The sequence below is a fragment of the Mytilus californianus genome, unplaced genomic scaffold (assembly GCF_021869535.1).
Source record: "Mytilus californianus isolate M0D057914Y unplaced genomic scaffold, xbMytCali1.0.p SCAF_3, whole genome shotgun sequence".
Taxonomy (NCBI): domain Eukaryota; kingdom Metazoa; phylum Mollusca; class Bivalvia; order Mytilida; family Mytilidae; genus Mytilus; species Mytilus californianus.
Window position 1 is genome coordinate 33,346,812 of NW_026262679.1, and position 72,089 is coordinate 33,418,900.

At 32.5% G+C, this 72,089-nt stretch overlaps 1 protein-coding gene across 2 annotated transcripts; it reads right to left on the reverse strand.

Moving 5' to 3' along the window:
• Positions 1-22,816: 22,816 nt before the first annotated feature.
• Positions 22,817-33,173, reverse strand: LOC127734382 (uncharacterized). 2 transcript variants are annotated; one of them, XM_052244219.1, is made up of 6 exons: positions 33,117-33,173; positions 27,875-27,940; positions 25,908-27,431; positions 24,266-24,652; positions 23,708-23,754; positions 22,817-22,986 (listed from the first exon to the last, which is right to left on the reverse strand). In XM_052244219.1, exons 2-6 carry the CDS (start codon positions 27,930-27,932, stop codon positions 22,984-22,986), a joined length of 2,019 nt encoding a protein of 672 aa, XP_052100179.1. In that variant the 5' UTR covers positions 27,933-27,940; positions 33,117-33,173; the 3' UTR covers positions 22,817-22,983. The 2 variants fall into 2 exon arrangements, with proteins under 2 accessions (XP_052100179.1, XP_052100178.1); XM_052244218.1 differs by lacking the exon at positions 33,117-33,173 and adding an exon at positions 28,241-28,313.
• Positions 33,174-72,089: the final 38,916 nt, after the last annotated feature.

Consider the following 72,089-nt stretch of genomic DNA (forward strand, 5'->3'; position numbering starts at 1 on the left):
ATACGACAACTACTGAACAACAGGCCCCTGACTTAGGACAGGTGCATAAAAATGCAGCGGGTATGAATAGTTTTGCTTAAAGGTGTCTGTATTAGCACATACATCTTCAAATTTCTTTATTCTAACAACGAAAATCGGCATGATTTTGTGAAGAATCGTGATTGACTTTAATAAGAAATCTGTGTTAATGCGATTTGGGTCGCGATTTGAAGTTGACTAAAACGATCGCTTTTCAATTTTTTTATAAATGTTTTTAAAAAACCGGCGCGGGAACGGGAAGCGGGAATATTTAAAAAAAAAAATCCGTTTAGAAAAAAACTGTGCGGGCGGGTCCGTCGAACAAGGAATTAAATTGGCGTGGCCTAAGTGTAAAATAAAAGTTTTTATATTGTTTTTATGTATGTGGAAAAAGAGAAGCAACTCGAGACAGCATTTTTCCAAAACAGGGCGAACAAAATAAGAAACAGTATCTTTATTTTTTTTTATTTAAGAAATTACTTGTTAAGTAAGTAACTTTTGATAACATAACCATAAGCAAATAAGATGCATAAAAAATGGTAAATTTTTCGTGAAAAATCAAACTATTCAACATTGTTTGTAGTGCAGGAAGTTATTAAATAAGTTTTACTCAAGACTGAATAGATAACCTAGAGTATATTTTTGTAGTGGTGTGGCTCTTTGATGTACAGTATGTAAATTAAAACAGGGAGAAACAACTGTAGATTAATTGGATGCATGTCAATCACCAACAGTAACTATAATTTCATATTTTTTTTCTTTTTAACCTGCGCAAGATCATCTTTTCTTCGAATAATTTGTCCAAATATACCTTAATTTGCACACAATATTGTAGAAATAAAGTTAGAAATCTTACATTGAAAATTGCAGTATATTTTTAAAAATTAATGTAGTTTGTCATGAATTTGTATTTTCAAAGCCAACCTTTATTTCTTGCAAAATGTGTATGGTACAACAATGATATTAAGAACCAATATGATGATCATGAAACAAAGCATAAAAAAAATGCACATGTTTTAATAAAGAATTAATTGCAAAGCACATTTCTTATTATTAGAAATTCGTTAGTGTGAGTGATATTCCATAAAATGACTAATTCAACTGATTTTTCAAAATAAAAAATATGTCATCAGCTTTGATTAAATTTTCTTTACAAACTATAAAGCTAGATCCGATTATTTTGACGCATCAATTATAATTACATAGTCATTTGATAGAAGTTTAAAATTAAATAGTACAGTGGTGTTTCATTTTGCTTATAAAAGGTTCCAAGGAGCCGAGTATATCATGATATTTAAAGCATTGTTCACTTAAGGTAACATGATACTAAATAACGTTACGTTATGAGTTATCGTTCCTGATGTTATTGAACAACGTTCATATATACCAGTCAATGGAGCAGGTTCCGTCGTGTTTCTGGTTGTTGACGACACAATACATGTAGACTGTACTTTTATCGCGAAATGAAAAAATAATAAATTAACCTTTTATTTTTAATAACCATTTTTAATGTCGTTTTGTTGTTTGTAACATGGTACATGGTAGCTTTTTCTTTGACTCAAATCCCATATTTCATTCTCTCCAAAAATAAATGATTTAATTGCGATAAATTACCCAAATTACCCTTAACTGAACAATAATGCATTTATTCATTTCTATTTTGCTTTACTGTCTTTGCTGGACTATTTCAATAGTTATTTAGTTTCGTACTATTTCAGTGTTTTCTTTGATTTGATTATCTTGAATATTATTCATAAGATTCCGAAAAAAACATTAATTTTGAAAATGATTAGATTAAAAAATATATATAATGTATGTATTAGCTGTAATAACGCAACAGAAAAATTTACACTGCTGTACTTATTTATTGTTGTTCAATGGAGTTTAAAAAGATGACTAGAAATGTAAAACAAACTGCGTGACAAGGTTTGCATAAAGATAAATAATGAGTAAACGTTTAAATTGTGGCTGAAAATGCACGTAGAAAAAAGGACAAAATCAAGGCAAGGGGCAATCAAAAATCATAAGTTTATTTGCATCGGTTACATATATAAGTAGTGACGTCATTGTACCTCGCCCATGGCCACGTGCACTTTCTATAAAAAAAATGTATTTTTGTCAATACTTGTGTCGACATGCACATTTAGCCACAATTTCAAAGTTTTCTAGACGGGAATAGTAAATCAATTTAAAAAGCTAATCTGACTAATAACTGGAACTTAATCAATATTTTTATGCTAAAAATAAAAAAAATACTGCCAAAAATATACAGTTAAACCGACTTTTTTTTGTTTTTGTTTTTTTTTGGATTGATTGAAATTTGTGAATAAATAATCGAAAATATTAGATTTATATGTAAAGTGAATTATCTAAAATTTCAATATCAAGTTGAGCCCTTCCTCTAAAATATTTTAGTAAGATTTCACATTTATATACTTTGTGTATCTTAAAAACGATATCGGAAATCATCTCGGAAATAAGTTTTTTAAACTTTATACAACGAATTATTGACATTATGCTTTATTGTGAACATGGACTGTGACAATCCGTCTAGAAATTAAGCCTTAGGAAAGACAAGCTTAAGCACATTTTCTTTAATTCTTTCTTGAATGCTGTATCAAAAAAGCCATAAACAAATGGATTCACTATGTTATTAAGCATATACAGGCGTCGCAGGAACAAAAGCAGGAGTAGTTTATTTTGTGACATGTTGTTCCAAAAATTCTCATTTCTTGATTCAAGTAAAATTAAAACTGTTGGAGGTGTATATGACAGCAGTGCCAAAAAAGATATTAACATAAACATATATGAAAATCTGTATATGTGGAAATGGCCACGAATTTTCTTGCCAATTTTGGTATGATGGTGATGTTCATAAGCTTTGTTGCTTGATTTTTCGTCTTCTGTAGAACTGTCGCCACATGTGCTTGAGACACTTTTGTTAATTTCTTTTGGACTGTCTACACCTGGCATCGATTTATTTTCTGTAGTGTGTAATTCCGTGGAATGAAGAGTACTTTCGGTTGTTTTTCCCTCACAAGTATTGTTATGAAAGTCTTCATCATGATGTGGTTTTGACAAGTTAGTTTTCCTATATATTGTTCTTCCAATTAAACAATACAATACGGTTATACTTAAAATCAACCCAGCATTGAAGAGGATGTCAAATGGCTGATGTATACTGCGAGTGAGATGTTTTCGAATCTCGAAGTTTATTGCATTGCGACCCATAAATTTCTGCTTTAGGGTGTTTTACGATTATTGTACCGTAGAACAACAATATGGGAATATGGAAGATAGCGGAAACAATGATACATATCACAGTCGCTAGTCTTTTCCAAAGTATGGTCATCTGCTTCTTAAAGGGTCTGCACACCTTTTGAAAACGATGAATACCAATTATTAAAAGCATATTGAGAGACGAATATGAGAAAACATATACCATATAAATAAAAACTTTGCATGTTGCATTTCCTGGAAAAGTATATTGTCGAAAGTTCCGGGATAAATTCAGTGATGCGGCAAAACATATGGATAATAAATCTAATCCAGCCAAAATGGGAATGAAATATCTATCTGTCATGATCTTTTTCATTCTAAAAGAATATACTATTATGACCAATAAATTTCCAATTATTCCAATGAGGAGGAAAAGTACGGTTAAAACACTATTTATCAACACCTTCTTAGAGTATTCTTCACTCCACTCTGACAGATCCAGAGTTGTATTCCATCTCGAACTTGAATAATTATCCATTTCAGCCATTTTAAAAGTTTTCAAATGTTTTTAAAATATGTATACTTCCTTAAATTGCCATTAATTTGAATTTAGAAAAATCTTCAATGTTCCGTGTAGATATATTTCACTTACACCCATCCCACTACAACGTCAAACACAATTGACATTCTTCCTTGTTTGTGATGAACAAAAGTAGTTTAGTGTGTTTTAATTATAAACTTATAATGTAAATTATTTACTGAGAAGCGATTCTCTTACACTTTATGTCCTTATATGACAATCATTTTATGTGAAACAAACAAGTTTAAAAATAGTTTTTTTCTTAACTCATTATCTAAAAGAAAGATACCAGAGGGACATTCAAAATCATATGTCGAAAATAAACTGGCTAAAAAAGACAAAGACCAAACAGACAAACAATAGTACACAAAACACAACATAGAAAACTAAAGACTAAGCAACACGAACCCCACCCAAAACTGGGGTGATCTCAGGTGCTCCGGAAGGGTAAGCAGATCCTGCTCCACATGTGGCATCCGTCGTGTTGCTCAAGTTAGTACAAACCTGGTAATAAGTCAAATTCGGTAGGTCACATTCGGGAAAAGAGGGACAAGATTGTGGTTACGACATTACAAACATATCTGCTATCATCTGTGAAACGGATATTCCATAACGGTGAACCAACGGATGGCGTCCGTAAAACTTACGAAGGGATGATTTCAACTTCACCACAGGGGAACTCATGGTTTAATAGCTTCCTTGTGAGCAGCAACCCTCTATCAAGGAAATCATGATAGGAAATACAAGCCCTGGAATATCGTATGAACTGGGAGATATATACTCCGTATGCAGGCGCTGCTGGAATGTTGCACATAGAAATGGGAAGTTCACAATTGGGAAGCTGAAATCATCTCTTTTGTAGTAAAGTTTTGTTTTCAATCGAACCTCATTGTCATACTGTTGTATTCTTTATCTAAAGTTCGATGGGATAGATGCGTTCAACATAGTCACCAAATTTTTAATTATTTAGTAAGAGAACATCATCTATATAGCGGAAAGTTAAGTTAAAGGATACTGCTAACTTCTTTTCTTTCTTCCTCATAAGTTCCTGTGTGAAGTCAACCTCATATGAATATAAGAACAAGTTGGCAAGAAGAGGGGCACAGTTTGTTCCCATGGGAATGCCGATTGTTTGTTGAAAAACACGTCCTCCAAACGTAACAAATATGTTGTCAATCAAGAAATCAAGCATCTTGATAATGTCAGTTTCAGAGAATTTTTTGTTTGAATCAGAGTGATTTTTTACAAAGTAGTATTTATCCCTTCCTAAGACAAGATACTTGTAACTGTAAACAAACTGTAGTTATAAGGGAAAAGTTTTTTAATTTTTACTTGATCATCAATATTTATTTTTTTTTTTGTCTGTAAATGAAAGTGTTGTTAGATTTTTGCACTGTTACGATGAAATTGAATAATTTCTGATGGAATCCTTAATCAATTAGATCAAACACATCTAACTACTGGAAAACAACTGTCATATTCCTGACTTGGTACAGGCATGGTGGGTTAAAAGAGCTCACTCACTCATACAGGTAATCTTATACTTTATCCAATGAAGAAAAAATGTACTAAGCGGACGTTCTTCCGTATGTTTACATCCTTATAAGTATACTTAAGGAGACGTGGACGGGTATCTTTAACATCCGAATACTTGTACATTAGATAAACGTTTGTGTCGTTGTGTCTACAAATATTGCCCCTACTTTGGACAGTGAATTGCTTGTAAACATTACCCCATACACCTTCCCAAGCCAGTGTATTGAATTTGCATGTTGAGTGTTTTCGTTAGATTCTTTTGATATATTATGGATAACAATGGGAAATCTAGTGACAAAATACACCACCCCCCCCCCCCCCCCCCCTCCCCTTGTAATCACTGAAAACTGGAACTTTTCAATGTTTGTCCCGTTTTAGCAAGTACGCTATCATGCAAATATAAATTAACGGGTAAACGTTCTGGTAAATAGTTAAAATAGAAATAAGTCGAATGAAAACAAAATTTCTATTTAATGTTATCATTTCCTCCTTCTAAATATCAATCGACGAATACAGCAGGCTATAGGAGTTTGGTGTAAAATTGGTTTAAAATGTTGCTATGCGAAAAAATTCCTGGAGTAATAACTTCAATTTATTGTTCAACTGGATGTATACCGCTCTCGAACATGCTTATTATCCGTATATATATGCAGCTAGATCAGAGAAGTTCAGGGGAAAAATTCCATAGGAATCGATTGATTTGCAGCAAAGATCAACACTTTTAAAATTAAGTTACTAGGCAAATTCAAATATAACTTATCCTGATGTAGACATTGAATGTGAATAGATCGAGAATACCACACATACATGTGCAAAAATTGAGACGAGCTTCTCTATACCAAACCAATTGCAACTAAAATTTTTAATCACAAACACGTGTTGCAGGATCTCAATATTGACGACTTCAAGTGTAAACCTCCTAACTGCACCTGTGCCAGTTCCCCATCCACAAATAATCCGGCTGGCCACGTTATTACCGGTGACCTAAACATTGTCGATAACACTACTCTGCGAAATGTGTTATCAAAAGGCCCGAAATATCGTGAGCCTTAATCCATAAATTGGAAACACAACTTCAAAATACTGATGGATTCAGTCGAGGATTATGCCAGGCAATTGATTAAACTCGAGAAAGAAGACGTAGATACTCTTTTCGAATAGATTAAGACTGTGAGGTCATTGATACAAATCAGAATTAAGAAACTGAATGGGTCTATTAATATCCGTGTTACATCAATCTTTAAAGACCCAAATGTTAAAAAACACTTGTTCTACCTCCATGCCAAATATGTTATTGTCCCCGCAGATAATCCCCAAACAACATCGTTTTTGTGTGTAAATCACATTAAATAAACTGCTTGATTAGGTATTGACAATTCACTTGGAAACTCAACATATACCCCCACGACACTTGATAAAGAGGAACTCCTGGATAATCATAGGTCTGCTCTATGTCCCTTTGGAACTTCAACCAAAGACGAAGAACTGAATCATCCATCACTGTATTGGATACATAAACTACATACGTGTCCTTACAAACAACGGTATATTGCTGTGTCTTCCAAGTGCTCCACGAAACCTCTATCTAAATTATTAACATCAATTTTATCAGCAATCAAAGCCAGTGTCATATGGTATTTTGAACCCCCTAACAAATGAACCCGGGGTCAAAATACCATATAGAAAATTGACCCAGGGTCATTATACCCCATGGTATTTTTACCTCGGGATCATTTTTCCCGTACGGTATTTTGAACCCCATCATGGAAAATTGAAACCCCCTCATTAAGATACATAGTATTGCAGATTATCTCATGTACAATATGTTGGCTATAATTTTTTTAAAATGGGAGGTGTATAGGAGGGGGTTTAATATACAAGGCAGGGGGGGTCAAAATACCATGGTTAAGTAAAATTTTCCAAACATCTTTTCCAGCATGTTAAATACATATGAACTACTTATTTGAGTATTATTACTATGTAAAGGAGTTAGAATAGCTAGATTTTTTTGAAATTGGAGGTGTATAAAAAGGGGGGTCAATATACCATGGCAGGGGGGTCAAAATGCCATGGCTAAGTAAAATTTTCCAAACATCTTTTCCAACATGTTAAATATATTCCACCTACTTATTGGAGTATTATTACTATATAAAGGAGTTGGAATAGCTATAATTTTTGATCAAAGCTTTCAAGCTACATGGTCTAGTCAATATGCTTCAATAAGTATTTTGAATAAAATTTTGTTGGTAAAGACTTCAGAGCATTTATACCAACCCATGGTAATTTTTTTTTACCTACCATGAAAAATTCACCTCCTATTTTTGTATGTCTGATTTTCAATTTACAATAAGCTTTAAAATAATGTATAATGTTCTAATAATTATCTAGAATAAAGGAAAAAAACAGAGGGGTTCAGTTTACCATGGGGGGTCAATTTTCCATAGCGGTATTTTGACCCCATGGTAATTTTTCCATGGGGTTCAAAATACCATATGGCACCGGGCTTCAAAGTTATTATGAAACTACCTATTCTTGAGGTGGCGTGAATCAGATGTAGATACTAAAAACAATCGGCATTCCCATGGAAATAAACTGTGCCCCTCTTCTTGCCGACTTGTTCTTTTATTCATATGAGGCGGACTTCACACAGGAACTTCTTAGGAAGAAAGAAAAGAAGTAAGCAGTATCTTTAAATTACTTTCCGCTATATAGATGATGTTCTCTCACCAAATAATTCAAAATCTAGTGACTATTCTTAAACGCATCTATCACATCGAACCTAAGATTAAGGATACAACAGATACAGTTAAGTCTGCCTCATATCTTTTCTTACATCTAGAAATTGACAATGAGGGTCGGTTGAAACAAAACTTTACGACAAAAGAGATGATTTCAGCTTCCCAATTGTGAACTTTCCATTTCTATGTAGCAACATTCCAGCAGCGTCTGCATACGGAGTATATATCTCCCAGTTGATACAATATTCCAGGGCTTGTACTTCCTATCATGATTTCCTTGATAGAGGGTTGCTGCTCAAAAGAAAGCTATTAAACCAAGAGTTCCAAGTGGTGAAGTTGAAATCATCCCTTCGTAAGTTTTACGGTGGCCATCACGAGTTGGTTGACCGTTATCGAATATCCGTTTCACAGATGATAGCGGATATGATCCTAATGTCGTAACTACAATCCCGTTTCTTTTTCCCGAAAGTGATCTTACGAATTAGTTTCCGGGTTTGTACTAACATGAGCAACATGACGGGTGCCACATGTGGAGTAGGTTCTGCTTACCCTTCTGGAGCACATTAGATCACCCCCAGTTTTTGGTGGGGTTCATGTTGCCCAGTCTTTGGTTTTTTATGTTGTGTTTTGTGTACTGTTGTTTGTCTGTTTGTCTTTTTCTTTTTTAGGCATGGCGTTGTCAGTTTATTTTTGACTTATAAGTTTGAATGTCCCTCTGGTATCGTTCGTCTCTCTTTCTCTAAATTGGTTAAAAATAGTAAAAAAAAATACCTATATTTATCTTTAATTTTTAAACCTGTACATACAGACTTTTTAATTGTCAGTAATACTCACGAAAAGACAATATTTCTATATTAAATGTTTACGTGACAAGAGTACCCAGTGTACTCAAAAACTTAGATGTGAAAAATAAGTATATTTTGGGAAATGCACAGGACTTTGTGAAACACCTCCGAAAATGGGTGACCCGAAAGATCTTTTGATTTTGCTTGTACAGTACATGATTTTTTCCGATTTTTTTTATCAATATGCAGCAAAGATTAACATTTTATGGATTTCAGTTTCACTAGATTCTAATGCAATTATCTCGCTAAATACTTAACATAAAACGTCGTGTTTTTGCATGTATATTTCGAATAACACAGTTTAACTATTAATTTCTTTAAAATGTACAATTGTTGTTAAGAAATCACTTTTGATCAGTATCGTCATCGGCGTTGTTTTATTATTGACTTTTTCATAAGAAGGGTGAATTTTCTAATGTTCTCTTTCTCCGCCTATTTTATTTCGGCGCTCTAACTGAAATTTGCCTTTTCTTAATTTGATGAAGCCCATGCACACAAAAGTAAGAACTAAAACACGCAGACTGAGTTCTAATGTAGGCCGTGGGTCACTTATCGTCCTTGAGTTATGCCCCTTTTTGAACTTGAAAAAATGCTCTTTTATTTTGGTTTCCGCCCTCTGTCTTTAGTTTGCCTTATCCAAATGTAATGAAACTCACAATCAATGTTAAGAATAACAACAGTCAGATTTCGAATTGGATAGTAATTCATTTTCTAAGTATGCCCCTTTATAACTTGGAAAATTGAAAAGCTTGAGCGGGGGACATTCGCGTTGTCAGACACATTCTTATTTTATTGTAATGTTATGGTTTTTGTTGTTGTTAAAAAAACCAACAACAGCAGTATGCAATTTGTCTATGTGGGAAAAATCTATTCCCAGTGAATGGAAAATGATTTACTTCGTTTATCTCTTGCCTGCGACGAAATCGCAGAGTAAGACATAGGTACTAATATCCAGCGACGGCGTTAACTATTTAACTATTTGTATAAAGCTTTATATTTCCGAAGATAGAAGACTTGGATGCTTCATACTTTGTATGTAGATACCTTATGTTTCGAAGTTTTCGCCTGTCATATGTCCATTGGCCTTGACCTAATTTAATTGGTACAACGACAGCTGGAGCAAAATTATAGGGTTTTTTTAACATGTGAATTTCTCACTTATTATGAGTAATAGGATCATAACTACATGTTGTATATGAGTTCCTTGCAATGTTCGTCAGACATGGTTCACCTGACCATGACCTCATTTAATGGATAAGTGATCAAGGTTAAAATTACGTGATTAGGTCAGTTTATCAGAAGTTATAAGACAGTGGGTCAACTATATGTGGTACATGACAGTCTGGCAGGTTTTATCTGACCTGGAACTCATTTCCATGGTTCATTGGTCAATGTTAAGTTTTCCATGTAAAATAGAGTTAACCTGTTGGTTATAGTATCTAAGAAACAGACAGTAACTTGGATGGAGAGTTGTCTCATTGGCACTCATACCACATCTTCCTATATCTATCTACTATCTATGGAACGCCATGACTGTCTTCTGATGTTGATTGTTTAATATGTTCGGTGCTTTATGCATTATGTTCAGTAGTATTTATATTATGTTCAGTAGTTTTGACATTATGTTCAGTAGTTTTGACATTATGTTCAGTAGTTTTTACATTATATTCGGTGCTTTGGTTATTATGTTCAGTAGTTTCATTATTATATGCAGTGGTATTTAAATTATGTTCGGTACTTCTGACGTTATATTCAGTGCATTTTTCATTATGTTCAGTACTTTCGACATTATGTTCAGTAGATTCAATATTATTTGCAGTACATTATGTGTTACCTTCAGTGGTCCCGGTTTCTTTATATTCGGTGGATTATTCATTATGTTCTGTAACAGCATCAGTATTATACTCGGTTCAATGAACTATGTGTTCAGTGGTTAACTTGTATCATTATGATGATGTAGTAAAAGTCGGGAAATCAATAACATTAAGTATTAAAAATGCTACCATTACTCTTCTGTAATAAATGGAAGCTTTAAGGTTACTTCAAATTTCAAATGAGGTACATAAGAAAACATTTAAAATATAAATTATTATTTTTAGTAGAAACTTGAAATTTTCTTGCAATGCTAGGCGGTGTTCTCGTAGAAGTAAGAAATAAAGTGCAGGTTCCAGTCTGGCTCGGTGAGGAAGTAAAGAATCAGATCTACTCTAACATCGTTAGGTTCATTTTCTAGGCATTATATATATATATATATATATAAATCTTTATACATTGTTTTCCTCTAAAAAAACGAAATGCAAACAAATAATCAGAATTGAAAGTCGAATGATGATTAAATGTAACAATAACGTTAGAAATATGAAAACTTTTTATTTTAAACAAATCTTGTTTAAATGTTTTATTGTTAAAAAGTGAACGTACCGGTATATATGTATATATAAGTTTCATTCTATTCTAGCCTGTTGTCATTTTCTTGATTTTGTTCTAAATGATATAGCTCTTACATGTCTTTGGATAAAAATAATTGAAATATAATTAATTACATTGGCAATTTAATTGTAATGTAATTAATTACATTTGAAAATCAATGTAATTGTGATTAATTAATTACATTTAAAAATCAATGTAATTGAAATGTAATTATTTACTTCGGCTTGTAATTGACCCCAGGTCTGCTTCATCGTGGCAATGATTTGGTCATTCTTAATCGTGGCAATGATTTAAGCATACTTCATCATGGCATTGCCGAGACAGCGTACACTTAAAACAGCTTTTTGAAGCATAATTTACATGTACATTTATTTTAACTCAAACAAATATGGGTACTTTATTGAGGACGTTTTCTACGAGGCCCGTGTCGGGCCCATATGGGCTGAATATATATACATAATAGAAAAAGAACGGATATGGTGAAACGTAACAAGGTCAAATGCCCCAGCATATAACATAAATACAAAATAGTAAATTTTCAGAGATCACCCTAAAGGTCTTCGATAAACGAAAACACACCTTGAAGTGAGCTCTGGAAGGCCCAAACAACAAAGTTATATTTAATCCACGGTTACTGAGCGATAAACTAGTTTTATCAATCAATCAATAGGAAATGTATTGATAAAGCAACCTTGGAGAATTGTAAGAAACTAGACAGCATTTCGAATAGGTCTCATTTCTAATGGAATCGCAATTTACGCATTTTCACAAAAAATCGTAAGTGTAAAGCAGTCGTAAGTTACGACGTCACAATACTTAGATCTTTTATGACGTCATATAACATTCGACTATTTTTACCATAACGATTTTTTGTGAATAGGACAGCGGGCCCCTAAGGCAAAGAAAAATGTATGTTTAGGGTTACACTGGAAGTATAAATGGGATAGGCAGCTATGCATTTATCCGGTCGTTCACTGTCGATTTATTCAACTTCCCTACAACCTCTTTATTTTTAGACGTATAATTAACCATTTGAAGTTTTGTTAGAAATGAAAACCCTACGAGATTTATATAAATAGTCATCAATCCAAGAAAGGATATACTAGTATGAAGGGGAGTGTTGAGTACCAATTGGAAGAGCTGTCTCCAGATATCTCAAGCAGGCCCGGGCGGATCCAAATATTTTCGAAAAACGGGGATGTGGTTCCGATCAAGAAACTTATATAAAGAAAGAGTGTTCCATGCTGTTATTTTCCGCTGTGTTTTGGCCAAATCTTAGAACAAAACGGTAGCCCAACCCCCAAACAATCCTGATGTATCACCCGCTATATCGTGCATTTATAAAAATGGAACCTTTCCTTGAACAAGACCGACATGCTAGAATGAAACGTTTTATTATTTAATATTTTACGGTCATATTAGACATTTTTATCTTATATCCCTCTGAGCGAAAAAAAAAGCCCGCCGTATCAAACAAACTAAAAACCGGCAGCTAAGTCGAAATGAAATTAATCTTAACATATTTTAGTACGGTTGATGACAAATAAAAATAAAATTTGCTTAGACGATGGCACATATATACATGTAGTAATTTTGATAGTGCATTTTTTTTAGGAATGGTGACAGTCTATAGACTGGTGATATTGCTTTTTGTAATATCAATTAGTTTGGCTATGTGGCCACGTGTTATGATAATAGAGCTGAAGGCGCTCCAGGGCTTTAAAAGTGTATGACTAATGTTTCCTGCACCAGACCTAATTGTTGAAATTATTTTCTGGTCTCTGGAACTAGGTGCCCAGAAACTAAACGCTTTTTACATGACACATAGGTGTCTATGCGACAATTTGTAGCTTATCAACTGAGAAATGATTGTAGCTAGTTGAAAGGTACATGTACACAAATGTATCTTAGGACAGAATTCATTTGTCCATGAAGAAAACGTCCGTCAAAAATATCCGCGTTCGTTTTTTTTCGACAATTTCGGGTATTGATTTCCCGACTTTTACTGCATCATCATAATGATACAACCACTGAACATATAGTTCATTGAACCGAGTATAATACTGATGCTTTTACTGAACATAATGAATAATCCACCGAATATAAAGAAACCGGGACCACTGAAGGTAATACATAATGTACTGCAAACAATATTGAATCTACTGAACATAATGTCGAAAGTACTGAACATAATGAAAAATGCACTGAATATAACGTCAGAAGTACCGAACATAATTTAAATACCGCTGCATATAATAATGAAACTACTGAACATAATAATCAAAGCACCGAATATAATGTAAAAACTACTGAACATAATGTCAAAACTACTGAACATAATGTCAAAACTACTGAACATAATATAAATACTACTGAACATAATGCATAAAGCACCGAACATATTAAACAATCAACATCAGAAGACAGTCATGGCGTTCCATAACTATCTGTATTTAGTGTATTTTTGTTGTTCGGATATACAAGTACCCGGCCACGTCCACTCTGTGTTTTTGTTAGATGTATTTCTATTGGTATCCATCTGATGAGTTAAGCCTTTTTCAGCTGATTTTTATAGTTCGTTCTTATGTTGTACTATTACACCACTGTCCCAGTATAGGGGAAGGGTTGGGATCCCGCTAATATGTTTAACCCCGCCATATTCTGTATGCATGAGCCTGTCCCAAGTCAGGAGCCATTAATTCAGTGGTTGTCGTTTGTTGATGTGTTACATGTTTGTTTTTCGTTCATTTTTTTTAACATAAATCAGGCCGTTGGTTTTCTCGTTTGAATTGTTTTACATTTGTCATTTCGGGGCCTTTTATAGCTGACTATGCGGTATGGGCTTTGCTCATTGTTGAAGGCCGTACGGTGACCTATAGTTGTTAATTTCTGTGTCATTTGGTCTCTTGTGGAGAGTTATCTCATTGGCAACCATACCACATCTTCTTTTTTATATTAACAAGGAAAACTTAAAAAATCAACTATGTACTTGATTCCGAAGCTGCACAAAACTCCTTACAAATATAGATGTATGTCGTCTTCAAGCCATTGTTCCACTACTAAACTATCTATTCTACTTACTAGTACACTTGGTAATAAATTTTTCAAATAAGGCCTTTGAAAACAGTTCAATTAATTACTTTTAGAGTGTCAAAAATGGATATTAGTACCTATGTCTTTCTCTGCGATTTCGTTGCAGGCGAGAGATAAACGAAGTACTAGAAAATTAGTTTAAACATATTTATTTATAGTGGATTGGGAAACAAGTCATTGCGACTTATATTAATCCCTTTCTACTTTGCGGGTGCGAGTGCCGCCTTGTAGCGGCGTTAGCCTGCTCTTTTTCGAAATCTACAAGGATATATTTTACGTGCAAGAGATATGGCTCTCTCTTAACACGGGTCAGCCATTTATCGTCCCCTTCCGACGGACTATCAACGTTTCTCAAGGCCATACTCGCAAATGGTGTCAAGGGAGAGCCGAAAACACGGAGTAAATCATTTTCCATCCACTGGGAATAGATTTTTCCCACAGAGACAAATTGCATACTGCTGCTGCTAGTTTTTTAACAACAAAAAAAAAAACATAATATTACAATAAAAGAAGAATGTGTCTGACAACGCGAATGTCCCAGCTCAAGCTTTTCAATTTTCCAAATTATAAAGGGGCATACTTGTAGAAAGTGAATTACTATCCAAATTCGAAATCTGACTGTTGTTATTCTTAAATTGATTGTAAGTTTCATTACATTTGAATAAGGCAAACTAAAGACAGAGGGCGGAAACCAAAATAGAAGAGCAATTTTCCAAGTTAAAAAGGGGTATAACTCAAGGACGATAAGTGACTCACGGTCCACATTAGCACTCTGTCTGCGTGTTATAGTTCTTACTTTTATGTACATGGGCTTCATCAAATTAAGAAAAGACAAACTAAAGTTAGAGTGCCGAAAACAAATAGACGGATGATAGGACAGACGGAAAGACATACGGTCAAGGGTAAAACTTAATATCCCATTCACCTAGCCGCAGGGCATTAAAACACAAATTTAAATTTCCCCATCTTTAATCGGTCCCACCTACTACATCATAATAATAGAAACCTATTTACATCAACAGATATATAGTGAAGACTTTAGAAACCCATTAAAATTGGTAAAGAAATAGGCAATTTAAACTAAGTTTTATAAAACTGCCTCTTTTTTGTACAACTTTTGACCCTTTCTTACTTGAAACAAGTGACTACAGATGAAACCACCAGACGACGTTCATATAAAGAAAAAGTATGTGCATATGTAGGAAAAAATATGTGCATATAAAGTAAACTATGTGCATAATGAGCTTTTAAAGACCAAACAGCCTATTGTTGATGCGCATCAACTAACACAACTTGGTAGTGACATAAAAGCTCTATGACGTTGTTTCTAGCCATGAAAAAAACGTCAAATTATAACGTCCTATTTCGCGTTTTTCACGGATTCCAACATGGTGTACGCTTAAAATTACGTCTTCCAAGAAAAGTGGAATTAAGCGTCGCACTGATACCTAGTGGAAATTAAACACAAATGGACACAATTATTATTATTATTATTATTATTATTATTACAATTTTTCTATAGCGCTAAATCTAAAACAATATTACTCAAAGCGCTTTACATCACATGTTAAACGAAATATACACACAGACAGTGATAAAAATATAAAACATGAACACACAAAATAAATATTTAAGTGTTAAAACTTTTCTAGATAAAAGGATTAATAATGTGGAAATTTTTACAAAAAAGTGGAATATATATATCAATGAATCAAAATAAAATTATACTGAATAAAGTTGGTAAAATAAATAGCCAAAAAAGTCTAAAATAAGATTGCTATTAAAAATTATCAAATATAAGTTAAAAATTTGAAAACGTATTCAAAAGATGAAAAAGGAATATTACCATGTAAAAATATAGTTACTGAAATGAAAAATATGTGTGCTACTAAAAACATACAATGTACATATTATAAATGAAACATATCTCCAGTTAAAAGAAAGGTTCGATAAATCAAAAGCAGGCTAACGTCTATGGCACAATGTATCACAGAAACGAATTTAAGGGATTAAAAATGCTTGTCGAAAAAAGTGAGTTTTTAAGTTCTTTTTGAATACAGGCACCGACTTTGCATTTTGAAGTTTTTTTGGTAATGCATTCCAAAGGATGGCCGCTGCTTGGTCAAATCTTCTATTGCCGTAGGTTTTGGTTCGCACAATAGGAGTTACGAGTGTTAAGTTGTTTTCAGACCTTAATGATCTTGATGGCCTGTATAAATTTACAAGTTCACTAAGATATAATGGCGCTTCATGTTTCACGGACTTGAATACATATAATAATATTTTGTATTGCACCCTGTATTGCACAGGCAGCCAGTGAAGAGACTCAAGTGTCGAAGTAATGTGTTCGTATTTCTTTTTTCTTGTAACCACTCGCGCAGCAGTGTTCTGAACCCTTTGTAGTCTCTGAATCATGTAAGCTGGTAGTCCATAGAGTAAAGCGTTGCCATAATCCAATCTAGAAATGATTAACGAATTGACCAGAGTTTTACATGCATCCTCGTTGATGTACGGACGTATGCGGCCTATATTTCGTATTTGATAAAAACATGATCTCGAAACTGAACTGACTTGTTGGTGCATTGACAGAGTCTTATCAAAATGAACACCCAGATTTTTAATACACTCAGAACTTGTAATGATGTTTCCTTTAAAGGTGAGATTGCAATCCTTCAAATCTTTCACTCGGTTTTTCGGAGCAAATAGCATCAGTTCCGTTTTGTCCTCGTTCAGTTTAAGCATGTTTACACATATCCAGGAACTTATATCGGCCAAACAGTCCTCAATTCGATTCGATGTGTTTTTCCAGTTATCAAGAGGTTCGAAAACTAAATAGATCTGCGTATCATCGGCGTAGCATTGATAAGACATGTTGTGACGTCTACAGATTTCGCCGATCGGCTTCGAAAATATAGTATATAGCTTTGGGCCAAGCACGGAGCCCTGCGGCACACCGCAATTAAGACGAAATTCGTTGGAGTGGGCCGAGCCTACTGCTATACGCTGTGTCCTATCTCGGAGGTAAGAGAGTAACCATTTCAGAGCAGAACCTGAGATTCCAAAAGCATATTCTAATCTAGCTTCGATAATGTTATGCTCAATCACATCAAACGCCGCAGAAAGGTCGAGCATCAATAAAACGGCACAACAGTTTTTGTCTAGCGCACTTGCAATATCATGGTGAACTCGAAGTAACGTTGTTTCGGTTGAGTGTCCCGCACGATAGGCAGATTGAGCAGGGTCATGAAGAGTGTTTTACAATAGATGCTCTTCTAGACGACTTTCAATAACTTTTTCGAGAACTTTAGAATCAAAAGGAAGGTTCGAAACCGGGCGATAGTTTTTCAGTGTGTCTTTATCTAAACCGGGTTTCTTCAACAGAGGTCGCACAATAGCCTCTTTATACGATACTGGTACAGTAGAAGTTGATAATGACTTGTTTATGATCATCGTAATATTGCTGGCAATGCTGTTTACACAAGTTTTCAAAAGCGTAGTCGGGATTGGGTCGAGTTCACAAGATTTACTTGACGCTTTTAGAATTATTTTCGACACTTCATCAATTGACGCAGGTTGGAAGTCGGTGAGAGTGTTGCCTTCAAAACGTATATCTGCTCGTAGAGGGTCAATATCGTCGATAGAATTATTCGCCGAAAGTAAACTTGTCCTGATGTTTTCGATTTTCTCAAGAAAAAAATGTCCGAAACGATTTGACAGTTCAAACTCGCTTTGATGTGATGGAAGGATGACGTCATTACTATTTCCCAAAAGTCCGTTGGTTAATTTGAAAAGTTTTTTGTGATCATTTCCAATATCCGAAATTTTGTTTGAATAGTAATCAGTTTTACTTTGTATCAGTATTTTATTTGATGTGACACATAATTCTTTGTATATCAACTTGTGAACCTCGAGCTTTGTTTTCCGCATAGTTCTCTCAGCTTTCCGACGCTCGACCTTTGCTTTGCGGATTTTGTCGCCATACCATTCCGTGTTCGGTCGCATCGTTATGATTTTTGTTTGAACCGGTGCATGTTTGTCTAAAACTGCCTTGAGATCGGAATTATGCGATTTAACCAAATTCTCAATGTCAGGATCATTGTTGTGAATGAAACAATTCGTGTCGATGTCAGCCTTAAAACTTTCAACGTCGATATTGTTTATCTTTCGGATTGTCAATGATTTTTTCAGTCTTGCTGGTTTGCTAAGATTGATTCGGCTATGAACAGCAAAATGATCTAAGGACGCATTGCTTTTATCGTTGTATATTTGCGTGTCTTCGATTGACGGTTCACCCAACAAGATTGAACTGTTTTCTCTACTTATGATAACATCGAGCGTGTGTCCACGGATATGTGTGGGTCCATCAACTTGTTGTACCAGTCCAAGATCGCTAAGTGACTCAGTGAAAAGATACTACACTATCTGTAACCTCCGTTCTAATAAAAATAATAATAAAAATATAAATTTTGAACTCGGCTTTTTGCATTTGCGCCGATCTGCATTTCACTTTTTTTCTTTCACTTGCGCCGATTTTGTCTTTCATTTGCGCCAATTGTGTACAGGTAAATTTTAGGTGAAAGTTATTTTTTTATTTATCATATAAACCTCTTCCGTTAGCCAGTTGTACATATGTTATGAATTGTCAATTATAACATGTATATAACTGTTGTCCCCTGCTCACAAAGGGGAGGTGGGAGTAGAATTTCGAGCAGGATAAGTCAATTTAAAAGATATTTGTGCACTCTGTTTACATCCACTAAAATCACGGAGTAAAATTCTATTTACAGCATTTCAAAGCACCACAATAAAATCCATAAAAATGTAATACTAGTACAATGAATTACTAGTATTATCTTGCCGAGAATTTATATGCCACACATCTGATATATTCCTTTCTTGTCATTTTATCTTTTCTATACTTGTTGTACTTGCCAATAACGAAGTCCATCTTTTCTTTCTCGTGTCAAAACGAAGTTCTCGAACAATATGACCAAATTTTATCTTAAACATAAGGGAACACTATCTATATCCATATATTACCATGCAATATACATTCTAGGTTTACTACATGTACATGTATTTACTTGTATAGCAAATAAAGTATCGGGACTAGTAATAAAAAAAAATAAAATAGGCGCTAATGAAAGAATCAAATCGGCGCAAATTAATTAAAATATAAAAGATCGAAATTTTTTTTTAAATCGGCGCAAATCTCGTACGCCCGTGTAACTTTACACTGGTAAATTTATATGACTTACGCTTAGAATTTTAACTTCATATGTGATTTTCAAAACTGAGTTTTCAGAAGGTTAGGCCGATAAACAATACTTTCTAAAAGTTTCGATATACTGGCAACGTATGCATGTTGAGATTAACTTATTTTTTTAAGATTCTCGTGAAATAATGGTGATCTTGCAATGAAGTTAAATTTTATCTATATTGCTTAATTGACAAAATCTTATAGTAAAAATAAAAATGATAAAGGTTCATTGTCTTTTGTCATTTGTTTCATTTCAAATTGTCTCAAGGAGAAATGATAAAGATTTCGCCTGATCTCACAGAAGCTTAAGGCAAAAAATATAAGAAATTAATATACTCAGTGAATGTGAATTAACATAAAAATTTACGGTTTTTAAAACTAAACTTGTTGTAAATTTAACTTATGACAAAAACAATTGTTTCAAGAATAAGATCCAACATAAAATTTCTCACTTTCAAAAAGCTACAATGACCGGAAAGATTGAAAATAAATTTCAATTTTCAATGCCGGAAATCTATACATACAACCTTGTCTTTGTTTTAATTTCCAAAATGAGCTATTTAGATTCATAATATTTCATCCTGTTTTGAGAAATACTTTAAAGTTTTCAACGGGAAATTATTTCTTAGATTCTAAATCAATTTTTGAATTAAAAACTTATTTGTATTTTATATTTACTGTCTCGTTTATTCAAAACACGTGAGGTAGTAATAACGGGGATCGTATTTTATGATAGGTTAAATGGATGTAAAACGTTTTAGAATCAAAAACTTTAATTCATATATTATACCTATAATTTTAATTTTCTTATATTTTAAATATTCAGAAATAATGAATCCACAAACTAGATGGAATAATTTGTATACGCTCGTCTTAGTCGGGACACATAATGGTATAAAGAAGTTCGTCCGTGCTAATGTCTGTCCGTCTGTCAACAGTAGCGAAAGAGTGCGCTAGGGCGAAGTTCTGAAATTGACGCGACAAAAAACCCACACATCTAGTCTAATATAGCCAAATAGTCTATAAGTTAGCCATTGTCATCTTTCATTTCTCTTTTTATTTTCAATGATTTTGCTAATGAGAGGGAGAGGACAAAAACAGACTTTCCTTTCTAAAGCGTCGTAAAAGGTTATTTCGAACAATTTTTCATTCCGACGGATGGTGTTTCTGAAGGTTAATTTTGTGCGGCAACAACGTCATGAGATCTTATACTGATACATACATGTGATCTCTTGTATTACCGGATAATAAAGTAGGTGAATATAGTTGTTATTCTTGATTCTTGAAAATTTAAATGTGGGTTTCAAACGTCCAATTTGCAGTTTTTTTCAAACAGTGCGCCAGCAAGGAAAACTTGTACTATGACGTCAGATTCAATGTTCAGAAGAAAGACAACTCTTTTCTTCAAAACGAACGAGAAAAAAACTTGAAAATTAATCATAACTTTTTTGAAAGGTCGGTGACATATACATTTTTTGCTTTATTTTGAAGAGTACACATGGCACTTTCCTTCTTGAATTTTTTATGAAAAAATCACTGGTAGATATTTTTTAATACTTGAAACGTTTTTCATTCTTGCGTTTTATTTTTGGCGGGAATGAAATAAATCATATTTTTAAAGATCAAAACAATAAGAGTCTTAAACTCTTGAACCTGTATTTGATAGACACAAATCTTCTGTTTAACATGAAACAAAAATTATGCTTGTAGGTTTGCTATAATGGGATTTTTTGAGAGTTTAAATAACAAGCCAATATCATGTTAATATTCGGAAAAAAAACGAAACTGAGGTTGCTATAGTGACAAAACTAAGTCGGTGACCCCCAATTTTTTTTAATCATATTTTGTTCCTCAAATCATGAAATACCTTCACACAAAATTTTAAGGAAAAATCACTGGTAGAACTGAATATTCTGTTTGGTCTTTAAAGCAAGATGAGCGAATATCAATTAGAACGCTTGTAACTTGTGCGCACAAGTTAGTAACTCGTGCGCACAAGTTGTTTTTTTTTATATTGCACTCCAGGGCTTCCGTAATACTTAGTGAAAAAGAAATTTTTTTTTTTTTTCATTTTCTTCCTAAATAAAACTTAAATCGAACAATGATGGACAAAAATAGTCACATGTGTTCATACTTTCTATCGAAATCATAGTAAGGAAATATATATAATCTTTTCACCTTGTATTCTTTAAAAAAAAATAGTTCAAAATGAAATCGAAACAGAAAAATTAAAAAGTCACATCTGTACATCTATATTTACGAAACAAAAATACGGAAAAAATACGGGAATAAATATTTCCTTTTCTTTTGTCGTTCCAAAAAACTAAGATAATAATAAATAATAGTCAAAATGAACATAATGTACATTTCGTTTTCCTTGGCTTTATAGAAAAAACATGTCAACCACTTTACACTGGTGACATGTAAATATGAATAAGATAGGATGTGGAGTTTACGTCTACGGAATCATTCGATCTTTTCCCTTTTTTGATAAGTGAAATTAGGCTTACCTATATATTCTACGACTGCATTCAGTGTGATCGAATATTTCTTACATGTAACCCTCGACAGTTAAATACGCGAGGTATAAGAGTTTTAAATATTAAAAACTTATCTAATTTAATACCGTATTGCACATGATTCGTGGTGGTATCTGTTCTTAAATGATTTTTTTGAAGATATGTTGACAAAATATTTGTTTTTGTGATCTACAAAAATGTGTTCTTTTTGCGTGATGTCATCATGCATGGTCGTTTTTCTTGTGATATTACAATTATAGCAAATTCAGTGGAAATCAAGAGATTTGAAGTCTTTATTGACTTTTAAATCTTGGAACTAAAATCAAACAAACCACACGTTGATGTTGGGTTTGTTTTTGCTTTTCTTTTTTTTTTTTTTTTTTTTCTTACTCTTTTAATCTGTTACACAATAGCAATATTATTTCAACAGAATACTAATGTCAGTTAAACGTAAAAAACTAAACCTTGGTTTTCACCTAATTGATGTGGTTTTTCAATTCTAAAGCACTCTGTTTCGTCTATTTTTTTTCAGTATTTTTTTTAAGTAAATTCATAAAATTGAGACAACTAAAAAAATATTCTTGGTAATAGATTTTATATTTGTAAATAAATAATGATATGTTTATATACAATGGTTATAGCATAAACGAGATAAAAAGTAAAAGTATAGTGTCAAGTCTTTGGATTTTCGCATCAAGATATCACAGTATTGTCGCAGTTGTCTCTCTTTCAATATATACATTTCTCACTGAAAAAGATAAAAAAAAAATAAGATATTTAAAGAAACAATAATAATTATAAAATGTTTTGATCTCCGTTGTATCTTTCCATTTGTTTTTTGTTTTTTCTAATTTTTTTTAATTTTTCTTTGTAACATTAGTTCTGATTCCTTGCCCGGTTTTGGTTATACTTCTTTTTTGGTTTATTAACTCTTGATTTTTAATCAGTTTTAGATTTTCAAAATACTTTGGCCTCGGGCATCACTAAAGAGACATTCATTGTCGAAATACACAACTGGTACCGTTAGTGTTATTTCAAAATGTTACATGTATCCTGTACTCCATCGTCTTGAGGTCATTGAACATTAAAAAATATATGATTTTTTTTTCTATCAAACTATATAAACAAATTATATGTAAAATCACAAACAGTATATCTATTTGTATTTCCATGATCTTCGTTTTGTGACTATCCCATTATTTAGAGCATTTTTATAGAGGTATATATTTTAGTATGATGAAAGATGAAAACCACGAAGAAATATTACAATTGTATCAACCAAAACAAATTTCGGCGAACTTTTTTTCTTTCAAATATGCATTTATGCTTCTTTATACTTACATGTAGCTGTTTTGTTGTTTCACTTATACCACAAGTCAGCGATTTCCATATAATATGTGCAGGTTTTTTTTTTATTTTTGAAAAAAAGTATTATCAAGTATGTTTCTATAATAAAATTAAATACGTACCCCTCGGAAACTTAATAAATCTTGAGTCTTCGGATTCATATGGAAAACTGCAACAATATATAAGGATTATAAACTATAAGAATAACCAAACATACAAAGCAACTTTTGTTATATTCCGTTATCTATCTTTATTATTTATACAGATGAAAGATATGATCAAAACTTATATTTAAATGCAAACAGTTCGAATATAAAGTTAAATGCTAAAATAGTTTCACTCGATGAAGTAAAAGTCTTCCTTGCATGATGCGATAAGAAAGTTAACTCAATGTAATATGTCATAATAATGTCTTGGTCATTAAGGCGTGGCTCATAGAAGCGTTAGTCGCCCCATACGAAATCGGGACCGGTACCATTCTATTGTCAAATCAAAATAATACTTTTAACGATTTTAAAATAAATCTATGATAAAGCGACATTAATGTATATATATCAATAAACCCAGTTTTTCTAACGTACATGCAGTTGTATGATTTTCTAGATTTCCTCGAATGATAGCTCAAAGGACGACTGTTTAGAGCAATATGATAAATATTTAAAATAATGATAAATAATTACATTTAATAACATGTGGTCGAGGTTTAAACAAGGAAGCTCCACCAAAAATTTCTGTCATTGGTGGTAACCGTTTTCGAGAAATCTCTCTCGTGTCGGTGGTTGCTGCCAGTGTCTGCTGCGGAAAAAATCCTCTGTTTTGCATCGCCGGTATTGGTTCTCCTCCAAATGTCTTACCGGTCACTGATGGTACTCTGTTTTTAGCAAATTGACTTCCTTCTACATGTCGGTTGGAAGCTAAAGCAATTCTTGTGTTTGTCGTTGGTGAAAACCCCTTCTCATGTAGTGCATTGCCCGATCTAGACTGGAAAGCCCTACCTGATGAGAGAGTGGGAGCCAACTTAGCGAAATTGATGGTTTCCCGATGACTAGCCAGTTGTACTTTTCTAACTAGAAACAAAAAAATCATCTTTATGTTTTATATTGAATGTTTGCCTCACTCAATTAATTACAATTATTCTGTAGATTTTAATTATTTCAGCAACCATTTTGAAATATCTACGTGAAAAAAAACAGAATGAGATAGAGAACTGAAAAGAAGTAAAAAAAAAATAAACTTATGTTGATAAGTCAAACAATATAAAACATTTTGGGGTACATGTACACAACTGAGAAATTTTTATTTTTGGACATTTAAAAAGTTGATAAAAACAGACTCCATTGTTCCCTTTATCGTGAGTCGAAAATTGTTGTTTTCATTTCGTATCATTGTGGTTAAATTCGTACATATAACCCGTATTATTACAACGATCATAAATAATACTCAACACGTCAATAGGAATGAATTCTGTTATAATTCTTTTCACACATTTTACTTTCAAGTTTCAAAAATTATAGTTTATGCAAAATAAATTCTTTAAATCGTTTTATATATATGATTTCCAACACCTTTTCATTATCTTATTACGCAAAATGATCGCTTTTCTTCTCAAGTACCGATTTTGAAAATCAGCTTCATTTTCAACTGTATTTTTTTAAGAAACGATAATATGGGTAAAAATTGCTGTTGCAATAGAAATTTAACATTTTGGATTTCCACTCACTGCTTGTTCTCATAGAAATAATTCAAAACAATAATGGCAAAATGTTGGCAAAAGATCTTACGGAAAGTAGTAGTTTTAAGATATTAGTACCAAGATTACCTTCTACTTCGAAGTTTTTCACCGAAAATATCATTCGCCAATTATAGAATATAAAAAACAGAAAAATGTATCTTAGTATGAATAAAACATAATACATCACAAAAAGTCTTAAACTAAACATCTGGGTGTCAAAGCAGTTTGGGTCTTCGTGTCCTATATGTACATTTCTTAATCGTACGCAGTCTTTAAAAGGTTGTTCATAAAATTTAACCGAGACCATCAACGATCATATTCCAATATCAAATTATTTAAAGTAAAACAACACAAACACTGACCAGATTGATTAAAGTTAATATACATGAAGAATTTTGTAATAATTTCTAGCCAGTCTATATGCGAACAAGCTTATAAAATAAGGAGATGTGGCATGATTGTCAACAGATTCGAAATGACTTGGATTTAAGCAATTATTGGCCGTGGCGTTGATATAGAGAACTAACATGTATACTAGCATTTGGTATTTAGAATATTAAGAAATGTTCATTACATGGTTTATAAATTACCTGCTTGTCTCTTTTTATGTACTGTTTTTCGTCCTCTGGATTGCTGACGGGGGTGAAATTTTGATCCTTTATTCTGCTCTGCGATTAATACCCTCAAGCCATTAAACCTTGACATTTTATCGTTAAACACATTGTTCTCTTTAAATGACGTCGCTGTCGGTTTGCCGATGTGATTTGACCATGTGTCATCAACGACCATGTGCATTCTCGCATCTTGAGATGGTAGGATATCTTTTAAATTGTGAAGTTCCACTGGTGCGTTCAACTGAAAACTGTGTTGGTTACCCATTGGTAGAAATTCAGGATTAGACTCTTGGACCATCAGTGGTTCGGGATTAGTTTGCTGAAAGTTAGAATCGGATTTAGACGATTTGAAGTTATTGACTGGCAACGGTGCTTCCAACTTTAAATTTTGTTGATTAAGATATGGTGATAAAGTAAGACGATGCTGTTGGTTCATAACATTGTTTTGAAAATTAGAACTTGATATGTCTTTTTGTTTAATTGGCGAGTTTTGAACTGCATGGACAACGTTGTGTTTAGTTGACGAGTGTTGATTAAGAAATGGGGATAAACTAAGACGATGCTGTTGGCCCGTAACATCGTCTTGGAATTTAGAACTTAATATGTCTTTGTGTTGACCTGGCGAGTCTTGACCTGCATGGACAACGTTTTGTTTAGTTGACGAGTGTTGATTAAGAAATGGTGATAAACTAAGACGATGCTGTTGGCCCATAACTTGGTCTTGAAAATTAGAACTTGATATGTCTTTTTGTTGAGTTGATGAGTCTTGAACTGCATGGACAACTTTTTGTTTTGTTGACGCGTGTTGATTAAGAAATGGTGATAAACTAAGACGATGCTGTTGGTCCATAACACGGTCTTGAAAATTAGAACTTGATATGTCTTTTTGTTGAGTTGATGAGTCTTTTACTGCACTGACAACATATTTTTTAGTTGACGAGTGTTGGGCTGGATCGACAAGCGAACGAACTTTAAAGTCGAAATTTGGATTTAAATCTGCTCCAGCGTTCAATACATAATCCCTAGGAACCAAAACATAATTCGGTGTATTTTTCAACTGCATCAGACTCTGTCCTGGTTGACTTAATTTAAAATGATTGTCAAGAACTGGGTTACGTGGTTGGACATCTCCCGTAGTCGGCCAAGCCACGGTCATACCGTGCTGTGTAATTGATACATCATGAGTAGGTGAAACATCGTCAATGTTCTGGTGTTGCTGTTTGTCCTTTTTATTACCCTCAGTTTTGAGAGTTTCTTGACTAAAATCAACGCCAGTTGATAAACGATGATTTTGTGATAAACCATCTTGTGCAGTAACGTCATCACTAGGGTGCGAAATGTGGTTCTGTTGATTGACTCTGTTACCCACATTATTGAGAGTTGCTTGGCTAAAATCAACGCCACTTAAATGTCCACGATGTTGTACAATACCATTTCCCGCGTTGAAGTCATCAGTTGGGAAGCTAATTTGGTGCATTTCTTGTCTTTGGCCATATAACGCTTAAAGAGAATAAAGAAAAATGCAATAAATATTTTGTAGCCAAATCGTCTTTTATAGATATCATAGAATACCTTATAAAAACTTATTTCAATAAAAAGGCTCTCAATTATCTTTTTCAATCTTTTTCAAGTATTATTATCTTCAAATTTATTGCATTTATTACTTTTTTAATAATATTTTAAACAATAACATTGAAGGTTGAATAGATTTTTAACGCATTTCAAAAGTACAAGCTGTAATCTTAGACTGTCAAAGAAAAAAAATGTTGAACTTAAATTTGTAACTTGAAAGGAAAAAATTAATACGATTTAGATGTTTGTTACATTAGAAATAAAAGATAAGATGATAATTGGAGTATTAAATTGTTTAACGAGGCGTATTATTTTTAGATATCAGAAACAATAATATAGATAACTAGTAAAACTTCATAACTCTTATTTACCTGATCCTTCAACGGAAAATAAAACTGCTAAGATGACGAAAAAAACGATTCTTGTCATATTGTCAACTGAAATAATGAATAAGATGGTAAGAATAGAAATATATACATATATATATAAACGTAAAAGATGATAATTAACAACCACACAAAAATATATTTAAAAAATAACAGAAAGAAATATGAGACAAATTCACAAAAAATTATCAATTTATAATTTAAAGCATACTCTCTAAACATCTTAACCATGATAATATTTTTTATACCAAACAACATTCAAACCAGAAAAAGATACAACAAAAAATAGTTAACTTCTTTTAAAATTAATATCAATAAACAAGACGAGACAACAGGCTTATACAATCTCACCTTTCAAGTTAAAGACTCCTTGTCAAATTGAAAACAAGTGTTCATTCAAACATATTTATTAATAAGTCAACGAGGAAATACATAATTCATTAGTTTGTAAAGTGTTGACGACTGTCACTGCGTCACTTATAGGTTAGGTCATTGATGAAAACAAATAAATACCTGTAGTGAAAACAGCGTAATGACATTTGTGGGCTTTTTTGCCTACCTTATACATTCTTAGAACGTGTATTTCATTACTGTTAAAAGAAACATTATTTTAATATATATGACATCCGGTGTCAATTGTATATTTTATTTTCAATTTAGGATTATAATTTAAATAATTATTCAATTTATTCCTATTCACTAATTAATGGTATACACCCACAAAATATTTGGCGTCATTATGGATGAGTGTGTCAACTTAGTTCAAACTTTGCATACTGGACTCTTATTAAAAATATAAAAAAAAACAATTAACTGTTCAACTTGCTAAAATAGTATTGAATAGTTCAACATATGTATACAATGACAATGAAATCTACCAAAATCTATGTCAAAATTATCTTTAATATCTTCTTTCTCTAAACCTAGTACATTGATATTTTTAATCTATAAGTTTTTACCAGATAAATAACCGTTTGAATGATGTAAAATAAATATATGGTCGGGTTTTTTTTGGGGGGAGGGGCTATACATTAGTCACAGTGATGTTTTTGATGAAAAAATACCCCCGAAAAAACGTTCAAATTAGCGTAACGTCGTCACTTTCTAAAGCCATAAAACGTCATTTTTTATTCTCAATCCATCAAAATGGAAGTTTAATTATTTTATATAAACATAACGCTGACATTGGTGTAGCAACAACATATCAACTTTTAAAGACTTTTTAATTGGAGATTTGATGAACGTTTTTCATCGATTTTAACCCCAAAGGGCGACTGGGGATTCGAAATATAGTCACGCTTGGTCATCTTCCGACTGACAGTAAAACCCTCGACAAAGTGGGGCGTCCGTTTGGCTGTGAAGAAAACTCTAAATCCGATGTCCTGAGTAGAGAAAGCGCTCTTGCAAACACTCTTTTGATGGGTCCGTAGGTGACCTGTTGCAAGGCAACATTGCTGTCCTTATCCAATATACCCTAATTTTCCAGTGGCAGTCCAAATTTCCCGGACGGCTCCTATTGCAGGAGCTACCTAATGTAATTATTGTTAAATTTGTTCTCGTCCTGAACATGCCTGAAATATTTGCCATAGGACGTTAAGCAACACATAATCATCGATTTTACGTGCTTTCTACATGCATAAAAATGTACATCTATTTTGAAAGAATAAATTCAATAATGCTTCAGAAAGTAAAAAAGATAAATGCATTACGTCCTAGAGAGATAAATACATTACTTCCTAGAGAGATAAATACATTACTTCCTAGAGAGATAAATACATTACGTCCTAGAGAGATGAATACATTACTTCCTAGAGAGATAAATACATTACTTCCTAGAGAGATAAATACATTACGTCCTAGAGAGATAAATACATTACTTCCTAGAGAGATAAATACATTACTGCAGTTGGATGTATACTGTTACAGTAATCTGTGACATGGACTATTAACTATAATGTTATCTTCATTCTCAGGAATGTATCGTTGAAATGGAAATAAAGAAATATCAATCGTTAAACTTTTCAAATATCGATGGATGTCTCCTCAAATTTTTTTTTTCAGTATTTTATTAAAGTGGTAACTTTTTGTGAAAACTTTCACATTATTCAAGAAAGATTGTATTTATGCAATGTTAAGTTTACAAAACTTTAATTTTTTTCGAAATGCTTACCGGGATATTCTTCCCCATGAATAAGTTACCTTAGTTTTATTTGGCAAAATCTTTCTGAATTTTGGGTCTTCAATGCTCTTCAACTTCGTACTTTATTTGGCCTTTTAACATTTTTTTTTATTCGAGCGTCACTGATGAGTCTTTTATAGACGAAATGCGTGTCTGACGTACAAAACTTCAATCCTGGTATCTATATATGAAGAGTTTATTTCCAAGATGAATGGCAAGTTACATATGTTTAACTAGTTTATTCATGAACGTTGATTGGCAAAAAAGTAGTTAAAATACCTTGGATATGTTCTACGGCAGATCTCACGCTAGCATTTTTTTTCCTGAGAGAGAGGTTTGAAAACTTGACACCTACATGTATGAAATTTAGAATACCAAATATTTGTGAAACTCAATTGAGAAACGCATCCGTCATTTACATAAATATGTCAAAGTAACTGAAACAAACTGTGTATCTATAACAATTGATTCGGAAACTTTAAGAAAAAGGTCATAAATCCTGATACTGACAAGTGTACGTAATTATCTCTATCTGCACATTTCTTACAAAAGACGTTCCAGCCCATTAAATCCTAGTGTATATTTGCATGTATACATGTATGTACGATAAATTTGATTGTTTTTACAAAAGTGCACCTATGCATCAATGTTAACCCACTTTGTGGTTTAATTTACGCTTCTTAGTCTTTTTTACGTAGTATTACACAATTCCTTCTTTTTGATTGGTTGGCTAATATAGTGTTGGGGTACCTGTAATGACATCCTACTGTAAAGGATTGTAACAAGATTAATGTCCTTATAAGAAAATGATGGGTTTCATTTCCACATTTTTTTATCCGACAATTTGGCTTCCATGGTGATATGAAATTAGATGTAACTTGTATGACGTATAAAGATTATTTTCATATTACGTTTGACATGTAATTTCGTGGAAATTCGTGTTGTACGCATTGGCATGTCGATAGTTTTGTAAAATCTATATGAAGATTTAAATGACATATATTATGTTTTATGCATCTATGTCAACCACGAAAATGAGCGCTCCATGAAAAATTTCAAGTAGGTTAGGAATATTTGAAATATAAAACACATGGCAACAAAATAGTCATATAAGAGCTCTCCTGGTTACACATGGGTTAGAACTTTCAAAATAACAAGCTCTTTAGAAGATAGTATATAAATACCGGAACTAAGTAGCAGGAAATAAAATTATAAGGTCCATGTCCTTGGTTTTGAGATATACGCCATTGAAAATTTGGCGGGAAATGATTCTTTTATAAAAAAAATTTATACATTTAACATTAACACCTTTTTATTTTTAACAGCTATGAAAATTTAACAAGGATTTTATAAGATTATCAAAGATGGTCTTTTAAACTATAGTTAAATAATTATGAAAAGAAAAGTAGGAGGTAGTAGGCAAAATATTTAATGGCTCTACATGGATAAAACCAGTTGATTCCGAATATCTGACAAGAAGCCAAAAAACAAGACCAGCGAACATCCTTCAACTGATTAAGGGTTTATTTGTGCAACGTATTCTACAAATATGTCATGTATTCAGTACGAAAATCAGCTCTTCAAATAACGAGAACTACATGTACAATAAATAACTTTAGAAGGCTCTAAAACTTTGGTGGCTAGGGAGGAATGTCGGAAAAGTTTTGCTCAATAAAATTATGACATACGTGTAATTGGTAGATATAGAATAGAAAAGTGATTGGTTACCAAAAGGTCATTTAAGATTCCTTCCAAAATCTTACTATGAACGAAACTCTTCCTGCACATGAAACTCTATACCATATGTTAAACTCACCGTGAGCCTAAGTGTAGACAAGTTGTATAACCTCTAACTATTATATATTATATATAATATATAGGGCTTTTTGTTTTTGAATTGTTACGAAACGTATTTTATTTGATTGATTGTTTGTTGGTTGCTTAACGTCCAGTGGCAAATATTTCACGCATGTTCAGGACGAGAACAAATTAAAAATAAATACAATGGGTAGGTACTGTAAAAGAGGCCGTCCGGGATGAAGGTCGGGAAAATTTGGAATACCACGGGAAAATGAGTTCATTGTGGACAAGTACAGAAATTAAGCCTTGCAACAGGCCATCTACGGACCCCTCAAAGAGTTGTTGCAAGGGTTCTTAACGTGCAAAGAGCGTGGCACTCTCTTTACACGAGGCATCGGATTTAACGTCCCTATTCTGACCGGACATGGCTGTGAACTTATACATCCTGCACAGCCAAACGGACGCCCACTTTGGCGAGTGTTTTACTGCCGGTCGAAGGAAGACCAATGGTGAGCATATTTCTATTCTCCAGTCACCCTTGGGGGGAAATGTATTTTAACATACTTCTTTTATTTGAAAATAAATCATGCTGAAGTTTCAAGGTAACTCTCAGAAAATGTAAAATACATGGCGAATTGTCTTTTAAAATTCTCATAAGAATCATTATCGCAGTCGAGTTTGAATTTGAAAATATGAGTTTTCTACCTCTAAACGTAAAATGGGAAAAGTGCTGTTAGCGTTATTATAACTCGATTTCTTCATGCATTTCAAAGAAGGAATAACAGATGTATACTACAAACATTATTGGCAACTTCTTTAATGATTGCCCTAAAAAAAGTATTCATAATAATAAATAACTCCGTACATAAAATCTTGAAGGACGGCGACGACCATTACAGTAACTTTCCATGTAGCAATTTTCGTGTCCTTACTTGTCAAAAAATGTTTAAACCAATAATAAAACATAAAAACTGTGTAAAGCCGAGTATGAATTTTCCATTTGACAGAAGTAACAAATATAATGCGATATTTCAAATATTTGGCATATTGAACATACACAAAACACATGTAGTAATTTTTCGTCCCGTATGTTTTTCGTCGCGTAGCCTTAGAATTTTACATAAATTTTTTTTTTCCTCTCGAGAATTCACAGTATAACAATTTTTAGGCGTATATTTGTATATGTCAATAATGCTTAATAAATACAGGGTACCATGAATTCATATGGAAATCATTAATACTACTTACCTCGGCAAAGAACAGTCAATCAAGGTAGGTAACCAGCAAAACTTTGACGTTAAATGTTTTGATTTATGATGCATACGTGGTAAACAGATATATATAACTCAAATCAATTTCAAACTGCGGTTTGAGGTTAATTTCTAATGCAGTAAAATGAATAATTAAATCACGACCAGAAGAAAAATTAATTTAAATTACTTATTGAATTAATTAGAATTTCTTATGAAATGATTGACTCCATTGTGTCTATTAACAAAATTTAGGCTTGTTCATTATTTTTTACTGTCAGCAGTTGAAACGTTTTCAATCATAGTGGAAGACAGATTGTGCTTAAATACTCCTCTTATTTAGTGCAATAATTTCATGCCTCAGTCTAACTAAGGCAACTGAAATCTAAAACAAAATTACTGTCTGGACCTCTTTGGTCATGAAGTAAGATCTGGGGTGTTTTCCATCATTCAGTTTGAACCGATCGTACATTTGTACCAGCCAAATCAATAAGATACAAACTTTCAATAATATCCTTGAAATGCTGAACTTAACCTACCGGAAGTAACCTGCAGTGAAGTAAATGAGCTTCAATGCTTGGCCCAACTACATGCACATTAACTTTGTTTTGAAAGCCAATATTCGATAGAAGGACGCCTTTTTTTTCATAAATTGATATTGTGCACATGGCTACAACTAAAATAAATTGTGTCTGTAGCATGCCATTTTTTTCTACAATTTTCAGGTCACCTCTTTTGGTACATGTATCAATTAATCCAAAGTTATGTTAATTGATTGTATTTTTCTTTCCATAAAGTTTTCAAGGTAACAGGTACGATTATGGGCGATCTCATGAATTTTTTTTCAATTTTGCAAGCAATCTTCTATAGAGCACATAAATGAAAATAACACTTTATATTTATTATATGCACCCGAATCGCTTTTCTGATTAAATTCATCAAGAACTTCATTTTAATATCGAAAAGAATTTTCGAAATTACACTCTTTACGATTAGAGCAAATTAAGAATCCGCCAAATGAAAGTACAAATGTTTAGAATGCACGCAATTTTTGCGAATTATATTAATAATTTGGCTTTTCTTCAAAAAGGATATGTTTCTATCCCATTTCATTGAGGGGACTTTTATATTCAATTTAAACCTGTGCAAAAAAATTGAGTATTTACAAAGTTTAGTTGTTTTTTTTTTTAAATATATAGAGTTCACTACGGCTTTGGAACTTCAATCATGTTTTTAAAAATTCTGTAAAAATCTAAATTGTGCATAACACTATATGTAATGTTCTTCAAATCAATAACTGAGGATTTCTACAAAACCTACTTTTACAAATCCTTACCACACAAGTTTTTGTTGTCGGATTTGATTTCTCAAGAGTAAGTATATTTGGAAAAGCTGCTGGAAGTTTCATTAAAGACAGACGGGAGATCAACGGCTGTCAGGTTGTCACGGTTTCTTACCGATGCACTTTGAATACCGAATTTTCAATAGTTGTTTCACAGTTTATCAGGACATAAGGATGGACCGAAAACTATTTTAAAGTTCTATCCAGAAGGTTTTTGCAGAAAATCTTCTTTTTAAGCGCGAAAAACGTCAGAAATACTCAAAGAAATCTATTACGAAGACAATAAGCAATGCGCACTTTTTTTTGTTTTGATGTTATGCAATAGAATTTAACATAATTATATAATCCGACCGAGTCCGTTGATTTTCCAAATGGTTTAATATTTAGGAGTTCTAAGCAATTTTTAATGAAAAAAAAACTTTAGATGTCAAAAGTTTTCAGTTTATCAAAAGATTAAATGTTATTAAAAGAATTGAACAATAACGTTTAAATTACATGTACAGTACGCACAGATAAATTTGCTCTCCCCACTTCCTGCTCGCTCCTCATTGTCAATGAAAATATATGTCCATCCTATGGGAAACAACTCGTACAAAGTGGTATCTAATTACATGGCCATTGGCAGAAGGGGCAAACAGACTATTGCGGTAGGTTAAAGTCACCAAAGGGGTACTAGCTATATATTGAAAAAGGTTTGAAGACAACTCTGACATTTTTCTGAACATCTTATAGTTTTGTAGATGAAAGTATATCGATAAGATATTAAAAAAATAAAGTATTTTTTTTTCATTTTTCATCTCCATGTGTTGCGGAGAATGTGAGAAGGTTACAATACATCATTTTAGTGTAAAATAAACCATGTTGACAATAAACGATATTTTTTTACTTGATTGATTATTAAAGTCCAAATTTTAAACAAAATGGTACAGACATGTCTATGTATACAGTTGACATTATTGATGTTTAAATCAATGAGATAAACAACACAATTTGGATACTAGCTATCGATACATGTAACTTATGATCATTAATATACATCGTTAGAATTGCCCCATGAAGAACTTTTTAAGATACCGAAATATCAACATGGCCTTCTCCCGTTCGGTATGAAAACCCTTTCTGCGGAAATGTGGGATGTATAAAAACGCAGCCACGTCTGGTGGGAATCAGGACAGTCAATGTCCGCCATTAAAATGCTCATCTAGTTCTAGCATATTTAGAAAATTACAAAAATGACAATGCAATGTAAAATTGTTTCAACTTTACTTAACACAAGCACCTGTAGGTGTTCAAAAATTATTAACTGAAACATCATCTCAAATTTATAAAATAAACCATAACCGTATTTAATTCTAATAAATTGCTTTTACAACTAATATACATATACTAAGGGCTTGTTTTAAGTTTTTAATTTTGCGTTTTATGGTCATTTGCCTTTCTTCCTGAACCAAATTCAAAAAAATTTGTTGCGTCAGAGTATGCTTCAGTAACCAATGAAATTAGACTCGTTAAACTCACCAATAACCAATGAAATTAGACTCGTTAAACTCACCAATAACCAATGAAATTAGTCTCATTAAACTCACCAATAACCAATGAAATTAGTCTCATTACACTCACTTATAACCAATGAAATTAGTCTCGTTAAACTCACCAATAACCAAACAAAACATAACGGGGATAACTGACCTAAAGTACAAGGACTTAAATTATTTTACTGTCAGATGGGTGGATTTGAACATTACCACATCCACTCCGCCTTTCCGGAAAAACAAAAAAAAATAAAAAACTATTTCTTCGCGCACAAATTGACGTTTACTATCGAAACTGTGTTATGTCAACTTTGCTTGACAATAATTACAAATACATATATATATATATATATAATGAACTAGTAATTTATAGACAAGATCCCATGACTAACTGTGTACCACTTTAATATTGCGGGTCTGTTTCTGTATTGTTATGAGTTACAATTTATGACTAAAATCACCATAGACCAATCGAAACAACATCTGATACAAAAATTTAATAACACTTTTAGATATTTGGATGATAATTATATTGGCTCTCAATAGTGACGACTTCAGTATGTACACTAAAGAGATTTATCCTGCTGAACTGACTTTAAATAAAGCTAATACTAATAATGAACACTGCCCTTTCCTTGATCTTGATATCTACATCTTTAACGGGAAGCTTAATACCAAAATTTATGATAAAAGAGATGATTTTTCATTTCCTATTGTTAATTATCTATTTTTAGATGGTGACGTTCCCTTGTCACCATCTTATGGTGCTTATATATCTCAACTTGTTCGATTCGCTCGTGTATGTAACAACGTATTTGATTTTAACGAAAGAAATCTCTGTATTACTGAAAAATTATTACACAAGGGTTTTCGATATCACTAACTAGTCAAAACATTTACTAAATGTTATCATCGGTACAAGGACATCATTCGTAAATATAAATCAACATGAAGACATCTTATACGATCGGGTATTTCACATGCAATCTTTTATGGTAATATTCTATACAAAGCACAAAAATGTCGGCACTCACCTCAAAAGCTAACCAAACCTTAAACAGACTTATTACGATACTGTTGTGAGGTCATTAAAGATGGCATATTTTGGTATTAATATTGATTCACTCATAGGGTCTTTGCATCGGAAACAAACACATTTATTCTAAAACCAGTTGTTGGCATGATACGGGTTATTAGATATAAGAAGATGTGGTATGAGTGCCAATGATATGATCTTCTCATATATTTGATGATGGTATGATACTAAACCCCCTTTGGGAGAGATTGTGCTTGATTTTCATATGATGAAGACATAATCTTTCAATCAGTTTAATTGAGGTCTGGAGCTGGCATGTCAGTAACTGCTAGTAGTTTCTTGTTAATTTAGTTATCATTGTCATTTTGCTTAGTTTCTTCTGCTACCTATTCTGACATCGGACTCGGACGGACTTCTTTTAAACTGAGTTTTACTGTGCGTATTGCTGCGTGTTTGTTTATTCTACATTGGCTAGAGGTATAGGGGGAGGGTTGAAATCTCACAAAACATGTTTAACCTCGCCGCATTTTTGCGCCTGTCCCATGTCAGGAGCCTCTGACCTTTGTTAGTCTTGTATGTTTTTTTAATTTTAGTTCATTTATATGGTTTGGAGTTTAGTGTGACGTCCATTTTCCCTGAACTAGTACACATTTTTATTCAGGGGCCTGCTGAAGCCCGCCTCCGGGTGCGGGATTTTCTCGATGTGTTGAAGACCTATTTGTTGCCTTCGGCTGTTTTCTGTTTTTTGGTCGGGTTGTTGTCTCTTAGACACATTTCCCATTTCCATTCCCTATTTTAAGATGTATTATCTAAATTAATGAACCAACACCATAGTACCGAGTAGTGGATGATTGGTACCATTTGGGTTTGAGAGTCAAACAAGCAATCGGAACCGTTCTAAATCAGTTTAGTGTGCACTTTATAATATGCATATTCAATATAACGTTTTGACATTCGCATTGATTTATTGCGTATAATTAAATAAATGTCCTCATATAATTATAATTCTCACAAAAAGAAAAGGTGCAAGTCTTCGTGCAATTAATGATGACATTTACCTGTTTTTGAATATACTTGTATGACCTCTAAAACTTTTTGTACTTCTTCGTCTCAGCATTTCTGATTGAAGTACATTCAAATCATCAAATCACGTTTTTTTTTTATATTTCTTTAATATATACACATTCATAATTTTAAAATGTGATTTAAAAAGGTGTTCCTGATCATAATAAAGGTATCAATCGGTTTTGATTGATAAAATTAATGTGTGAACATAATCACTAGCTTCTACATTCACAAAGAGAGGCGAAGGATACCAAAGGGACAATCAAACTCATAAGTTGAAAATAAACGGACAACGCCATGGCTAAAAAAGAAACAGACAAACATACAAACAACAGTAAGCAAAACACAACATAGAAAACCAAAGACTGGGTAACACGAACCCCACCAAAAACTGGTGATGATCTCGGGTGTTCCGGAAGGGAAACAGATCCTGCTCCACATGTGTCACCCGTCGTGCTGCTCATGTTAGTACAAACCAGGTGATAAGTCTAATTTGGTAGTTTTGCTCATGGTTTATTCATTTTTGAACTACCACTGGGTCTATGCAACTCCTGGTAGATATATATCGTATAAATATATAAACAAGTCTAAATTGAAAACAAAGTTCAAACATATGATTGCGTTTGATAAAAACCACAATTTTTATACGTGTGCATGCAAAACAAATTTCTTGGTAGAGGGGTCTAAATACAGCACAAACAACATTTTCCAAAAATCCAAAAAAGTAAAAAAGTTTATTTTAACAAAACGCATTTGACTAGCAGGTCGAACAACGGATTTTCTTAAATCCCGCTGACTGCCATTGGCGATTACCAAATAAACGGATCACCAGATGTAACAAAATGGATCTTAATTATTAATTTAATACCAAACAGAAAACAATAAACTTGCGGAAAAGATGGTATACCGCAAACATGACGTGCAAAAATTTGTACACCATATCCGGATTTCGACAATTAATGTCTCTTCAGTGATCTTTGGAATCGAAACGGTATTTGGAAGGCCATATAATTTACCTCAATTTAGGATTGACTCTTGAATTTTGAAGAGTCGAAATAGGATGAATGGATTATATTAACCCGAAGGCAAATACATATATTGTCAATTTTGATGATCCAATACCTATTAAGTTTACTGGTTGGTAGATTCTTATAGACTCTATATATATGTATATATATAGAAGTCTATAAAAAGGACCAACCAGCAAATTTAATATGTACAGGATCGTCTAGAAAAGACGATACTGCGCAGATTAGGAAAACATTATATAAATCTAAAGATTTGCACAACGGTACTAATATAAGATGGTAATATACGAAGATGATGTAATAAAATCGTGTTGACAAATATTAACAAATAGCCTTCGTCAGTGTCAATAATGTTTACAATACTATTTTTTGTGTAAAATAACTCAGTAATACAGGTAAGTTTTTGTCTATTGATTTAATCCTAAATCTTGATCCTCAACGCATTAAACAAAACTCAATACTATATAGACGTGAATGCGTTTATATATACATCCCAAATTGTCAAAATGCAGTAGTATGTAAGAATGTGTGTAAAATAATAGAAGAGTTCCTATATAAAACTGCTAGTATTTCTTATTGATGACATTTAGTTCCTTTATCCAAAAGCTTTCCCGAACCTGCCGCTGGGCATCACTCCAGTGAATGTTCTGTTCAATCACTAGACTTTTCATGCGGTTAAAGTCAACAAGTTTGTGACCCGACTGTCTGAAATGCTGACTAACTGGGAGGAGTGGTTTCTTAGAGATATCACTCCTATGGCCATTGAGGCGTTTGTGGAAAGGCTGCTTTGACTCACCAACATATTGGAGGACACAAGCCGAACATTCTAGAATTTAAATAGAATTCATACTTTTGCAGGTCACATTGCAAAATATCCTATAGTTATTTTCGGTTGCCTTACTGTGAAAAGTTAATGAGTGATGCATCTGTAGGCAGCATTTGAAGCGTTTTTCCACACACGAACGACATTCTTCAGAAGTACCTCTCGGATTAGACACTTCAGCCCGCACCAACATGTTCCGCAGACTATTGGGTTGCCTAAAAGCTATCATGGGGGGCTCGGGGAAAATCTTGGATAGTTTGGAATTCTTTTCAACTGTTTTCCAATGCTCACGAATGACACTGAATCTGTTTTTGAGAGATGTGTTTATAGCCCCTTCTCTTCAAGCGGGTTTCGAGTTGACTCGTTTTTTAGTTATTTCTGTGTTGGGACATATTCGCTTGACTCAGAGTGCCTGACTGAACTGAATGCTCTTAGTGCAGTGAGCAGGATGGCAACTTTTTAGGGACAGGTATTGGTGAGTATCAGTATGCTTAGAATATAGGTCTGTGGATATCATGCCATCTGTTATGGAGCTGGAAGTATCGAGGAAGATGATTTTGGATTTAGATCTCTCATGAGTAAATTTGATACGTTGATGTATGTTGTTGGCATGAGTGATGAATGTATCTAAATCCTCGTCACTTTTATTCCATTTCATATCCACACCGGATAAGTAGGGATACTTCAGACCCGATCGATGACTGTATTCCTATGGCTCACGTCAAATACAAACTGTTGGATAAGCGCTGATAGTCAAAAGTGATAAATTATTTGATTTTTTGCGCATTAGCCTTGCTTTATCTGATACTTTTTTCACATCTAGCCTATATATGATGTTAAAAACATATCACACTTTGTATCATTTTACTTTTTTAAAACTAAAACCCAAAATAAAAGAAGCAAAAAATGAAGCAAAACGTTATAAATTGCATTCGTCCGAAGCGTTTTTGTGGATTTGCCTTCATCAGGAACACTCAAAGCCAAAAATTGAAAGACAAGGATGTATAAGAACAGAAACAGTTGTAGAGCTGTATGACCAAAAAGGACCTAAACAAATAGCCAAATACATCTAAAGTCAACTTTGCCTGAGGGAGTTGAAACCTTAGTTTCTTTATAATTTCAAAAATTTATACAAGGGCAATATTAAAAAGGTTTGTTAAACATTTGACACTGACTACTGGACTGATGATACCATCGAGGACTGCATGATAGACGACACAGTGCTGTAAAAAAAATGAAAACAACACGTTATAAATTGCATGCGTCCGAAGCGGTTTTCTTGATTAACCTTTATAATGAATTAAATAATTTAAAAACTGTTTTCCACCTTTAAAACACAAAAACTAAACCTTACGTAAATTAAGGATACTGTGAAGTACCCATATCTGTTTAGAAAAAGGTTAAACTTGTTTTATATTATGCAATGTATGTGGTTTGGATATAGAGTGACACTATCCATAGCGCAAAAAACTGAGCTGAATAATTACATGAAATTTAGATACAACGATTCTTTATAATAATCAGAGATGTAAACAAAGTAAATATAATTTAATTTAATTTTAATTAGCAATAAAAGCTATCATAAAATAAAATATTGTAACCCATGTTCGAAAACCTTTTCGACCACTCTATCTCAATTTTAATATCTTATGTCACTATTTCAATTTAGAATCATTTTTTAAAACTATTTAGATTTCCTGACTAATTGATTGTTATTTGTTTCAGGTCGAGTAGTAAATATGTCAGCTAATTTGTGACGAGAACAAATTAAACAATAAATCAAGTATGATCTGCAAAGTTGGACTGAAGGCTGGAAAGTCAAAATCTCACTAGAAAAAAAGCCATGCTCGTAAAGTGTTGAAATTCACATTAAATCAGGTAACTAACAGAAAATGTTCTGGCAAGGGTTCTTATCATAAAGACAGTGTTGCGCTTCTCAAAATCAGGCATTGGGTTTATAGACCATATTCCGATCATAATTCACAACATATTAATACAGTCATGTACATTACCAATTGCAAATCGTATAGTCCCCTGACAGGTGTGTTTGTACCGGACAGGTGAATTCAACGCATCATATATATATATATACTTTATATTAAGACTATTGCAAAAAGGATACGATACAAAACCATGTATATATTTCAATTTAAAAATCTATGAATATCGTCAAAAGCTTACGGATAAAATATTCATTTGATACCAATACTTCAAAAATTAAACTCAGAATGCATGCCGTTATTTGTCTTTAATGCAAGACGATAATTTTACTAAACCCATATACATTGCATTATTTAGGAAACGAGCGTTTCTGTCTATACACCCTTCAACATTAGTAGTCAGATAAAAGGGCAAAGACCTTTCTTGAATAACATGTAGAATACACCATTTTAAGTATGTCAAAGGGAAGATCGAAATCTCTAAGGAGACAAGGAGACGATTAAAAGTAACAACACTTTTCGGATAAGCACGGAAAGACAAATACGAACAGTGAACACTTAAAACTAAACCTTAGGTTGTGTAATACTTACTTCCATCAATATCACGAATGATATTGGGTGATCCATAAAGGTAAACATAATAATTCGGTATTATTTAAAATATGCGTATGGCACAACAGACAAAGACAGTGAACATCGAATTTGGCAGAAGCAACTATGTCACTAGGCAATTATATGTATGTACTGTTTATGGTCATTTGAAGGCAAAGTTGACCTTAGTGTATCTCTTTATGTCCATTTTGGTCATACAGCTCTTAACAATTTATGGTATTCATACATCCCTCGCTTTCAAATGTTTAGGTTTGAGCATTCCTGGTGAAGTTTTAATCCAGAAAAGGGCGTCGGACGCATGAAATTTATAAAGAGTGTTTTTTTTTCCTTTTATAACGCACTTAACTGATAAAGGTCGTGATAGCAGTCGTTAATCTTTCGTATTGATTGATTAATTATTTGTTGACGTCTCTTCAGTAAACCTGTTGCCGTTTGAGTCCTTATAGATATTTAATAAAATTGAGAATGGAAATGGGAACCTAGAAAAACTTGCTAATATTAGTTAAAATTAGGTACAGGTCTTCCTAAGAATCATGCAAAGGGTGATGTAATGGATTTTTGATATTTAGAAGAAATTGGATTGTTTTATCTATTTAAGTGTAAAATAATATTTTATCATGATTTTATTTCCTCCGACAGATCGTTGCCATGGTAACTGTGTGGAGACCATACATCAGAAAGCTTACTATTTTCCATCTTGTTTTTATCTCTTTTTACCCCCAAAAAAAACCACAAAATACCTCAAATTTTAATCTGACTTGGGTTATAATGTTATAAAACAACTTGAAAGAATAAAATTCCAGTAAATTGAAAGTACATAAAGATTTGCCCTCATATCGCTATGGAAACTTAAATTTCTGTTGATTTTAAAAAAACCCTTTCAGCAATATTTACATAAAAATACTGAACTTTAAGGTTCTTTTAAAAAATTAATTGAGCCAGAACATAACTAACCATATATGACATACATTGTATAAACGATATGCAGTATAAATAGAATAGTGCTCCAGGTCTTCCGCCTCGCACATAAACCAATTTTCAGCTAAAACATTCTATTCTATTTTATGTGACTTTAACCTTTGACCTACTGACCTAAAAATCAATAGGTGTATTCCTTAACCCTAAAGCCATCACCTGTATATAAGTTTCATAAAAATACTTGAAGGCTTATTTAAGTTATGCTTTGGAAACTACATTTTAGACAGAAGGATGGAATGACGGAAGGATGGACGGAAAGCCGAATTCTATAGTCCCCTGTTTTGCAAAAGGCGGGGGACAACAAAATATTTGCAGTTTTGAAGGTCAACTAAAAAATTCTCAATTATCTGACAGGAAAGGGGGAGATACACCAGGGGATTTCTGTCATGACCTTCAAAACTGCAGTTACATACTTTTTATCAATAACATTATAATGAAGCTGAATGCATATACATTACAATGTTTTGCTTAATATTTCAGATAGATTCTCTAAGAAAGGTAAATAAATGCTCTGTGGAGTACAGCTGGATACGACGTCGAAAATAATAGGCTAATTCCATGTCATTATTGCATTTCTTTTATAAAAGTAAGATATAAAATACAACACTGATATGGAACTGGCCATTTGATAATGAACAAACAATTCAAGGTATTATGTCGATACAATATTTTGGGTGGGCAAAATAACTGCGAAAAAAATTATTTCAGACGTCGAACAATAACTTTTCCAAATTTCAAATAAATCTGTTTCTAAAGTTTCATAGAGAAACATTATCCTCCCACTGGTGTAATTGTAGTTGTGTTTACAAGATCCATAAACAGGGGGCAATATGATTCAATATACCACCAACTCCCCCTAAAAAGGTAATTCAATTGTAATGAAAGATACACTACCTTTAATATAGGAATGAACTTTCCGTTGCCAATACCATAGGCTTTCCATATCACAAATTCCTATGCATTGAACTCCAAGTTGATAAAAATGTGTACCTCTTTCCATTGATGACCGAAATTCTGTTATCTTTCTGGGTTTTTTTCAGCTACAGTTCATCCTACTGTTCCTTTTCCACTTTGAATAGCATCTCTCATATTCACAGACTTTTCAATGTTTCCACCTGATGCAAGATGCATCCTCATTTTACGTCGCATGTGGGCAATTTTACTGTCACAATAAGATTTCCCTGACTGAGCCACACTGTTATCATATCTTCTGATTAAAATATCTGAAAATTATGACAAGATCGAATAAATTCTATAATTATGTAACTTCAGATGAGAGTGATACTGTAATTTGTTTTGGCTTATGATTGTGTATAGTCCTCTTCAACTGCAAGTACTTTTAGATCGGTTCTTTGTATATTTTGTCTTGTGATGTCGAGGATTGAGCGCTCACATACATGTTTAACATGTATAACCCCGCCACATTCTATACGTGAGCGTTTAATTCAGTGGATGTCGTTTGCTGATGTATATCATATTTGTTTTTCGTTTATTGATTGTACCTAAATCAGGCCGTTAGTTTTCTCGTTTGAATTATTTTACATTTTTCATTTCGGGATTTTATAGATTGCTATGCGGTATGGGTTTTGCTCTTTGTTGGAGGCCGTACAGTGACCTATAGCTGTTAACTTCTACGTCAGTTGCAATTGCCCGCTGGTGGTGAGTTGTCTCATTGGCAATCATACCACATCTGTTCGTTTTTACATTAACCCCGCCACATTCATTATGTTTTTGTTGCCTCAAAAATATAGTTAACCGATGTTCATAACCTGTAAATCCATTTATAATATACTAAATAGGATAGAGGAAACTAAGGTAGTCGAAAGAACGACAAAAGATCGGGTCCGTCGACAGAATAGGGTTCTATGCTATGTATGCATCACTTGTCATTCGAATCCAACATGTCGCGATCGGGAATTGGACACAATCGATAAATTTGCAGACCATACGACTGTTCTGGTATTTTAGTATCTAAAGACCAAGAAAACATGTCTCTCGTTAGTTGAGACACAGAAAGTCGTAATGGTCGATCACTAATATGATGGTGACTGCGATCGCTGCCGTCTGTGACAAGCGTCTTTCGTTTAATATTAATAGCTTTACTCCGACCCTTAGTTTTTTCCTTTGAAATATTTCACATTTTTTGTACCTTTAATATTAATAGCTTTACTCCGACCATTAGTTTTTTTCTTTGAAATATTTCACATTTTTTGTACCGGGGCCTTTAATTGTTTATTACAAGTATGCGTTTTGTCGGTTAAAGAAGGCCGTACGGTGATTTGTAGTTATTGTCCTCTTTTTCTTTTAGTCTATGGTGGATAGTTGTCTCTTTGGTAATCATGAACTATATTCTTATTCTTCTAATCATTGTAGAAGTGATTGAGATAATAGTCATTTTTTTTCCATTAATGACCATTGCATGCATTGTTATAGAGAAAAAAAATGTCTGTGTTTAATTGTACTTTTTTTAATTTGGAAAGGATTTTTATAATGATAGATCTCATTCTGGTAAAAAGCGAGTGTGTATTTGTTGCATAATTTGTATAATGTAAAACACTATAAAACAAAAATCATGCAACCGATTGAAAATGTTGAAGATTTGCTACATGTAGAAAATTTACAATTTCTAAAATTATTTCTTTCTTTTTTTTATTCAACAACAACTAATTGCACTTTCTGCTGTTAACAATGTACTTCACTAGTCCAGCATTCCAGTAAAGAGTCCCTGTTTGTTAATACCAGAAATCCAGGGTTGTTTCTGGTATAATTATTTCTTTCTTATTGTTTTTTTAAATGTGTATTGGCAAACATTTTCAGCTTATTCAGAACGAACACATTTTGAACAAAATTGTTATCCAGAAGGGCATTTCAGGCTGATCAATTTTCTCCCTATAGTTTTTTTTTTAAATCGATGTTAACCAAATACAATGTGTATGACTGACAGTATGTTAACGGATTTTAAAATATGAAATATGTTCTACATCTTACCAGCGCTTGTATCGTTGGTAAAGTGAAATTAATAAAATTAAATGCTTTCGGTGCATATTTCTAAATTTCAACGGAAACACCAAACATAAATGTAATAGTTCATTTTAGAGCATTTTAACCAGAGAGCCTAGACAAGTAAACAAAACGTAACAAGTCACTTTTAAGAAAGGAGTTGCAACTTTAGTTTATGTAAACATTGAAGAAACAAAATTATCTAACAATAAGGAGAGCAAATAGCTAAAGAGAGGGATTTTGAAAAATGTTAAGGTCGAGTAGGGACTGTATCGTGAAATGTAGTTGTTTTAATCATTGTCTTCTGTTCTTATTGGATAGATTCTCAATTGGAATCATACCTCATCTCATTAATTTTAAAAAACCAAATTTGCTTCATTTTGGATTTTTTTTTTTTTTTTTTCACTTTTTCTGTGATCAACTATTTGAAAATATTTTTCTGAACTTTTGTTTGGCCACCTAAACTACACAAAAAATCGTCAGATCTCGTTTCATAACGGTTTCTAGAAAATTCAATAATTATTATAATCGCGCCATTTAACTAATTCCTTGATAAATTAAAGAACTTATTATTTTTTGTAATAAAGCATATACAATAATGGAATTAATTATTTTCGGTGTTCTAGATAAATTATGTACTTTTGATGGTACTTTCATTTTGGTTGACAATAATTCTTTTTTCAACTCTCTACACTACACTTCAACAAAATCTTATCAAACAGGATCTTTCTTATTTACTCAAATTGTCCTTTGAAAAATCTGTTTCAACATTTATTTGTTGCAATTTTCATGTGGTTTATTTTTTTGTTTATTTGTTTGTTTTGTTTTTGTGCTTCGTGTTGATCTACTGAGTCGAGCCCTTTCTGACATATTTTAATTTGTGTTTTCTTATATTGTGATGTTACACCACTGTCTAAGGTTAGGGAGCGAGTAGTTGACCGCTATCAAACATGTTTACCCCACCACATTTGTACGTGCCTCTCTCTCGTCAGTAGCCTGTAATTAAGGGACTGTCGTTGATTGCAGTTTGCCATATTTAATTTTCTTTGTAAGTTTTTATCATAGATCAGATCGTTGAGTTTCTCTTAAATTGTTTAACATTTTTTCATGACGGGACTTTAGTTATAACACCGTCGTCCTTTCGTCAATGGTGGATAGTTGTCTCATACACTCATACCACATCTGCTTTTTTATATGATGTAATATATTGATAAGAATATAGTGATGCCAATCACAGCGCCAAAAACTCGGCTGAATAATAACATCAAATTCAGATACAATGATTGCATTGATTACAATGATTATTTATGATAATCAGACATGTTAATAAACAAATTGATATAATGTAATTAAATTTTAACTAGTAATAAAATCTTATATAACATAACTTCATTGTAACCCATCTTCGAAAACATTTTCAACGAAGCTTCCTCATTATTTTAATAATTTATGTCACTATTACATTTGAGAAACACATTTAAAAAATATTTAGATTGACTGACTAATTGATTGCTAATTGTTTAAGGTCATTGCTGAATACGTCATGCAAATTTGTGACGATAACAAACTAAATAATAAAGCAAGTAAGCTCTAGTCCGGAAAGTTCGAATCTAACTTGAAAAAGAAGTCATGTTGGTAAAGTGTTGAAATTTGCATTAAATACTGTCACTAATGGTAAAGGTTGTGGCAAGATTTCTTATCGTAAAGACAACGTTGTACTTTCTTAACATGAGGCATCGGATTTTTAGTCCAAATTTCGATCAGACTTGTTATCATATTTATACATTCCAAATGGCAAATCTGATGGTCCACCGATATGTGTCTTTGTACCGGACAGATGTATTCCAGGGATCATATATCTATACTTACTTTATAGACTTTTGAAAAATTTATATGATGCTTGGTATCCTTGCACTACAAACCAGTAAAAGTCTGAAATGGCCTATATCTGTACTGATTTTTACTCGACCAGTCTGAATTGGTCTGAAATTTACTTGATAATACTGAACCATACTTAACAGTCTGAACTTGTACTCGACCAGTACTTAACCATTTTATACGCGTCTGAACCATGCTCGACCTAGTCTGAACCATGCTCGACCTAGTCTGAACCTTACTCGACCTAGTCTGAATCATGCTCGACCTAGTCTGAACCATACTTGACCAAGTCTTAACCAACCTAGACCTATTCTTGTATCTATCTTTTGTATTTCATCAATTTAGGAACTGTTTTAAACAACAGCTATTTCCCCTGGCTAGAAATTTGAACAACAATTTGAAATTAAAAATGTATTCAATACAGCATTGAAAACAAATTTCACAATAAACATAATATAACTTCAACACCATATTCATCAACACTTATATACATACATATATATCACCTTTAAAATAAAAATAAAACAAGCTGATCAAATAATCTTAAAACTGAATTGTGACTAATATATTCAATGTTATTCAAAAATTTTGAATGTTTCAGATATATTTTATGGTTACTGGACAATTTTCACCATTAACTTAAGCCTAGTATAGATTTATGGTTTCAGTTGAGTTTAGTTAATAATTTTTTTTATTGAAATATATATAAAATAGCATATAAAGCAACTTGATAAATAAAAAAATGACACCTTTGTTTTGTTAAACCATGGAAGTAATATTTAAATATTCAATATTACTTCCATGGTTAAACCAAGAATTTAATATAATCATGATAATAGAATTTCCATAGTAATCCTGTGATAAACTTTTAAAAAAGGAAATGTGTTCCAAAGTTACAGTAAAAATTTATTTCAAATAAATGTAAATAATTTTTGTCAAAATTAAAGACATGTCATACAACAAGCACTTTAATAAGGTTTAATTACCTCAGTACATGTATGTTTTACAGGTAAAAAGAAAGCCCTATTTTTCTTAAACTCGTGTATTACTTATCTAGTGAATTCAAAAGGCCTTGTGATTTAAGTTTCACAGGATGTTGCAATTTTGAATGAATGTTATTTAGAATTTTTAAATACTCTCTGACCAGGTGTGATCTTTTTCATGAGTTTGCCCCAAGCAGGAGGTATTACTTATACTTCACCACTAATCAGAAGAACAATTTTATTAATTTTTATCCCTTTTTGATATATAGTGTATATAATATTTCCCTAATTATAATAATAGATATATTTCTAAAATAAGGTAAAACAATTTCAGTGATTTTGTTGGTTGTTGTTACCTCATTAAAAAGATAATTATATAACTATTGTACATTTTTTGTATGTAACCATGAAACCTATGTAGTTTTTATTTAGGAAAAATAATTTAAAAAAAAAACACATGCCAAACAAGAAGCACCTTAATAAGGTTTAATTACCCTCAGTATAGGTGTGGTTTTTAGGTAAAAGAAAATCTTTTTTAACAAAACTCTAAAAAAAATTTAAATTAATAAAATCAAATTATTACATAAGATAATTTGATTTAACTATCTCTATTTGATAAATCTGAGAATCGTGTAAGAATGTAAAAATCTGTTTTTATAATATATCTTTATTTTATTGTGGCTGTTGTCATATGTCAGTTAAAAAGAAATTTATTTTAACAGTTAAGATTTAGAAAAAGTAGAGGTTATTTGGTCAAGTATGGTTCAGACTGGTCGAGTATTGTTTAGAACTTTGGTCGAGTATGGTTTAGACTGAAAAAAATAGGTCGAGTACAGGTCGAGAATGGGTTAAGACTGTTTCAGACTGGTCGAGTAATAGTTCAGACTATTTTCAATGGCAAAGATAAGGGTCAAGTACAAATCAGTACAGTCGAGTATGGTTAAGACTGGGGTCGAGTAATGTCAAGTAAAATTCAGACCAATTCAGACTGGTCGAGTAAAAATCAGTACAGTCGAGTACAGATATAGGCCATTTCAGACTTTTACTGGTTTGTAGTGTTGTTGAGTTTATACATAGTCATGCGAAATATACGAAAAATCGAACATTTAAAACTAAAGTTTAGCTTGGGTAATACTAACTTCCATCCAAGCCACGAATGATATCAGGTAATTCATAAATGTCAGAATAAATATTCAGTTTGAAATTGAACACGTGTCGTATTACACAACGGTCAAAGACCGTGAATGTCAAATTTGAAAAATAGCAACTATGTCACTAGAAAAATATATCTGTGTTTATGGTCTTTGGCAAGCAAAGTTGACCTTATATGAATGTGGATATTCTCTATGAGTCTCTTTTGGTCATATAGCTCCTAGTGTTTTTAGGTATTCATACATCCCTTAGTCAAATGTTTATGTAACGCACTCAACTCATTAAGTTCGTAATGCCAGTCGTTAAACTTAAGTCGAGATTGATTAATTGTGTGTTTGTGTTTTACGATCCAGAAGTACATGTATGCTGTATTGATGAAACTGAAAATGGTAGGGAACCAACAGAGGAGAGGGAATTTTAAAAGCAAGGAGAAATAAATGGAGAATCTGGTATTGTAGAAACAATTGAGCCTTAAAAATGTTCCCTAATAAATTTATCCTTAACGGATGAATCTAAACGGGTCTTAAGAGAGTGACATTCTCCAAACACAAGTCTTGCTTCAAGGGTATGTTACCGCTTTCTCGTGACATGACAACATAGTTTAATAAAAATAAAATTATTAGTTTTAAAAAAGGGTTTCAAATATCTTCTTTCCTTGTCGACGAGAAACAAAATTGTACTTGTTTATATTGTGCCATAGTGTAGTCCTGGTTTTGCTTGAAATTATTTCGATTCTCGAAATCGGAGGCAATCGCTTAAAAGCTATTATAAAAGCTTATATATCTTCGATCTGAATTTGCTCCATCAGAGTTATGAGGAATTTGAAGAACGGCAGAAATCGACATAACATCAGTTATACGGTCACCTTAACGAATTAGTTGGCCGATGCAATGTTTCGATGTCTCAACTCACTAGCGATATGTTTTTTTTTTTTTTTTGCAGTCTTTAAATCTTTAGATACCAGTGAAGTCGTCTGATCTGTAATTTAAAACCGATTGTGTCCTTCATCCGATTATGACATTTTGACTGAATGAATTCGCATGGTGAGTGCTGCATTCAAGCAGGATACGGTAACCCTGTTGACGTACCCGCTCTCGCTCCTTTTAAGTTCATGCGATTCCCTCAACTTTTGTTTGCTACCTTTATTTGGCTCTTGCTTATCGCTTTAAGAGATTTGAACATCAGTAAACTACTGACACTACTGTCGCCTTAATTTGATTATTTCCTATATTTGTGGAAAAATGCCATTAATGTGCATTGCCTATTGAATCGAAACATTAATTGATACGCGCTGTAAAAAGAATACGTGGTCCGCTTTGTATGGCGATAAGTGTCAGTTTCGATTAGGACGGGACTGTTTTGCCAATTCGATGTCTTAAATGATAACACTGGTTTATATTTTCATTGACACTTGTAATTAGGGGTAAGAAGAAAGTAATTGGTTTTGTGTCAAAACAATGTTCAATGTGTTGAAACAAATAACATCTTATGGCCAAGCTGAACTGGATCAAAGTTAATTATTTCAGACAATACTCAAATTACAGTGGAAGATCATATATAAATTAATCAATCGGTCAGATATAATAACTATAAAGATGCAATAAAGCTCTTTACTACTTTATTAACTGTTCTATCCAGTAATATTGAATCCGAAATTTGTGCTTATATTTTTTCAATAACACAATTATTTGACGTCTGTCGTTATTTTTAGGTTTGTTTTGTACATATTGAATGGAAACCCGCAAACATTACAGGCTAGTCAAAAAAGCATGCATGCACTCTTTGGAAAAAAGATGAAAATAAAATACGTAGAAATTGTAAAATATATTACACTCTAATACCAGTGTGCTGACAGAGGCGACAATGATTTGATGACCTTTTAATTATTTGTATTCAAAACTTGTTATAAATTTCTGCTATGAAAAAAATAATTAACAAATGCAATTAAATATCTTGATTTGATACTGGGAACAAGAAATAAGAATATAAAGAAATATCCTATTAAAGACAAGCGAAAGATACCAAAGGGACATTCAAACTTATAAGCCGAAAACACACTGACAACGCCATGGCAAAAAAGAAAAAGTCTTAAAGACAAACAACAGTATACATGTACAAAACACAACATAGAAAACTAAAGACTGAGCAACACGAACCCTACCATAAAGCGGGGTTGATCTCAGGTGCTCCGAAAGGGTGAGCAGATCCTGCTTCACATGTGGCACCCGCCGTGTTGTTCATGTAAGTAAAAACCCGTTAATAAGTCTAATTCGATAGGTCACATTCGAGGAAAAGAGGACGGGATTGTGGTTACGACAATTAAAACATATCAGTCATCATCTGTGAAACAGATATTCCATAACGGTCAACCAACTCGTGATGGCGTCCGAAATTACTCTTGGTTTCATAGCTTCCTTGTGAGCAGCAACCCTCTATCAAGGAAATCATGATAAGAAATGCAAGACCTGGAATATCGTATTAACTTGGAGATATATACAATACAAAATACAGTGTTGTCTCTAATATTTGAGAAGACGAATAATCAGACTCATGTCTGTTGGGGATCTAGAATTCTAGTTCTATAAGACATTAAATACAAACTAGGTATTGCCTGCTAGTACTACTTTGTATCGATTGATTAATTGATTATCGTTGTTTTTGTAACGTCCAGTTGCAAATATTTCATTCATATTTAGGACGAGAATAAATTTACAGTAAATGTAATAGGTATATATGATTGCATACTGGGTTTACGTGGGGATGTGCAGTAATTTTTGGATTGTCACTGTGAAATGAGTTATGCTTGATATGGTCACATATGTTGTCTTGCAACAAACATTCTATTGACCCCTCGAAGAGTTTTCCAAAGGGTTCTTCAACAAACTGCAAAACATGGACTTTGCCAGATGGGAGAAGTATATTTCTATACCAAATCAACACTTGGGCTGTACTTCTTACACTGTAGGACGCTCAAGTCTTATTCTATACGGTACTCTGCTGTACATAATGTATTTAATATTGAATACTTTTTGACCAGTTGTGATGCGTCAAGCTTTTAAACAATCATGGATTGTATATTTCAATTCGGTCAAATCTTAAACTTTCACAACTTGAAATAAAGTTCTTACTACGCACACTCTTAAACTTTATCTGGTAATCATCTGTGTAAGACAGTTGTTAGTATGCCTAAATATTCAGATACCTCTGAGTTTTTTTTTCAAAAGCTGTTCGAATTTTTTTATTTTAACCATCATACAAAATGCTGACATTATTGTCTTCAGCATATTCAGCATATTTTTGGTCGAACTACCTGACCAGGTATTTGTAAACTGCAAATTATAAAGTTATAAATATAGTTTCTGACAGAAAATAGTACTTAAAACGACATGATTTTGAAGCGACATGTCTAAAGTTGTTTGTTAGGCCAAACTTTGAATTTGAATTATGATGGTCTTTTAATTATGACACTGTCGGTTACTGATGTGCATAATCAAAAAGAAATGAAACTTGGGAGACATTAGTTTTTGCTCCGTTTCTTTTTATTATTGTTATAATCTATTGTTAATCTTAGTTATATATGTTAGCGGCAATAAGTGAAATTAGGCATTAATCTTAAATCCTAGGCAATAAGCTAACACCTAGGCAGTAAGTCTATTGCCTAAGTAATGACATATTTAATAAAAAAAATGTATAGGGAATAATTTAAAGCGATTGTAAGTAAATACCCTGAAAATCTCTCAGTCACACATTTTTTGAAGAAAGGCAACTAGCAACCATATATTTGAAAACATTTTAAACCAAGCTTTTATAGGGAACAATTTCTTGTGATTCAAATTAAAGTAAATTTCCTGAAAGAACCTTAGCAGCACATTTTTAAGAAAGGTTCCAAGCAAGTTGCAACCATGTATTTTATATTGAAAAAAAGAGGATGCGATTCCAAGTTTAGTAAATTTCCTAGAGTTTTCTCTAAACAATATTACTACGGAAAAGCATTTAGCAACCATGTATTTTTACAATTGTTATGACATCATGAAAAGACAAAATGAATGATATCAGTTCAGATGAATTCCTGAGGGTGATCCCTTAGGCTATTTCTTCTCATCTTATCCTTTTTACAAGGCGAGTTTTTGGCGTCTCCCAGGTTTATATATTTTTCAGCTATATTATTTGGCAGAACCACAGGACAATTTTTTGTTGTTGAGGATTGTCTAAAATGTTTTATTATATTATATTTTAATATATTATTTCTTATCGTGGCTAAGACCGAAATAAGGAAAATATTCAAACGATACTTCGTGTGTACAACGATTGCAAGTAAGAAGTATGTGTCCAATCCTTACTTTCTTTTTATATTCAAAACTTTATTCTCATAAGACATTTTGTTTAGATATTGTTTTACATTATATAATTCAGTTATATATGGAAAGTTGTGTACTATGCATGCATAATAAGGTTTACAATAGACCTTTGTGATTTTATAATTTATGATTATCATGACAAGAATTAATACGATCGGTAGTACATGTAATCTATTTACAATGACACTGTAAACTTATATTAAATCTGCATGTATACTTTAAACTGTATATGTTATGTCGGGGCCTTTTATAGCTTGTTATGCGTATGGTGTTTGTTTATTGTTGAAGGCATAACGAGGACCTACAGTTGCTAATATCTACCTCTTTTTGGTCGCTGGTGTATAACTGTCTCATTGGCAATCAAATCACATCTCCTTATTATATATTAAATGATTTATTTTTAAAATATCGAAGACACACAACTGTTGCCCCACTTGCTGGTGCACCGATTTAAAGGGAAAGTGAAAAAATATATAAAAAACAGCTTTGTGCTTTTACTAGACTGTAACGAAGTCAAGCTTTGTAAATTCTATCTAACACAGATCTTAACCCTTCCTCATTGCCTTTACCAGAAAAATACAAAAACAAAATATAATAATTAAATGTAAAGAGAATATGCTGATGTCCGTTACAGTACTTTAAGTCCAGGTATAAACAGACAAGCATAGTCTTTTCTCATTTTGTTTGTAGGTTTTGTGCTTAGTGCCGATATGATGAGTCAATCCGTTTTCAACTGATTTTTACGTTTTCATAATGTTGTACAGTTAAGTTAGGAAGATGGTTAGGCGATGATCACGTTAAGTTAGGGAGATGGTTAGGCGATGATCACGTTAAGTTAGGGAGATGGTTAGGCGATGATCACGTTAAGTTAGGGAGATGGTTAGGCGATGATCACGAACATACCTTACTCCGCCACATTATGTATATGCCTGTAATCCAGTAGTTGTCGTTTGTTTCTGTCCATTATATTTTAATTTAGTTCATACCCAACTATATCAGTCCTATTCAGGACCGATAACTCTGTCGATAAATATTGTCGGGTATACAATGTTGTTGAAATCAGAGCAATTGTATTATATGTCTCTGTTGAAATGTATACAATAACAAATTTTTTTACACAAGTTTAACTTGATATCGATTTATTGAATGCCTGGATTTTGCTTAAAATATTGAATTAAAAAAATATATAATAAAATCATATTCAATGAAATCTCGTTTAATTTTTTACGAAATAATACAAAATCCATTTAAATTAAAATTTGAATCAAAATATTTCTTTAAAATAATTATAGAAACATAAATATTAGTTTGATTATCTTTTAAAGCAAAAATTATTTTTTTAAAGATTTTTTTTTTATAATATTCATATTTTCTTAAAGTTTATTATGATACATACTTTTTCTGGTTTGACACGGGGAAGAGAAGATATTTATTTGTACAGTTATGAAAACTTTTGTATATCACAAAATTTAAACTCTGGTAATACATGTATACACAGGATGTTTAATGTCACCTGGTTGCTTATGGTTTGCACGTCTACCTGACAATATATTGTTATGTAACATTACATCCAAAGTCAGAGTTCACCTGTTCGTCAAGTGATGGGATTTTGAAGGTATGGAATATTTATCTATAATAATTGTTGGGATTTTTTTCTCTCTTGGGACGTAAATATTTTTTTGTTCTAAAAGGAATGTATAAATATATTTCTAAAGAAAGATAAATTATACAGAAAACAGGAAAAAAACCGTTTAAAAAAAGAAGAGAAAAACTTTTATTATAAATTTTATTGTTAACTATTTTCTGGTAACAGTATATCCTGGATATCTGTCAAAATAAAATGTTCCCGTGTCACACTTAAAATAATATTTTTTTAATCAATAAATTTTGAAATCAATCATATCGAAATATCACCAAAGAAAAAATAACAGAAACATCAGAGATTCTACATGAAATTTAAATTAAATCAAGGAAAGTCTTACTATACAAATCCTCGATTTGATGCAACAATTCCATATACATCATCCGCCATTTTGAAAAATCCCGAAATATTCACTTTTTTTAATCGATTTTTGACCGAAATTGCCCAGAAATTAAACTGTTTTAAATATTATTTTTCGCCAGATATATGTTTGAATATACTTAATCGATTTGCAAAGTTTTATTTTTATTAACGGAATTTCTTTATTTGTTATACAAGTAGACATGGGTATCGGTACATTTAGCATTGAGTCAACGGAGAAATAACGAGAAAAAGTACATGTTTTTACGATTCTCCAGTGACAGAATTTATTCAAAAATTAAACTGTTAGGACCAACATTGTTTGATAGAAATATGTTTGAATATCAAGGATTGATTTGCAAAAGTTAGAAAACGGGTCAGGTTCATGAGAAAACTAAACTTTATTGAAGCACCTATGCATTTTATATGGGGCAATATAATACAAAATGGCGGCTAGTATACGTCACAAAAGTCACGTGATGTCTGACTTAGTTGGATATGTTCATTATTCGGCAAATGGTGTTCTCTTTTGAACTATTTGAATTGAATTATCCCTGGCCTAAAAAAGCTTACTATATCTCGGGGGCTTATATAACATCTGGTAACTACCTCCAGTGGTGGACTGTTAGTCCCCAAGGGTATCATCAGCCCAGTAGCCAGTACCTCTGTACTTGCTCTCCCTCATGCAAAGCTCTGATTCCTTGTCCGGATTTGGCTCTACTTTTTTTTTGTTTTGTCAGCTCTTCAACGTTTTTATTTAGTTTTGGATTTTTAAATATTTTGGCCTTGGGTATCACTGAAGAGACATTTATTGTCGAAATGCGCATCTGGTGCAGTTAAACTGGCACCTTAAATGTTATTTATATACGGTATGTGTTTTGCTCCTTGTTTACGGCCGAGCGGTGAACTCTAGTTGTTAACATCCTTGTCCTTTGGTCTTTGATGGATAGTTGTATCAACATTGGAAATCATATCAGATCTCTTTATTTTTATATAGGATCTAAAAGAGTTAAAAGTGTCTATTGAGCTGAGAAAAATTATCAACGTAGTCGTGATGGTGACCGTATACTGAACTTGTGAAGTGGAGATTTCAGCTGTATTTTCTCATGTCGTTGCTTGAGTATTTTGTTATTGGTTGATTACTATCTAGTAATTGGTGCTTTTTTACGCCCAGTTGCAAATATTTCATATATATTTAGGACACGGAAAGCATTTTACAATAAACCGATAGGTAGATTCGGCAAAGTTGTATCATAGATATAATATCTATGGTTGTATCAAGTGCATAACATATAGTCTCATTGTAAAAAAAGATTTCTTGTGTATGGTAGATTTTTTTTCTTTAAAACATCTACGGACCCCTCAAATAAGAGCAAGGGTTCTTTCATTCGCAGAAAGCGTTGTACTATTTTCAAACGGACATTGGATTTAACATCCCACGAGACTTAGCTGCCTGTTTATATACACAGCCAAATGGAAGCCCCCTAACCACGACGGATCATACTTTTGTATAGTGAAAGCAAGTTGGCCATAACCATAACTTATAATACAGTCAAACCTATGGTGGGATAAGTACTTTTCGGTTATGAGTTTACCTCTGTTAGTGAAATCATCATGATAAGAACATATTATATCAATTGAATAACATTCGCGCCATTAAATATTTCATTCTGAAGTTTTTTATTGCAGACACTAGAAAACACAACAATAAAGAATTTTGAAAGATCTGCATGAACCCAAATGGTTATAGACACACAAGACACTACTGGTGTTTCATTTTATCACTGAAACATACTTTTTTATTTTTCTTGTAAGAGAGGACTGAAATCTCAAAACACTTGTTTAACCGTCGCCTCGTTTTCGTATGTCTGTATATTCCAAACCAAGAATCGTTTTTGTTATCTGTAGAATTGGGTTTAAAACTGTATATGGCAGAGTTATCATTGTTAAATTTATTCACACCTTTATTAGACTCTGAGCAATTTAGAGTTTGATATATTGAATGGTTATTTGTTTTGTTGTTGTTGTTTTTTATATATTTATTTTGAAATTTACTATTATAAAATTATGGTAATTCCGGAATGTATTTCTCTCGTGCATAGCTCTGATTTCTTTCCGAGTTTTGCTTAACATTTGGTTTTTTTTTTTTTGGGGGGGGGGGGGGGGGGTTATCAGCTCTTCAATGCTTGTATTAAATTTAAGATTTTCAAACATTTATGCCTCGAGCATCACCGAAGAGACATTAACTGTAAAAGTTCGTATCTGGTGCAGTAAAATTGATACCGTTTAATGATATTCCAACAATGATGTCAACCTTTTGATGAATTATTCATAGAATAATAGAATATTTGTGGCTGAACGTTGATTGTTTTTTTTTTCTGTTACGTCTACTTTATACTTAAATAAGTGCTTCCTAAAAAGTTAAGAAGTCACCATAAGGAAATCGAAATTACTAGGAAGGACAGAATAAAGACGAAAATTCACAAAACACTTCACTGAGAGAGATCAAACTCAGGTACTCCGGAAGGATAAGCAATTCCTGCATTAATAATGCGTCGTCTATCCTGACAAGTAAAGATTGTGTGATATGTGATAAGTTGCGTTAAGTAATAATCATTAACAAGGAAAGCAGGACTGAATTGATTTTGCTGATGCTTATCATTACACGGACCTGAAATGAACTTGCATTGATTTTTTTGTCTTTAACGTAATGAGCTCAAGATTTGAACATATTGATTTGTACCTTAAGATTGGTGTATATGAATCTCAAGTCGGAACTACATAAAACAAATTAAGGAGATGTGGTGTGCAAAGTAGGCAGAAGACACAGAGCAAACAATAAAAAAAAAATAAAAAGTCGAAGAAAAATAGGCAATATCATGGCAAAAAATAACGACTGACGAAAAGACAAGTAATAGCCTACAAAACTCTTCACAGGAATCTAAATCTAAATGGGCAATAATTGTAAAAAAGATTTTAAGACAAAATGATAACCACTAAGTACCAGCAGATTCCTGACTTAGGGCAGGCAAACTCAATTTCGAAAAATACGTTCTCTCAATAGATATATATTTTAAACAAGGATTGTGCACATCACATTAGTGCTGTGAAGGATATTTATAATGTTTACCAAAAAAAAAATAACGCAAATCCATATCTATAATTGTTTGTAAATATAAAACATTTTGTCTCACTTCTTTTCGACGGTTCAGTTGAATTCATGTTCATGTTATGGGTCTTATTGTTTTTCTCTTGACTGTTCGTGGTGTTGTCCGTCTTTAACATATGGCATTTGACCGCTTCTCGTGTGTTTTCTTATATTATTCGGTGTATAAAAGTAAAGTTACCAAGTGGAAATCCCCGCAATCTCCTTTTATTCTTGTTTTGGAGATGTACACAAGTCAACATGGAGTAATTTGGACTAAATTAATTGGACTAAGTTAATCATGGTGAAGGAATTTTGTTTTTCAAAGTAAAATACCTAAATGTCGCAATTTTTTTTACAGTGTCCACTAAGTATTTGTGTTAGCAAGCCAAGTTTTCGTCTTCCCATAACTACTTTTATCTAACTTTTCCCCATAACACCTCATCGTATTTGTTTTTTTTTTGTTTTTTTTATTTTTGTATACATATTTCATGAACCCAGACATACATGTATCAGGTCAATTAAAAACCTGATTTAACTTCTGAACAACTGAAAACATTTCAAATCACGTTCTTTGAGATCATTAATTAGATCGTTAATTTAAAATATGTCAGGGTTATTGGTTCCGTTTGGATGTCAGACTTGTCTAATAATTCAGCAAATGCTACACGACAGTTCAATAGGTTAATTGTTTATAAAATGAGGCACAGAAAAGGGGACGAAACACTGGGTTCCTATTTTTTAAATTAACTAATTAATTAAATTTTGTAAATACTATCACATTTCAAGGATTTTGTTAACAGTTATGATAAAAGACTATAGTGTACAAGATGTTGGGACGATTTGTTCTGGTTCCAATTGTCAACGTTATTTAAATTCATATGGTAATCCATTATAATAATTGTATAGCATTTTCCTTAATATGAATTTGACAATTATAAATTCCTAAAGAAAGCTCACAAACTGCGATGTTGATAGTAGATTTTGCCAAATTTTGTTTATTTATTTATCAAATCAATAAAAGGAAGTATAGATAACTATGCATAATTGTGTTTTAGGTGCAAATTGAATTCATTTTGATAAATATAATAGTTTGATGCAAAATTATAATACAAAAACGTAAAATTTCGAACATATTATCAAAATTGTCTTCAACCACAATATGTAGTGTCTGACCTTATTTTATATTTATTTTTTATAGATTCATGTTTATGTAAATTTGAAATTGTTAAAAAAATCTGTTATGTATATTATTGGGACTCTTTAATATTCAAATTAAAATAGGGTTAAACAGCTTCTTCTTAATTTGTAACCTGTGAATACTGAAACAGGGGGAAATTGTCATTCATATTTCTAATTATTGTCTTATTAAATAGTAAAACCAATGTTCATTGACTGAATGGTATATGCCTAACGTAGATCAGTCTCATTCCGACAAAAACTTCCTTCATAATAATTATTTAGTTTTTAGGCACGAGCTCGAGATAGAAACTCAAAATCAACGAAGATTGATCCTTGACAATCAAGAATAATAAAAAAAAGAGGGACGAAAGATACCAGAGGGACAGTCAAACTCATAGATCGAAAACAAACTGACAACGTCATGGCCAAAAATAAAAAGACAAACAGACAAATAATATTACAGATGACACAACATAGAAAACCAAAGACTAAGCAACAAGATATGCAACTTTACAATGGACTACTATTGAAACAGTTTGGACATTTTCTTAAGTTTGTGTTTCCAATTTGACTTCATTTTGGGTCCGATGAACGTACTATTGCTATGTTAGTTTAAAAATAGAACGTTTCGTATCAAAGTAAGACAAGAACATTCTTCTTGGGTGTAACTTGAAGTTGTGTGATTATTTTGGTTTTGATTCAGATGAAACTTCATTAGAATGCAAAGGTTTTCAGGCAATGTCCAAAACTGAAAAATTTCCAAATTAATTCAAATTGTTATGGACTTCAAAAACCTTGATAATTGTATAGCTGCTGGTGAAAAGAATAATTCAGTTGCATACTTGATAGCTACAGTTCACAAGACCCTGCTAAAAAGCATTTTATTGCTTGCTTCAATCGATGATATGTTAAAAAAACTCATCAAGATAAAAGAGGTAATTTGTATGCCAGAAACAAGTTTCGTCTACAAAGACTCATCAGTGACGCTCGAGTAAAAAAATGTTATAAGGCCATTAAAGTACGAAGTTGAAGAGCATTGAGGACTAAACTTTCCAAAGCTTTTGCCAAATTTACACATCTAAGGTAATCTATATCTGGGTAGAAAATCCTTAGTGTTTGGAAAAAATCAAAGTTTTGTATACAGTTAATTTATTAATATTACCATATCAATGATAATTCATATCAACACAGAAGTGCTGACTACTGGGTTGGTGATACCCTCGGGGAGGAATTCTCCTACAGCAATCGCACCGACACAGTGGTTGTAAAAGACCTACACAAACTTAATTATGTAAAGTTTACTTTGAATACGAGAATTAGCAAGTACAAATTTTCTTAATGTGTCTTTTAGTTATGTAATGAATAACATGACATTTTACATAGTCATTATTAGTCGTTTATCTCTTAATTGCGTGATAATGTAATGATCAATAAAGCTTTTAAGTTACTTTATCATTTTTCATAATCATCATTATAGTTTTCAATTTAAAGCACTTCAAACTGGTTGCCATATCACATTGCATGTACGATTCCAATTCGGTGTAGAAGGAATGAAGGAAAAGACACAAGAGTCTTAACTCGAACTATCGACACCATTTCTTCAAAGTACAAACAGCTTAGTTTGTTAATCAGCAGTCAGCGCTTCAATAATGACATGACTTGTAACATACTTTACTAAATTCCCCGTTAATACATTAACTAACTAAGGTTCCAACTCAATTTGGTTATTATGTCACCCGATCGACAATGTCGGGTGACATATTGCTTTTACTCTGTTTCTTTTTCATTATTATTATTATACTTCCACCTATTTTGTCCGGGAGTTTTTCTCAGAGCCAAAAAGAACCAATCTAAATAATTATTCACTATAACAAGGAACACCAACTTTTGTGTTGCAGTGGAACTTTAGAATTAAAAAATGGCTGCCGTTACCATGGAAACAGAAAAAGTGTGAAAAATGAAATTTTGGGATTTGGGTAATTATTTGTGTATGCTTAAACTTAAAATCATTAAATTTTAATACAATGTAGGTGTGCACTATATACAGGTTTTGGATGATTTTGACAATTATTGGAACCACTATGTTGCCATGGAAACTACAGCAAAACATGAGAAGATGTGGCATCTGGCTTTGGAATTTCCAGAACGGCTGCCGTTACCATGGAAACAATGCAAAATATGTCAAAATGTTCCAAAAACCTTAAAGTAGAATTTCCTCTCTTAAAATGGAAGGTCAAACTCATTGAAACTTTGATGGTATGTTCACTCTCATGTTCCAATGTGGCATTTGTCATTAAAATCTTGGGAATGATGACCGTTACCATGGAAACAGCAAAAATGTCCAAAATTTCAAAATGCTCCAAACTTAATGAAACTTAATATAAATGTTATCTGGCAAGTATAAATAAGACTTTTGACTTTGAAATTTCCAAAATGGCCGCCGTTGCCATAGAAACAGCAAAAATGTGTAAAAATTTCAAAATGCTCCAAATGTTCTTAAAATTTACAGAAAGATGTATAGCCATGCATATATGTGCATTCAACGTTAAAATTTTTCAAAATGGCTGCCGCTTAGTGGCAATTGGGGAAGGGTGACAACCGCTATTACTTGTAATGGCAATTCTAGTTCTTTTTATGTCTCTTTTTATCATATAGCTCCTTACGTTTCGATGTATATTTATGACTCCCTGTCTTGAAACAATGTTTGGATTTGAGTGTTCCTAATGAAGGCAAATAAAACAAAGCGTTTCGGACGCAGGACATTTATGAAGTGGAGATCTCGCTTGTATAGCAGAGTTCTACTCTCAGTTTTCTTGCATAGAATCAATATTTCCTCTTTATCCTGCCACTTCTTTTAGGGAGCTACTGCCATTAAATGGCGTCCATGGTAGTTATCTATGTTTTAATCTCCTATGAAACCAACCGATCAATCTTGAACAAACTTTGTCACAATCATCCTTTAGTTAGGGTGCTTACTTTTAAAAAACATGCTTGTCGATTATGCCCGCCACGCAAAAACAATATGACATGCATGGCTAAAAAAGAACAAGTCGGTAAAAAGCAAGTAATCGTAATATATCTTGAAAATCGTTACATTTAGATAATAGAAGACAGGACAAAGATGCTCAGAATGTTAAGATAACTAAAAATCTCTTGTAGACCACAATGTTCAGGCAACGTCTAATAAGACTTAAAATTGCCAGTCTTTGTACATGTAAGAATCAGGCAATTTAGAAGAATTGCTAAATATGGCCGGAAAAAAACCCACTGAGCTAACTATACTATTTTGAGGTAACCCTCGGCCCGAGTTAGAAATGGTAGGTCTTTTGAATCTGTGCGTCTGGTAATTCGAGAAATCACTAGATCACTTTTGGTTAGAATGGTAGCAAATTACGGAGTTAGCTCCCCTTAATTGGTCATTTCTAGTGCATTTCAACCAAATTATATTTTGAAATACGAGAACAGGAAAAGGAAACGAATGATAAATCCGTGCACCAATATACATTTATAACTTAAATCAATGTAAATTTGAGTGGGTTTTTGTTTGTCATGTTTTTACCACTGCCAGATTCTTAAACAGATTGGCACTTAATTGCTCATGAAGGATGATTTTTGAACAATATTAGCAATTTGCCTTTTATTTGGAAAACTATAATATATAGACAGAAACTGTTTATACAAAAAAGAATCAGCATTACATTACATTACATTGTCTATAAATATGTAAATCAATTGGATTCGTTAATTGACTTCTTGTCCCTTATTCATGATGTTTACCCTTATTGCGTGTTTGCCTATCATCATGAAAAGTGGAATAGATGGACACTGTAACAGCAAAAATCACAGCTTTAAAAGATCTACTAACAAGTTATTATGGTTGAAATCGTCAATCGACTCCTTATAAAAGTCATTGCTCTTTAAATGACGATTTTACCAGTGTTAACGTCTTTGACTATTTTGTTTTAAACTATAATCAGATAGTCTCAAGTGTAAAAGCAAAAATGATCAGGAATAGGTCATCGTGACAGAAATCATCGATTATCCCATTATAGGAGTTAAAACCCTTAAACTGTTGATTATAAACACATTTCCCTTTTTGGTGAGATATTATCTTAAAAACTGTATTATATACATGTAAACAAAAACTGTAGAAGCAAAAATTATCAGCAAGACAAGAACTACTTTTAACCAATATATTGGAAATCTTTAATGAACTCCTCATTGAACTTAGTACATTTACATGACAATTTTAACACATTGTTTTGTATTATTTATTCTAATCTTGAATACTAGAATAGAAAAAGGGAAACTGTACACAGCAAAAATGTTCAACAATACAGGATTGACCACCACATGTCTATATTGACAAAAATTGTCAGTTAACTTCTCACAGAAGTTGTTGCCTTAAATTACATTTTTTATATAAATTTTATCTTATATACCCAATATCTGGAAAACTGAAATAGATAGACACTGTAAGATCCTGTGAGCAGCAATAATGATCAACAATTCAATATTTACAAAGGGTTTATATGACAGAATTCTTCAATTGAATCGTTGCCCATTTTGTGGCGTTTGCTCTATTACATTGTATCTTGAAAATTATAATATATGGATAGAAAATTTGAGGAACGATTGACTGAAATGTTAATTGTTTACTTATAAGGATGCCCTGAAATGATTGTTTTTTACCATTTTCAGTTATTATCTTGAGAAGTGCATGTAAAGTAAAGAAGACAAAAAGAATTGTTAAATGAATGATCAGGAAGACATAATATGCCAGATTTTGAGTGGGATACGTGATGCTTACTCTTTTGTTTTTATGTCTTGTTTTGAGACTTTGGTTCTTTTTCGTTTTAGTGACTAGACAAATTCATGCGGGCCTTATTATGATATGTATATTTCATGCATGCGGGCCTTATTATGATATATCAATTTAATGCGAAAACATAAAAAACTTACTATATGAAACACTTTGAAATTGGAATATTACAAGAGCTATAAAATTTTGTACGTGCATGATTTTTCCAATTATTTTTTTTTACCAATATGCAGCAAGTTTAACATATTTTAAAACATCAGTATTAAATATATATATATGTTGTCGAACATGTTCATTTGGAACCGTCTTACGGTAATTGTATATCACAACTCATTTCGCTATGCCCGTGTCTGTAGTTGCGTTATAGATTTCAATGAACGTATATAATTTTTTCATATGTATCACTCGTAAATAATAAAGTCAAAGATTTCGTTACCACAAATTATTTAAATCCTTTTGTTGTTAGGGGGAGGGAGGGGTGGTGTTTTTGTATCATTCACGTATAGAAAACGTCTTCTTCTTTTATTGATTTTTTTTAAATATACAGGCAGCTGGTAATTTTATACCCAAGTGCACACCTTATGAAAACCGGTATTAACAAACATCTTTAATTAGGTACTATCTTTCTTAAAATAATGATCGAGTCCAACCTAAAATTAATATTGAACAGGTAATAACCCAACATTAGATAAAATATTAAAAAGAACAAGTTTCATATACTGGTACATAGAACTGAGTAGAAAAATTCCTAGGTTATCAAAAATAATGTTTGTTAACTTGTTATGACAAGTTAGCTAAGTCGGTATAACTAGTAAGCATAGTCGTGATTTAACTACACATGATCATGAAACTAACCTGCTGATCCCTTTTGGTTGCTGACCAATTGGCGTGTACTACAATTCTCCATGTATTTATACCAAACATGTTAAACTGTCTTGTATCTTTCGTAGTTCTATCATAAGAACTACAATATATTACATTTCATTTAGAACCTGTCTTTTTTCGTGAAATCCAATGACTTCTTTTGATTAAGTTTCCATTGTTTTGTTTAACTGTATGAAACATATGTATGCGAGGCGGATGTTATTTCGTTGATACATGCAATCATTTAAATTAAATTTCAATTCCTAATTGATAATGACTTGTTTCTCCGGTGAAACCACACGCGTTAGTTTTCTCGTTTGAATTGTATTACATTTGTCATTTCAAGGCCTTTTATAGTTTGCTATGCGGTATAGGTTTTGATCATTTTTGTAGACCGTACGGTGACCTATAGTAGCTAACTTTTATGTCATTTTGGTATCTGGTGGAGAGTTGTCTCATTGGTAATCATACCACATCTTATTTTGATAAAGGAAACATCATGCTAGTACATTGTACGAGAAAGGGAAAGGACATTACATGTGTTCATTTATTACCAATTGAAATGACTTGTTATTTCTTTGTTGGAGTTTGTTTTTATTCTTTGTAATAAACAACTGTATGATTATATGGCAATAAAGTATAATTATTAATTTCCCCCATTTTGTTCAATATTCGAATTCAAATTTAAACCTTTTCAAAAAAAAATTTAAATATGTATTGTGAATCTTTAATTTATTTACCTCTCTTACATGTACCTGTAAATGAACACGCTCAAATATACGTGCAAAAGTAATGCGCCATCACAGTCGGTGGTGTTTGTTAGTATGATGATGTTCGATTACTAAATATTTCAAGAAGGTCATTTTACCATAAAGCTAAAGTAAACAACGAGTACTAGTTTTACTTTCACAAATCACTTTGCACTTTTGCTAATTATGACGAAAGCAAATATTAGATCCCTGCCAGAACGTTAAGTCGGAAGCAATTCATATGAATATAAAGTTATTGTATCTTATCTTCTTTTTTATTGTTCTTTCTTTTTTCTGCCAGGTTATCGTTGCTTTATATATCAGAAGCTATTTTTGCTCCCAACTAGCTCGAAGTTTATGTTCATTGAATATGTGAAATAATGATTTGCTTATTGTTTTTGACATTATTACTTTTTATACAAGCTATGCTGATAGGTTAGAATGTCAAAACTTTTTCTCTTTTAAAATTCTTCTTATTTCTAAGATTAGATTTTATTATCTTTGTGACATTGTTACGAGTGTAGTCTAACGTATGCCGTTCAAATATCTCAATTGAAACATTACACCCATGCATGTTATTTATAAAAAGTGAGAATGCCATGTATATCTTTAAATATTAATTGGTGCAAATTATGCTTTATCCATTTATCTATACATTTTTTTTTCAAATTGCAAATACCGATATATCTATGCCATGGTACTATAACATAATTTACTATTTAACGCAATTTTTGATTATCATTTAACTGATAACTACACAAATTTAAAATGACATTCAATTAAGAGAAACAAATTAGTTGCATCTTACGAATTACTGTTGTTCTAACAGCCTAGCAATTTAGATGCAACAAATCGTAGAAGTAGAGGATACATTATCGTAATTTAATTGTCAGTTTGGTCCTTTCTCTCTTGAGATCTGCTATAATTCTTAGGTACATGTAGCCTTGGACGATGAAGTAATAGTCGAATAATTGATAGTATAGTGATAATTGAAAATTCTGTAAAAAAAGGAGTTATGCTTAAAAAAACTACTGTCGGAATGACTAAGAAGAATTATTCTAATGTAAAAAGGGCCAATGTACATGCAAACTCCATAATAACATGCACAGAAATACTTTTATTCCAAGCGATGTTTAAAGGTTGACATGCACATGGTATGCATGTACGATTTAATTACTTCAGTTAGAAGAGGGCCCTTAAAAGCAGAATTTCGATTTCCAACAGATTATTTCTTGGTTTTGTAATGTCCACTTTTATTTTATATAGATTAGACCATTGATTTTCCTGTTCGAATTGTTTTACACTAGTCATTTTGGGGCCCTTCATAGATTGCTGTTCGTTGTGAGCCAAGGCTCCGTGTTGAAGGCCGTACTTTGACCTATAATTGTTAACTTTTTATACATTGTGACTTGGATGGAGGGTTGTCTCATTGGCACTCATACCACATCTTCTTATTTACATTGTGTTATTAAGTATTTTTGAAGATTTTTCTATTGTCCAAGTCAGCAAAAAAATCAATAACTGTCACTGTTTTTTACCTTTTATTATACTTGGCAGACGATTTTTTCTAATTCATTTTTTCTTACTACTCACGAGGGTCCTTAAAAGCGGTTATTCAATTTCCACTAGATTATTTCTTGGTTTTGTTATGTGCACATTGTGTTAAGTAATTTTTTGTAGATTTTTTCTATTGTCCAAGTCAGCAAAATAACATTTTTGTTCTCAATAACTGTCACGGTTTTGTTATCTTTTATACTGCGTTTATGATGACGTTAAACAAGTCAGTCTACGCCTAATCAGCGCTAAAGGCTTTATTGCGAGGGAGAGCTTTTTAAGGGCATACGATACCGTTTTGATCCCACGGTGAATTTTTAACGAAAGTTTGCATACAAGCTATTTTTCACCTAGTCAATTCAAATATGTAATAAAAAATAGACCTTCATGTGCTACTTTTAGAGATAAATAGGGGGGGGTCGAAATTTTAGACATTTACTGAAAAAAACGGTTTCTTGGACATTTCTATCCTTCGGAAAGACACACATAACTTTTTTGTTTTAAAAGATAAACGCAAGCGGACTTTTGTAAAAACATCTTTGATATCTTCTCTACATAAGTGTGCTTTGAATTTGTGTAAAACTTCTATAGAAATAAGTCATGTTTATCACATTTTCATGATTTTAGTCAAAAAACGGCCTTTTTTTGTATATCTATCTAATTTAAAAAAAAATCATCGGTGATTTGTTTATAAAAATTGGCATAAGTAATCTTCATACACAATCAAGCCAAATGTCATTTTTAAAAAGAGGGGTCAATGAACTCGTTTTCAAGATAAATCAGTCTGAATGATAAAAATCAGTCGAAAAATGCATCTTTTCGCGATAAATCACAGTTTGACGTCGCGAAAAAATAACATTTTACGTTAGCGACGTCATTACCTCCCCTGTAACTGTTAAGGGCATACGATAAAGTTTTGATCCCATGGTGAATTTTTGACGAAAGTTTGCATACAAGCTATTTTTGACTTAGTCAATTCAAATATGTAATAAAAAATATACCTTCATGTGCTACTTTTAGAGATAAATGGGGTCGAAATTTTGGACATTTACTGGACATTTCTATCCAATGGAAAAACATACTTAACTTTTTTGTTTCAAAAGATAAACGCAAGCGGAGTTTTGTAAAAACATCTGGAATATATTCTCTACATAAGTGTATTTTGAGTTTACCTGTAGAATCTTTTAAGGGCTCATGTGTAACGACATTCAATCCTTTTTTAGCCCACCCAAATTCGTACTTGTTCTAAAAACTAAACTTGTAACAATCCTGCATTTTATGGGTCATTCTTGGTCGATGAATAATTCAAATTCTAAATGGTTAATATTTTTAAAAAGTCCAAATTCATCACTGGAACTGGTATTTAATTTCTTCCTAATGCCAATCCACTCATATTAAGAAACAATTAAAATTTGTAGTTAAAATAATTGTCTTATTTATCACTAGAACTGGTACATAACATCTTCCCAATGATGATCAAGTTGTATTTTGAAGTTATCAACGGTCTTTGAAGACACAACATTTTCAGGTAAACTGTTCCAATCGTTTATAATTCGTTGGGAAAAATGTCTTTAACGAAATGATTAATTACATCGAGGCTTTATAAATTTAAAGCTGTGTCCACGAGTATTGGAAGTCAACACAGTAAAAAAACTTTACGGAGATGTGGATACCAGATAGTATTTCCATATTCCAAGTGGGGACGGACAAGTGCAGTATATATTCTCATAAAAGAGAAGCGATCCAAATAACTAAAAGTGCGGTTTATCAAGCCCAAAATACTATTGGCTTTGTTAACTTTACTAGAAATATGCTGGCTAAATTTTAAGTTATTTTGGAACAGTACTCCAGGGTCATTTTCTTCATTTACTTCCTGCAACTCCATGTCATTCATGGTATAAACATGATTTGGATTTTCTCTTCCATAATGCATCATTTTACATTGATCAACATTAAATTTCATGTCCCATGAATCAGACCATGTGTATAGAGCATCAAGATCACCTTGTATAACATCAGATTTGGCGCATAAATTTAAAAATCATCAGCAAATATTTTTGTTATGCTATTTACAACGTCTGGTAAATCTTTTATATAAATAATGAAGAGAATAGGTCCCAAAACACAGACTTGCGGTACGCCACTGATAACGTTTTCCCAATCAGATTTCTCCCCTTTTACTGCTACCTGTTGTCTGCGCTTAGATAAAAAGTCAGTTAACCAAGATAAAATTTTCCCTCGGATAGCATAAGCGGACAGCTTTTTCCTAAGTCTTTTATGCGGCACCTTGTCGAAGGCTTTAGCAAAATCTAAAAAAATTGTGTCACAAGAGATGTCGTTGTCAACATATATAGACCAATCTTCCATTACATCTTATAATTGTAAAATATTTGATGTTTTGTTCCTAAAACCAAACTGCGACTCTGATAACAGGCGATTAGATATTAAATGTTCAACAATATGTTTGCGAAAAATCTTTTCCATAGTTTTACAAATCACTGACGTGAGACTGACAGGTCTATAGTTACTAGCCGCAGATTTACTTCCTTTATTTTTAAAAATAAGGGTGACACATGCATCCTTCCAAGCTGTCGGTAAACTTCCACCCTCAATAGACTGTTGAAATATTAGTGTAAATGGTTTTGTAAAAACCTTTGCCATACTTTTAACGATCAATAGATGAATATTGTCTGGTCCTGTAGATTCACTAATATTTAATGACAATAATCCTTCTCAACAGTTTCCTCTGACTAAACAAAATGTTCCAGTAATGTATCAAAATCCTTATCCTCAAATACAGGAATATTACTGTCATTTTCATTTGTGAATACACTTGCAAAAACTTTATTTAGTACTGATGCCTTTTCACTATTAGATGACATAAATGATCTATCTTCTTTAGTAAGATTTGAAACTGCTGGTTTAG

Coding starts and splice junctions, on each gene's coding strand:
- LOC127734382 (XM_052244219.1), bottom strand. CDS start 27,932: ATGACAAGAATCGTTTTTTTCGTCATCTTAGCAGTTTTATTTTCCGTT. Junction 27,432..27,874: donor ATTTTCCGTTGAAGGATCAG/GTAAATAAGAGT, acceptor ATTCTCTTTAAG/CGTTATATGGCCAAAGACAA. Junction 24,653..25,907: donor ACATAAAAAGAGACAAGCAG/GTAATTTATAAA, acceptor TTTTGTTTCTAG/TTAGAAAAGTACAACTGGCT.